This window comes from Phragmites australis, chromosome 2, assembly GCF_958298935.1.
Source record: "Phragmites australis chromosome 2, lpPhrAust1.1, whole genome shotgun sequence".
Taxonomy (NCBI): domain Eukaryota; kingdom Viridiplantae; phylum Streptophyta; class Magnoliopsida; order Poales; family Poaceae; genus Phragmites; species Phragmites australis.
The window spans coordinates 26065116-26136746 of NC_084922.1; the positions used below are offsets into that span (position 1 = coordinate 26065116).

At 43.6% G+C, this 71631-nt stretch overlaps 3 protein-coding genes and 1 pseudogene across 4 annotated transcripts; 1 reads left to right on the plus strand and 3 right to left on the minus strand.

Moving 5' to 3' along the window:
- Window positions 1-2647: 2647 nt before the first annotated feature.
- On the minus strand, window positions 2648-7310 carry LOC133905531 (myosin-17-like). Of its 2 annotated transcripts, XM_062347347.1 has the most exons (19): window positions 6938-7309; window positions 6711-6848; window positions 6365-6606; window positions 6148-6267; window positions 5810-6031; window positions 5568-5707; window positions 5339-5456; window positions 5173-5247; window positions 5033-5089; window positions 4778-4939; window positions 4563-4706; window positions 4276-4479; window positions 4052-4189; window positions 3895-3965; window positions 3718-3817; window positions 3529-3642; window positions 3333-3413; window positions 3149-3243; window positions 2648-3067 (listed from the first exon to the last, which is right to left on the minus strand). In XM_062347347.1, exons 2-19 carry the CDS (start codon window positions 6808-6810, stop codon window positions 2956-2958), a joined length of 2295 nt encoding a protein of 764 aa, XP_062203331.1. In that variant the 5' UTR covers window positions 6811-6848; window positions 6938-7309; the 3' UTR covers window positions 2648-2955. The 2 variants fall into 2 exon arrangements, with proteins under 2 accessions (XP_062203331.1, XP_062203338.1); XM_062347354.1 differs by lacking the exons at window positions 2648-3067; window positions 3149-3243; window positions 3333-3413 and having other exon boundaries at window positions 3528-3652; window positions 6938-7310.
- A 10246-nt stretch (window positions 7311-17556) lies between these two features.
- Window positions 17557-19490, plus strand: LOC133905560 (uncharacterized). The gene is made up of 2 exons (XM_062347385.1): window positions 17557-18426; window positions 18518-19490. Exons 1-2 carry the CDS (start codon window positions 18394-18396, stop codon window positions 19310-19312), a joined length of 828 nt encoding a protein of 275 aa, XP_062203369.1. The 5' UTR covers window positions 17557-18393; the 3' UTR covers window positions 19313-19490.
- A 4129-nt stretch (window positions 19491-23619) lies between these two features.
- On the minus strand, window positions 23620-26954 carry LOC133905544 (nucleolar GTP-binding protein 1-like; annotated as a pseudogene).
- Window positions 26955-27615: 661 nt separating this feature from the next.
- Window positions 27616-50706, minus strand: LOC133905520 (myosin-17-like). The gene is made up of 39 exons (XM_062347336.1): window positions 50316-50706; window positions 45908-46036; window positions 45469-45612; window positions 45245-45390; window positions 44985-45141; window positions 44793-44851; window positions 44514-44673; window positions 44257-44406; window positions 44038-44174; window positions 43788-43934; window positions 43596-43697; window positions 43452-43509; window positions 41447-41548; window positions 41149-41183; window positions 40867-40993; window positions 40608-40778; window positions 34299-34430; window positions 33996-34105; window positions 33822-33882; window positions 33114-33291; window positions 32706-32911; window positions 32464-32583; window positions 32275-32373; window positions 31960-32181; window positions 30969-31108; window positions 30730-30862; window positions 30596-30649; window positions 30417-30497; window positions 30117-30287; window positions 29701-29853; window positions 29398-29604; window positions 29176-29316; window positions 29031-29101; window positions 28850-28949; window positions 28724-28780; window positions 28587-28643; window positions 28420-28500; window positions 28233-28315; window positions 27616-28144 (listed from the first exon to the last, which is right to left on the minus strand). Exons 1-39 carry the CDS (start codon window positions 50316-50318, stop codon window positions 28021-28023), a joined length of 4608 nt encoding a protein of 1535 aa, XP_062203320.1. The 5' UTR covers window positions 50319-50706; the 3' UTR covers window positions 27616-28020.
- Window positions 50707-71631: the final 20925 nt, after the last annotated feature.

The following is a 71631-nucleotide window of genomic DNA, read 5'->3' on the forward strand; positions in this document are numbered from 1 at the left end:
TTACGAAATTTACTTAACCATGTGGTCGATTCCTTGCTAATATCTCAATGCATTCTCCTTAGAGTCACGGCAATTATATGTACCCATTATGGATTAAGTCTTGCGAGTACCTTCGTACTCACACTGCTCTTTCAGGTTCTACCGGCGAGGAGGAGTTCGTGTTTCGCTACTTCACGTCCGCCGATATAGGTGGTGGAAATAAGTAGTGCAAACTACTCGTATGGCATGCTTTTGGATAGAGCCTAAGAGCATATGGTTTTCACCTAGCTTTTGGTGTTGATAGGTGTTACTTTTTCACTGTGCAGTTTCTCTAATCTTTTGTTATAAATTGTGTAAATGGTTGAATGTTTAAGAACTTATAGTATAATTTAATTACTCGCTCTTTCTTAAATTTGTTATGATGCTATAAAGGCATGCATTCCGGTCTTATGCACAAAATACGTGACGGGACTACCGGGATGGTATTCTGATTAATTATCGTGGTCATGATTAAATAAATGATCGTCTTGATGATTAATTAGAATACTATTTGGACGATTCCTCACATTTTTTCAGTTTGTGTTGCTGTAGTTTCAACATAGAGCAGGTTTGGTAGAAGTTCAGTTTGAGTGGTGAAATAGTGTCCGATTAAGCTGAAATTTTGGTAGTTAGTAGGCGACTCGGGGGAACTATAAGCCTTCCAAATTTTGTGTATTGTGGACCTGTTTTTTTTTTTTGTGAACAGGGCTTGAATGTATTATGAATCATAGATTACAACTTTGGTTTTACAACAAGGTCCCTAGAGAAACTCAAACTTACAGAAGGAAACCAAAGTCTCTAGGAGCAACACTGGAGCCGACCGCTGTAAAGCTCGCCGGACCACCGCATCAGCGCGTGGAGGCAGAGACTCCGGAGGAAGGGCAGCAACAGATCCAACAGAGCAAAACGGAGATACATCACACATTGATACGCCAAAAAATAAGCAAACAAACGAGCGTAGTCCTATTGACATACTCCTGTTCACGAAAATGTTGATGAAAGAACATCGGCCGTCGCCTCTATTGCCATGACAAACCAGGACCTGGCATCGTCGAACATGCCGACGACCCATAAGACAAATCCGCTGCCACCGATTAGATTGGCAACCTGAAAATAGGGGAACCCAAACCACGGACTTGTGGTTTGTGAGACATGATCTGATAACCGAAGGGAACATAATCAATCTTCTATGTTTTGCCTGAGTTAATTATCTCTTATTAACTCATGTTAAAGAGTAGTTGTTGTTGTTGATGATGTCAAATTTGTAATTTGATAAAGGTGTTGCTGCTGTTGTAGTCCTCTAGAAGCTCTAGAGAAGACTTCTTATACTTGTTATTGATCATAGTGAAAGGTTGAAGTTGACTGGTTGGTCTCGTGGTTTTTTACTCCTCACATTGAGGAGCCTTTTTCACGTAAATCTTATGTACATGATTGTTATTATACTGTTGCATATATATTGGTTGAAGCTCCCCTCATTGTTCATCGCAAGATGAGAGATTAATTGGTTTATTGCCGCTGCCCTTTATTTGAAAAAAACCGTTTGGTTTATTGCCGCTGCCCTTTATTTGAAAAAAACCGTGCAATCAATCATCACGGCTTGCTCTGACGTAGAAGATCAGCAGATGTACAGAATGGTTCAGTTGGATGGGCAGCTGTTCGCCACACCAACTGCATGCATACATGTATGGATATAAATAGGTATTTAATAAATAGTTCTGAGTCACCATTTAATTTATTTTTTAAAATTAATTAGGTAAAAGTAAATTGTTAATTTATTTTTCAAGTCGATCTAATGACCCAGAAAATGTCCCTACATACATGCGTGGCTTTGGCGCCCCCAACACCAACACGAATGAAAGGGATGGTCATGACTGCCAGATGGGTGTGATGGTCGCGTTACGCACGGCACCGCATTCCCAGCTTCGTGGTGAGGCAACACGCAAGCGACCCTCTCTTGTTCGGGGGGCCTGTTTGCAAGGCTATCTGATCTGTGATGGACTGCAATCTGCAACTTCCCAAGTGTTCGTGCTTTGGGCGGTGCCCGATTGAAAGCAAATAGTGTCTCAGATAGAAAAGAAGAAAGAAATGGCTATTCTGAAGCGTCGATTTTTTTTTTATCCAACGGTGAAGCCTGCATGCACATCAGAGTACATCGTACACTGCGGCAGAATCAATCAGTGCCTCAGTTCTTGGGTGGCCGCTTGAACATGAACAACGTGGCGCGATATTCATTCGTGAGAACACTACTGTGACGGTGGACAAATATTTTTTTTTTGTTCTGTTCTGCCTCGTCTCTTCGACAACAGAGTCTTGACAAAGATATGAGCGACCGAGCCTTGTTCTTACCCTCTGTGCTACTGTTACATCGCTGTCAGCCAGTGACTGTCAGTAACCTTGCCCCAACTCATGAAGGAGCGGTTCAAGCTCCTTGTCATGATCACTTATCCATGCGCATGCGCTGGCCAATTCTGAACCACACTGACAGGACAGCAAGGTACAGACAAGGCAACAAGTCACTAACCTCTGTCACAGATGCGCAGCATTTTTTTTGGGCGAAAGAGATGCTCAACAGTTAGCTGTCACAGCTAGAAAACGAGCAACATGAAGAAGAAAAAAAAATACACTGATTCAACAATTTCAGAGCACGCATGGCAGAATACAGCAGGATTGCTTGACTTGCAAGCATCACCCTTATGGAAGATCAAACTCAGCTCTTTCTTTCTGTTCTTTCGTGGCTTACATGCCAGCTCTGTTCTGTATCATACACACGCAACACAATCAGGCACTCTGGTGAAAGAGAAAGAAGGGCCAGTCAAAGAAAAAACAAATCCAATATGTACTCAAAACTCAAATCTCAAAACTGTGGTATATATCACGCGCTATGTACATCACCAGAACACGAGAAAAAAAAGGTGCGTCGATCAGTTTGCCATTGATTCAGTGTCCCAATTTGGAGCCGTCGTTCTCCTGGATCAGCGGCGGCAGGTCCATGTCTGCTGCGCCGACGTGCACCATCAGCTTGGCGATGTCGTCGACGGAGAACGGTATGCTACGATCAGCAATGCACTCTCGGTAAGGATCAACGGATCATCAGGTAACCGATATGGGGGTCAAGGAAAGAAAATGGAACCTGAAATCATCGTCTAAGAGGAACGAGTTGATGTCATCATGCGCCGATGGACTGCTCGAGCCCTCGATCATCCTGGTTCGCATGCTCGTGACGACCTGCAGGTTACATATCTCAGTCCCCGAAGTGAACAATTGGAAGCCTGAAAGTTCTTGTCAGGAATGCCTTGGGAATTGGGATCACTCACTTCTGATGGAATGCCCAGGGTTCCATACTTGTCGTCGCAATACATCGTGCTGATCCGGTACAGTTGCTGCATGCTCAGCGCCTATCGGTACGACAAAACACATCCAATTTTGTCACTAGCTTGAGAAAGTAGGTATGCTACTTGCTCTTGATGATTACAAGATCAAGTAGTAGTTTATAAGGTTCAGAAAAATTACTGGGCAAAAGTCGTCTGTGATCTCTTTGAGACTCCTGCTGTGCTTCTCTTCAAGTATCAAGAGTGTGACTGCTTGCCTGATATGCTTCAGCTCATCCCAGGCCGAGCCTGCATACTGTTTACAGCTACAGGTGAAGGTTAGCAACTGCCATCTGAAAGGTTTACTGAAACAATGTGAAGAAGTGATCACCTCCTCAGTTAGCCAAAAGCACCAATGCTCTAGTTCATCCAGCCCAGCTTTGACATACTCTCCGTTACTGAATGAACAGCATTCTCGCCGTAGCAAAAGGCTACAAATGAACCAATGTTAGATGAGTTCATGATGCCAGTTTTGAAAATTATGAGCGAGTGGTAAATAGGTGCATACCTGTTAAGCAGTTGCACATTGATAAATGAAAAAACCTGAGTGAACAACTTGCAGATCAGGAATGGAGGCACCTGCAATGCAATAATCAGGCTTCAATGAAGTGTGTTTCAATGACGAACAGTAGCTAGTACTATACTTTTGGGCTTTTGGTACATACATAATTTGATTTCAAAACGTTGAGAGAATTTGTGAGGATTTTAATGATGCTCTGCCAATGTGCCATAGAAGCTTGCTGTGCCAAATCTGTTCCTTGAGAACATGATCCCCTGGGACTGACGACGAATGTTCGTGGTGCCTAGAGAAGAATGTTTTCAGTCTTGACTTGCATTCTTACTAGCGAAGTTGCTTGAGAACTAAAGGTGCAGTCGTGCAGAATACTACCTGAATACACAGGCTGAGAAGTGGGGATAGCTCCTTCTTCAAGTTGTGCTTGATCATTCCATAGACCTTCTCCAACAATGCTGTGAGCTGCTGCTTGAATGCAAGGGCTGGATACTTGGCCTCAACCTGACAAACTTCGGCTAGTCCACCGATCAACCGTCCGTCAGAAACTGGACGGTCAGGATGACTAGGATCTTGGTTTTCCTGAAGTGAGTTCAGACTTCAGAATCTAGTAACAACATCACTTGAGTTGTTGAGCACACAGAGCTGGAATTCCTGAACATTACCTGTGGCACCTTCAAAGGTGATGCTCTTCGCCTCTGACGAGCCAAAGCAGCTACCCCGTTGGTTTTCAGAGTCGTTTGGAGAAGCACCAGCAGTGTGCATGAATTGGACAGCCAATATGCTAATGTGTCGTTGTTATCCCGCGTCTAGTAGTGAAGAATATTAAATTGTGTATACATTTCTTATTAACCAAAAATGCATATCATCTGCCAGATACCTCAAGCGCAGCAGTGATCTTCTGAATAATCCGGTCAAAGACCAGGGTTCTTTCCTCTTCAAATGATCTCCAGTGGACCAGACATCGATAGATGAGGTACGCAGCGATAGGCCTACCGATCGAGAAACCCAGATCTTCAGATATACACTTGATCAGAAGCTCCTGAATGTTTTGAGATATTAAAAAAAAATGCTCAGACTCATCGCATGAACTGCAAAACTACTAGAACTGAAAAGTTCAGAGCCAGCGTCATACTTGCTGTTGCTTCTCAGCTTCATGACCATTTGAGCTAAGTTGTTCAGCACTTTTCTCCTAGATAGAATCCATCATTTCAAGTTAGGCATGCAGCCCACAAAAGTATTTATTGATCAAAATCGTTGTAGGCTCATACATACATGGATATTATCCTCCCTATCCACTATGATGGGCTTCACTACACCATTTGTTGCTTTCTCATTGTCAGGAGTTGCCTGTCAGCATACACATACACAAATATGAATTAGTTTGTACTGGGAATGATAATTCGGTATAGAAAGTTTGGTGAAGGCTGACAGAAGGTACCTGAGTATTAGGCGCTTCACAGTATTCGCTCGATGGCGACTTGATAGCAGGGTTTGACACCACAGCCTGTAGAAGCATTCTGTTTTCCTCATCTAGATTGGATGCCTTCTCCTCCATCCTATGTAACAACCGTGCAAAACGATAGAATTTCCATCATGAACTCACAGGAAGAGTGCATTGCGCAAAAAGAGAAGGCAAGTCCTGTGTGATTGTGAACCCGGGAATTAACCTTTTTAGGGAATCTTGCAGCCGTTTGTTCTTAACCTCCTCAACTCCAAGCAACCTGGCCAGCTTTTCATTCCTCAATTCAGCTACGGCAAGCGCCTTCTTCGCAGCAAAGGTTTCCTTCATTTCTGCTCCCAGTAAATCCTGCATCCACCACGAAGCGACAACCGATTGATCTTGAATGTTCAGAGATCAGATTTCACATAAACAGTTGCACAATCTCTGAATGGTACTGGTGCGAGAGACCTTCATGCGTTCAACTTCGGTGTTCAACGAGTTAACCTTCTCAGTGTCCTCAACCATCACCACGGTCTCCTTGATCACCGGGGGCGCTTCCGCTATCGCCTTCTTCGCCGCCTCCCTCTCGTTAATGGCCCTCGTTTCGGCGTCATTGACAGCCTGCTGGAGCACGTCCACCATCTCACGCAGCGTGCACATCTCATCCAGCCTTTCCCTCTCAAGATTCGCCTGCCATTGTCCATGTAACATGGAGACGAAGCAGTCGCATTACATCACAAGAAGAGAGCACAATGAAATGGGCATTGTTTGAGAACTGAGAGTAGGAGAAAATGAGGGCTGCACACCAGTCTGAGCTTCAGGAGCTGCCTCCTCGCAATGTTTTGCCTCAGAGCACACTGGCAGATCAGGGTGGCTCTCTTCGTCATCAGGTAGCTCCACACTGCTCTGTGAGCACGCCATTGCGCCTTTTTTCCGACACGACGAGAAATTAAAATCCACTGTACGAGAGCTGAAGCCTGCAACCACACGCTGCCATAAAAAGGGTTGATCACTGTGTGCTACCTGGATGCGCGTGGCTGCCCTGGCCTGCCTCCGGAGCGAGAGCTCGCGGCGAGCCGCCATCGCCCTGACGGCCGCCTGCACGGTGACCACGGCGGCCCGCAGCCGCAGCTGCGACGACTCCTTCCATGACAGGTACCGGCGGCGCAGGCTCCTCTGGAGCAAGAACGCCGCGAAGAGGACGAACACGGGGCGCCCCGCCGCGTCCCACCTTGCGAGCTTGCCGTACCTATGAACAAACGCCTCTGCACAGGGAGACGATCGAGAACCGATACATCGGTGGATCACGAGCGAGCTCGTCTGATTCTTCTAGGATGGATTGAACCGGCGCAAGAACGAGTCCACTCACTGAAAAGAAGCTGCAGCCAGGCGATCAGGCGCCGCGCCGGGCTGTTCTGCTCGCGCGCCCGTGTGACCGCGGCGGCTTGCCTCCTCTGATCTCCATCCATAGGCGACCTTGATCTTGACGGGGCTTCAGCTCCGCACACTGCAGCCAAAAATATGCGAGTTCTTGGGATCGGATTAGTGGAGAAACAAGTTCGAATTAGGCAAGTGAAACATGATGAAGCTCATTACCGATCTGCTAGGTGATCTCATGAGCAGAGATCACAGCATCTTGCGGTTGGCATCTCTACTTCCTTCCTAGCTACTTTCCCTTCTCTTGCCCTGCCTTTTCCTTCTCCCTTTTGATTTTCGGTGTAACAATGGCATGTCACCCTCAAAATATTAGAAGTGACAGAGAAAAAAAAATGTGTGGAAAAAAATCTAATAGCCATTTCAATCAACGAAATGTAATTTAATGGTACCGACAGCGAAATCCGCAGGTCAAGAGGCGCGGATTCTGAGTAAGGTTTGGTTTGGTAGCCAATGGTTAGTCGATGATTTTCTGCTGCTTATCAATGGAGCAAATAATAGGAGTACATTTTAAATTGATGCAACTGCAGTGGAAGGAAGGAGAGGGAGGCCTCACATCATATGCAACAGCTGGAAGGCAAAGGACTAAAGCATTTTCTTTCGTTCTAATCTTAACATAATTTATGATTAATTATGAGATTAGGAGGGAGTATGTCCTGCTACTTTCCACTCTGTAAATTGGGGGCCAAATCGCGAGAGGAGCCGGTGGGGTCAGAGCCAGACAGACAGACTGACAGACAGCGGAGGTGCAGTACCTACGGGGGTGAAGGGAAGGAGGAGTCCTCGTAACTTCCAGGCAGTGTACGTCCTAGACTGACTGGGTCGGGCCAAGCCGGTCCGAAAATACACCGTGAGGCCGGAGCCCCCGGGAAGCGGTCCGTCTCCGGAGACGGATGGTTCAGCAGAAGAAAGCTGTTCACCACCGCGCCGATCGCGAGCTCCGTCTTGCCGCCCATGATCACATCCAGCTCGAACGCGCGCCAGCCTCCGGACGTGCGCCGCGGGATCCCTCTGCAACTCCTCGTACCTGAAGAACAGAAGCCCCTCGGGGCGCGCCAGGCACTTAAAAAAATTCGGCCTGTATATCCTATATATCGGATTTATCATATTTACCGATATTTTGTTTAAATTTTATTTTAATTTTATTTAAATTTATTTGAATTTTATCCAATATATCCAACATATCCGATAAATAATATTTATCACTAACCACCAGTAAAATTTATTCACCAGTAAAAAAACTGATGCTAGGTGCGCGCGCCAGCACGTGGTCTCAGTCAGGGAAAAAATTCAATCGGTGTTTTTTCATTCACCGGCAAAATCACCCAAATCCATGAAATTCGGGCAAAATTTCAAAAATTCGGACAAGGTGATCCAAACAAAATCCAAATCTTTTGTCTAAAATTTGACCGAAATCACTATAATTTTGAACGAAATTCCAGCTAAAATTTCATCAAGCTAGAATGTTGAGGCCCAGTTTAATAGCATATTTTGACGAAAAGGTAATAATGTGATATAAATCACAATCAATCAAATTAAACTTGCAAATAAAGAATATCCAGAGTAACATTATCTATACTCATTCATATCTCCATAGTGGGAATATCAAAGTCAATACAAACATCACAGGACCATAACAAAGATCAAAGGTCCATAAGTTCACATTACAACCCATAGTTCATACAGTCCATAATTCATAACAAAGGTCATATCACAATCCAATCTCCAATAAAGTTGATAAAAGTCCACACAAATCCCGTTGAACCTCTCATGGGCCCTTGCTATCTTCTTCAAAACACCTACATATTGGAATTTGGATACAACTACATATTGGTGATAGCTAGTAGAGAAATCCTTTCTCCCTCTTCTTCTTCCTAACACGTTTATCCTTTACGTGACATCCTCAGTTGATTGCTTTTCTTCAATTACTTTTCTATGGCCAAAATATTACATGTAGTATTACCTATGGAAATAAAGGCACGCACAAGTAATTACCATCACATGCCTTTGCTTCGTCAAAGTTATCTTCGTGGTCATCATTGTCGGTGTCTCCTACTGAGCTACAATCACCAGACTCGGCATAAGCGGGACTACCAGGTGAGTGCCCTCATCCGTGTCATTTTCAGTCTCTATGAAGTCATCTTCTTCATCCGCCACAACCACTTTGCCTTTCTTCCTATTAATCCTTCGCAAGTTAGCAAGTTTCCTCTTCCTTGATCGACTAAGGATTTCGTCAAGAGACAAATCATCTTCTTCAATTCTCGGCTTGTTCAACCATTCCATGATTGGGTTTGATTGATAAAAAAATGTGGCATCCATCAACATAGCCCATGGATCAATCTCCTTCTCTTTGGCGTGATTTTTCCCTAGCACACCTTGTTTGAGGCGTTGCTTCAAATTGTGGCATACATACACAAGCTTCAGTATCTTTTCATAACCAAGCCGACTCCTCACCTTTGTATGAACCAGTGCAAAAGTGATCCAATTCCGCTTACACCTAATGGACGAAACACACTGTGACACGATGTGAATGACATACTTCTGCAGCTCATTTGTCTCACCCCCAAACAATAACCACCAATTAGCTACAAAATGAAAAAGACATAATTTATTTATGCAAAGGCTCATACCAAAAAAAAAAAGAGAAATTCATGATTTGTTTATGCAAAGGGACATACCTGCTGGCATTGTGCCTACTGCACCCTTATGTATTTTTCCATCAAACTTTCCCTCATAGGATGTAAAGGCACATATTTGTCTTGTTGCCTTGACCCCACTCTTGATCAAGTCTGCTAGCCTTTCAATTGCCTCTTTGAGTGCTCTCACATAGTCATTATCCTCATGAACGGGGAGCCGATTGTGCCCTACTAAATCAAGGATAGTAACTACAAGAAAATGGAATATAACATTAATTATGTTGCACAGGAATGATGAAAAACTAGAAATGAAGATACTTTTTCCTTACCGGCAACAATGAATGTAGCTACATAAAGATATTGAACCATCTCCTTAATCATTCTCATGTACTTATTTCATCTTTATGTCCCCTCACCCAAATAGCTTTCTATCTCCTTAATGGCACTTAACATCTTTGTCATTAGACCAACAATTGTTCCCTCATCTCCATCCATATAGCGTAGTACTGAATAGAGTGGGCCAACTTTGTTTAGGTCACCTTTGAATTCATCCCACCATCGAGTACTTATCATGTAGATTTCAACATACTTGAAACCTTACCTATTATTCCAGTCATTATTCCTCCACTCATCGGATACCATCCATTGTCGGAATTTATCTTTCCTATCCCACAAACTCTAGAGGAACATGAAGACAGATCCAAATCGGGTGGCATTCCATCGAACTATCTCTTCTCCAATCCATCTTTTCATCTCATTATGTAGCCTATTGTGGCTATGTAGGAAATTGATACATTTTTTAGCACTTGAAACAATATCATCAATCTTGGAGAATTTACGTATGTCCTTCAACATGAGGTTGATGGTATGGGCGGCACATGGCTGCCAAACAATATAGGGGTACTAAAAACAATCTTGTCACATACTTTCTTGTAGTTTGCTCCATTGTTTGTGACAATATGCACAACATGCTTATGGAAGAATATGTGCCCATGGCAATACACCATGAAGTTGATAATGCTCATGCTCGTGGGTCCTGTCCATGAGTCACATGTGACTATGACACCTTATTTCTTCCGATCTTTTTTAAAGTCCTCAAGAGCCTCCTCAATGTCCTTACAGTTAGCATCCAAATATGGCACGTCGATGTCACTCATAGTAAACAATCAATATGTCATGCCTAACTCTTGAGTCAATCTCATTGCTGCTTGAAAATAAGGATAATTGGCCTTTACCCCCAGAATATCATTTGCATGAAACCATTTGGCCCAAGCTTGTGGAAGTTTTTCTATCATGACTTGCTTCAAGGTGGTGTCAATCCTGTTGAGAAATATATGGATTTTAATATTTCTTGGGCCTTTTTGTTGGTTGGACTGGAGGTCCATTTGCTTTTGGCATGGCCCAGGCCCATGCGGTGGTTTTTATGTGTCTTCAATTTCGCTAGGGTTGTGCATGAGAAAGTGAGAGCGCAGGGGAGAGAGGCGACAACCATTTGACAGCGGCGGCGTAACCGCACCTCTGACTCCTTTGGGAGGTCGTGGGGTAATAGAGGGCGTCGTTGTGTATATATGTAGGCTGGCTCCTTCTTCCCTGTGGGCCGATTTGGAAAATCCCTCCATTTTCTTGGTTTCTCACTAATCTCTCTTTTGGTTTTGGGAATCACCTTCTGAGTTGGACCCGAGTGGAGCTCAGGCTTTGGTTTGGTGATTCAGAGCTGGAAGGGATTGGGTGGAGGAGTCTTGGGTTGGTGCTTATTGGAGTTGTGAACGCTGAGGCTTGCCTGCACGTGCCAACGTGGTGCGGTGAGGCTCTGTATCTCCGTCTTTCTCGCTGGTGGCAATGGCGGTGAATAGGATTTTTGGAACAACAGCTGAAGAGCCATGCCTAGCCTCTGTTATCATTGCATTTCAGAAAAATATCTGTGAGTTTCGCCTCCTCCCTTGTTCTGAACAGTATGGTTGATTATGCTTTACTACTCGATGATGATAAAATGCACTGAAACTGGATTAGATATTTGAGTACAATAGATAGAACCAATGTAGTTCTCTGATAACCTTGCTAATCTATGCAATGTCTGAGTCTTATGGTTTACGATTCTCTGGTCTAACCCTGTATACCGAGTTGGGGACTTTGTTGTTTCTCTGTGCACCGTCTACTAGCCTGAATTCCTGGATTAGGTGCTACTGTAATTGTTAGAGCTATAGAATTAGATGGTTTATTCTATACTTGATCTGTTGGTCTGCAGCTCGGTTAATTTCAGTTTTGCAGATTTTGTTTCCTTCTGTAATTCTGAATTTGTACTGTTAGTCCGATCCAAGAAGGCTTGTTAAGTTTCAGATAATGATAGTCAGGTTCTATTCCTAGGTGTAATCTTAGTTTCATACCCAATTTTTTATGTTCCATTGATAAGTTAGGGACTAGAACTTTGTTGTTTTGGGTTGTTTTGGGGCCAACTATAGTGAAAAATCTAAGAGCAATCCTTTTTACATCTTCCTGTTGTTCAGTACTTTATTCTTACATGATAAATAGGGCTCTTTCTTATGAACTACTGGTAAGATCATGTTTAATCAATATGTGTTGATCTGCTTTGTACTTTTATTTTTGGAATATTGGTATCCATGCTCTTATTATGCATTTTACACAACAAATCCTAGGCTAGATAGAACTAGAAATTCCATCAAATGAGTCGATCCTAGGTTGTACACTTGGATGTCCCTTATGTGTTATAGTATTGGCAGTAGTAAAAGAACTACCAGATCCATGCTCAAATGTGAAACCTCTCATCTCCGCTTCTTGTTGAAAATCATAATCTCTCAATGATAATGACTTTGTCATCTGAACCTGCTCCTCCTCATCGCTTAGCACATAGATATGTTAATTTCCACCCATCTCCCCCACAAGTTTATCTTCCAGCCTCCTTTTGCTCTTCTTTATTTGTTTCCTCGTATAATTTCCCTCTTTATGCCTTTTCCATATAGCATGCTTCACCTCACTTGTCACATGATGGCAACTAACAATATCACCCGGTATCCCAGCTAGATGCTCACCTTAAGATTTCTTGTACAAGCCATAAAACCCACATCTAAATCCTTGTCCAATACTGAAACCATGATTCCACACATTGAATTAGCATCGGCTCCGATAAAAATTATGCATCCAGCGATCCAAATTGTAATGTACCTCTCTCACCGGCAACAATAGGTGTGGATTATGCTTCTACATCAGTAAGCACAATTGGAGAACCAGCTCCGGCTCTGCTAGAACTGCTTGCACCAGCTCCGCTAAAAATTCACAAAGGCATAATTTTATATGAATACAACTTATATGAAGTATATGACAACAAACAGGTAGTTTCCAAGTAAAAATATTCATACGTGTTGCTGTAAAATAATTCATGTAAAGTATATGACAACTCGGTGCATCCAGTGCATGATCAATGAGCCAGTGACAGTGTTCTTTCAACCTTTCCTTCGGGATATGAAATGCCCTATACAACTAGTTGAGATGCACCAGAAATGGAATACATGACATGAATTAGGCATAAGTAGCACATTGCTAAGAGAAAGCCGTTCATACAGCACAAGTGGAACTTAGTACACAAGAGATTAAGCCTATTTTCTCTAATTCTCTTTCACCTAAAAAGGATAACTATTCATTCATATGTCTTTCACAAGGCAACTCTACTCCAGTACAAGCACAAAATGCACTACTACTAACAATCTAATTGTTTTCGACAACCAATCCAAGTATGGCATCCTGCTTGGAAGCGATGACATCAGGGCTCCGCTGTCCTTGCCGCGTATCAGCCTGCCGTCGGCCATCTACCCTACCGTATGTGTTGTGCCCACATCACTGTCGCGTCTCGCCTTACTCTGCATGCCCGCCTACGCTGCCGTGCCCCGCGCCTGCGTGCCTCGTGTCTCAAGCCCCTCGCCGTCGTGTGGTCTAGCTGCTGCCGCCCTGCGTGGTCCAGACGCCGCCACTGCTCAGGTGGGAATGGACGAGGGAGGCTCGGCCGTTCGAGTGGGAAGAGAGGCAGGAGGATAAGGTGAAGAAAAAAAATAAAATTTGTGAAAGCCGGTTGCACATTTGGGGAGTTAAGGTTAGATTTGGAATGAGTTTGGACCGCTTTATCGATTGAGATCGGATCCATTTAAATTGGGTTGAGAATATTTGACTGAGGTGGGCCAATTTCATTTTGGGCCGAAATTAGCAAATTTCGCTGAATTTTTTTTCCGGTCCCAGTACGGCCCCAAGCGCAGAACAGCTCGGCGGCGGCCTCCACGGAGAGGGGCTCCATCCCGTCCCTGGCCCTGAGCCTGTTGATGAAGTACCACAGCGAGATCAGGACGTCCTTGGGGTCGCGGCACACGTACACGACCTTGCAGCCCGACGCCACGACGGACCTCGGCGGCGCCGGGAACGGGACGTGCGTGGCAAAGAGCCTCGGGTCCGGGAGTGCGCCGAGGTCCGGTACCCTGCCGCTCGTCTAGAGCCCGTACTCGAAGAACGGAACGCACTCGTGGGGACCGAAAGAGTTGAAAGGGTGGTCGGCGGCATCCACGGGCACTACCGGAGACGGCTTCTTTGCCGAGTGTCCCAGACTTTGCCGTGTGCTTTTTATCGGGCACTCGGCAAAGAGGCCATTTGCCGAGTGCCAGAGAGAAAGAACTCGGCAAACATCTGGCACTCGGCAAAGAGGCTCTTTGCCGAGTGCCACAAATAAAGAACTCGGCAAAGAGGAAATTTGCCGAGTGTCATTTTTTGACACTCGGCAAACCCTATTTTTTCACTTTTGAGCAAGTTCGTGGAGGCTATTTGCCGAGTGCCAGAGAAAAAGAACTCGGCAAAGAGGCTCCTTTGCCGAGTGTCATTTTTTGACACTCGGCAAACCCTAATTGTTTTTTCACTTTTGACCTCCAAACTTTTTCTGCAGTCCTCATACAATACCTGGTACTCCATGTTCCAATGTGGCATATTTCTCGGACTTTTTCTATATTTCTTTAATTTATTTCAATTAATTGAATTTTCTTGGATAATTCAAATTATAACTGCTAGTCATTCGAATAATGAAAAAAAATGAATGGAAAAATGATATTCATGTTATTTAGTATAATGTGAGGCCGTATCCAGGAACAGACCACAAATTGCGAACATCTTGTTCACGAAACATGACCACGAACTTGCGGGCGAGTTGTTTTTAAATTGTATAAAAAGCAAACGAAGTCCGAAAATCATGAAACTTGTCAAGATGTAATGATATCATATGTGGAGGCTGTGATAAAAATTTGAGAAGGTTTTGCACAAGTTGTCACGTACGATGCTTGTAACCGTTGCAAACCGAAGAAGTTTATCCAGGTTTCTTCGGAGATTCTTCGATTTGCAAGCATCGTACGTGACAACTTGCGCAAAACCTTCTCAAATTTTTATCACAGCCTCCACATATGATATCATTACATCTTGACAAGTTTCATGATTTTCGGACTTCGTTTGCTTTTTATACAATTTAAAAACAACTCGCCCGCAAGTTCGTGGTCATGTTTCGTGAACAAGATGTTCACAATTTGTGGTCTGTTCCTGGATACTGCCTCACATTATACTAAATAACATGAATATCATTTTTCCATTCATTTTTTTTCATTATTCGAATGACTAGCAGTTATAATTTGAATTATCCAAGAAAATTCAATTAATTGAAATAAATTAAAGAAATATAGAAAAAATCCGAGAAATGTGCCACATTGGAACATGGAGTACCAGGTATTGTATGAGGACTGCAGAAAAAGTTTGGAGGTCAAAAGTGAAAAAACAATTAAGGTTTGCCGAGTGTCAAAAAATGACACTCGGCAAAGGAGCCTCTTTGCCGAGTGCTAGGACGTCTGGCACTCGGCAAAGAATTTCAAATTTTTTTTAAAAACCCCCTCTTTGCCGAGGGCCAGATCGGGGGCACTCGGCAAAGATTTTTAAATTTTTTTAAAGAAAACCCCTCTTTGCCGAGTGCCAGATCGGGGGCACTCGGCAAAGGGGGGATTTAACCCCCGGCCGGCCCACGCACCGCACACACGCAAAACCTCCCCGCCGCCGCCCGCGCCCGCGCCAGCCGGCCCGGCCCCCGCGCCCGCGCCGCCCCCGCGCCCGCGCCCGCGCCGGCCGCGCCCGCCCGCGCCCGCGCCCGCGCCCGCCCCAGCCGCCCCCGGGCCAGCGCCGCCCGCGCCAGCGCCGCCGGAGCAGGAGGAGAAAGAGAGGAGGAGGAGGAGAGGAGGAAGAAGGAGGAAGAGAAGGAGGAGGAGGAAGAAGGAGAAAGGAGGAAGAAGAAGGAGGAGGAGGAGGAGGAGGAGAAAGAGAGGAGGAGGAGGAGAGGAGGAAGAAGGAGGAAGAGGAGGAAGAAGGAGGAAGAAGGAAGAAGGAGGAAGAAGAAGGAGGAGGAGGAGGAGGCGCCCCGGCCGCCGTTGCCACGTCCCCGACGCCTTGTCCACCGGCGCCCTGACCCCTTCACCACCGCTGCCCTACGACGCCCACTAGGTATGCCATTCGTCGTCGTCGTCGTAGTATTACTAGTAGTTGCGGTATTTGTAGTGATGGTATTACTTGTGCATGTCGGCCATCGTGCCGTTGGTTTTCTTGCAGGTTTTGGAAACCTCACCGTGCAGGGGAGGTGCTGCCGAAATTTTGTATTGACAGTTTTATGTTTCTTTTTTTGCAGAGAAGAGCCAGTCGGAGCGGCGCCGGAGTACCTCGGCGACCCCGATCGCCTTCCTTGCCGCTGCGGGTCTGCCTGCACCGCGTCACCTCGCCACTGCACCGACCCGCCACGGCCCCGCTAGCCTGACTCCACCGCCACCCTAGGTATAACCCCTCTTTCCGTATCATGGTCGTAGATCACGTAACCCAATTAGGCGTCTCCCGTTCGAAAGAGATACGGTTGGAAATATGCAGATATTTCCATATCTAAAACCGTATCTGTTTCGAATTGTCCACGTTTTTTGGACAGCCCGCGGATGCGTAGGTGGGGTTAGTTTCCATGGTCTGCTCCGATCCGAGACAGAGTTTCGGCATCATCTCCCTGTTGTTCTCCGAATACGCACTCTCCCTAGCAGGACGTGTATTTGGAGAACAGCGGGGAGGTGCTGCCGAAATTCTGTCTCGAATAGGAGTAGAGCATGGAAACTAACCTCATCTACGGATCCTCGCGTGGGATTAGGACCTATCCTCACCTATTAGATAGTAGGAACGTCGTGTAGATGCAATTGATGTTTATATTACTCGCCGCTATATATGTTAGAGGATGGAGGACCGTGAGTGGATGTACACGGGCCGCGCAAGTCAGGGTCAGGTCACCAATGAATGGATTGACAAGACCGATGCTTTCTTGGAACGGGCATTTGGCGTGGCTGCTAAAGGGAATAATATGGGTGTGTTCATGGAGCCAGTGATTGATGAATTGGTCCGTGCTTGGGAGGAAGGGGTATGGACATACGACCGAGCTACAAAGAAAAACTTCAAAATGCATGTTTGGTACCACTACTCCCTGCATGACTTCCTGGCGTATGGGATATTCTGCGCCTGGTGTGTTCACGGGAAGTTCCCATGCCCAGTATGCAAGGAAGGTCTGAGGTTCATTTGGTTGCAGAAGGGTGGCAAGTATTCATCGTTCGACAAACATCGGCAATTCCTCCCTCTTGACCATGCATTCAGACGAGACATCAAGAACTTTACGAAAGGTGTCGTAGTGACAGACCCTGCACCACCGATAATGACTGGTGCCACGGTTCGTGAACAGATAGATGGTCTCGAGGTCAATCCAGAAGGTGGTTTTGTGGGATATGGTGAGCAACATATGTGGACTCATAAGTCGGGCTTGACTCGGCTCCCCTATTTTGATGACCTTCTCCTTCCACACAACATTGATGTAATGCACACTGAAAAGAATGTTGCCGAGGCACTTTGGGCAACAATCATGGACATTCCTGACAAGTCAAAGGACAACGTTAAGGCTAGAGTGGATCTGGCAACGATATGCGATAGACCAAACCAACATATGAAGCCTCCTAGTCGCGGCAAGACATGGAGAAGGCCTAAGGCCGATTTTGTCTTGAGCAAGCCCCAAAGGAGGGAAGTACTAGAATGGATCCAGACTTTAATGTTCCCTGATGGGTATGCAGCTAATCTGAGGAGGGGAGTGAACTTATCTACTATGCGAGTCTTAGGGATGAAGAGTCATGACTACCACATATGGATTGAGCGGCTTCTTCCGGCGATGGTTCGAGGCTATGTCCCTGAGCATGTCTGGCTAGTGCTGGCAGAGTTGAGCTATTTCTTTCGCCAGCTTTGTGCCAAGGAGTTATCTCGGACCGTGATTGCTGACTTGGAAAGAATGGCACCTGTGTTGCTCTGTAAGTTGGAGAAGATCTTTCCACCCGGCTTCTTCAATCCGATGCAGCATTTGATTTTGCACCTCCCGTACGAGGCACGAATGGGGGGGCCCGTGCAGGGCCGTTGGTGCTATCCAATCGAGAGATGTCTAAAGGTTCTTCGAAAGAAATGTAGAAATAAATGCAAAATCGAGGCTTCCATTGCAGAGGCATACATTCTGGAGGAGGTGGCGAACTTCACAACAACATACTATGGTGACAACCTCCCTAGCGTGCATAATCCACCCCCTCGTTACAATGCTGGCGAAAATGAATCGAACCTCAGCCTTTTCCGAGGCCAACTCGGAAGCGCAAGTGCATCGACCCCCAAGACCTTGAATCATGAAGAGTGGCGCCATATCATGCTATACGTGTTGACCAACCTTGACGAAGTGGCACCGTACATGCAGTAAGTTCTCAACGAACTTGTTAAATACGCCGTCACTATTCTGCATCCAACCCCCTTGTTTCTCGTTGGTACAGGGAATTTCTTCATGAATTCTGGCGTCAATCAAGGGATCCTACCCCGCAGCAGGTAGATACCCTTCTTAGACAGGGTGCGGGAAATGGAATGCCCGATTTCATTTCTTGGTTCAAACGGAAGGTACCGTCCAATTTAGCTCGTACGTAGTTTGACATTCCAAGTTACTCGTACGTGCGAATAATATAACGATGTATCCTGCTTGAGCTTGCAGGGCCAGAGGGATGCGTCTATGTGTGCCGAGTTGAGACAGGTTGCCGATGGCTTTGCCTATAGGGTCAGGTCATTTTCTGGTTATGACGTGAATGGATATCGCTTTCGCACAACAAGCTACGAGCAGAGTCGGCCCAATCGAAGAACCACAAGTTCCGGAGTTTTTACGCCCGGCGTTGATGAGGTCGAGTATTATGGAAGAATTGAAGAAATATACGAACTCAAGTTTCATGGTTCCAAACCTTTTAATCCCGTCATATTTAAATGCCATTGGTTTGATCCTGAAGTAACGAGACGGACATATTGTAATCTTGGGCTAGTCGAAATTCGACAGGATTCCGTCTTACCAGGAGACGATGTCTATATTGTGGCCCAACAGGCCACGCAAGTTTATTATCTCCCATATGCGTGTCAAACCATAAGGCATCTTAAGGGTTGGGATATTGTGCACAGGGTATCGCCACACGGTAAAGTGCCTGTCCCAAACGATGAAGATTACAACTTAGACCCAAACACATATGACGGAGAGTTCTTTCAAGAAGAGGGACTAGAAGGGAGGTTTGAGATAGACTTAACCGAAGCGATCGGAATGGAAGTAGACAATGAAACGGTTATTGAAGAGGACGTTGGAGATGAGGTGCAAAATGTGAAGGACTTACAAATGCTTGAGCGATTACATTTAGACAATGACAATGGCAACATTGCTCATTCGGATAGTGTTGATTATTTCGACATGATTGATAGTGATGATGAGACTTATGATCCAGCTAATCCCGATCATGAAGATTATTTCTAATACATGTAATACTATGTTATTTTGTAATTACGTTTTGTTTATTTTGCATCTCTTTCTAAGTACTTCTTGTTTATCTGTGCTTATTGGTTTACTCTTTTTAATTGCAGGTGATTGAACAAAGATGGTGGGCGGTGGGATGAGGAAGCTAACGTCCTTGTACCGAAGGACAAGGAGGAGCAGCTGCAGGAGGGAGTCGTCGCCTGCCGCCCAGTCGCGTGAGGAGGAGGAGGAGGAGCAGGTGCCCCAGGAGGACGCCGAGGCGCAGGAGGACGCGCAGGAGGAGGCGCAGGAGGACGCGCAGGAGGAGGCGCAGGAGGACGCGCTGGAGGAGGCGACAGCAGGGGGTTCCGCTTCCTCTAGTTCGTCGAGCGTCTACTTGCGAGGTCCCGCGAGCCTCCCTCAGCGACCGATACCTCGTGAGAGACGCCCGCTGATTCGACCCGAGGGGGAAAAGTAAGTAACTTTAGATGTTATCACTACTTTATATGATATGTTGAATATCAAAATAGAAATTGGACGATTGTTAATCACTTGGGCAGGAACTGGACGATTGTGGCGAGTGGAGGTGCTCACACACGCCAAGTCAATGGCATCCTCGGTCTTCTGTGCAAGGAGCACTTCCCTGGCCTGGTTGAGTACGCCGGAGTGACGGGGCCGGCCTACTCGTTTGACCACTACGCCGCCGCCCCCGATGCTGCAGATCGGGCCCGCAGGGTATTCAACAACAAGGCGGAGCGGGTGAAGCAAGAGCTGTGGGTAAGTCTTCCTCGCACTACATTGCTCAATACATCGTATTTATTGGACATTCTTGAAATAATAAATGGATACCTCGTGTTTGTATGCAGGATTTCTTTAGATGCCAGGACGGACATGAGGCCAGGGCGGATGCGGTGGCTACCAAATGCTGCAAAAAACTCGTCGTGGACATGCATTACGAGGCGCGCATCCAGGCTGTCGTAACTTACCACGGGACCGTCGTTGGAACGAAGGTCACCAAAAGGGACGCAAGAACCATGACGCTGACCCGGGACCAGTACCTGCAGGTAAATACAGAACATTAATACTGATTCCTTTTGAGATTAAGTAGGCTTAATTTCATCTTCTGATATGTCATGTACTTGATGGCCTGTAGATGATTCCTTATTGGTGCGCCGCGCATCCCCAGTGCTGGGAACAGATGGTGGACAAGTGGTGCTCACGCGAGTGGGAGGAGACGCACAACTTGTGCCGGGAGCGGCGTTTGATGATGCCAGGTGTAGCACACCATCAAGGCAGCCGCAACCTCAGCGGATACGCACAAACATGGGTACGCGAATTCATTTATTTATTCTAACGCTCAATTCTGCATGATTTTTAATCATCTTGCTGTTTTTCTCGCAGTCGGCGTCACATGGTGGCCAGCCTTGCTCCATCTTCAAGGCATTTGCTATGGCCCACAAGGGCAAGGCGACGTCCGACGTCGACTACAACCCGGAGGACGGGCCCGAGGCGTACAGCAATGCGACCGTCCACAACCGCCTTAGTGAGTACACATCGATGGCAAGGGAGGTCCATGGGCCAGAGTACGATCCGAGCACCGAGGACCTTGATGGAGAAGTCGTCATGAGGGTGGGAGGAGGCAAGAAGCATGGGCGATACTGGATTGGCGACGGCGCAATCGACTCGGCCGCTACTCCCAGTCTCTCCCAGATTCGAGCAAGCAGCACGAGCACGAGCCCGGCCATACGACCTCGGAAGGACACTTCACACCACCGGGTGGAGGCACTCGAGGTTATTCCTGGTTTATTCGTCGTTCATTGGTTTTTTCATACCTTTCCTTTGCATTATTGTAACATTAGGGTGAATATATTGTAGGCCCAGCTGGAACAAGAGAGGAGGATACGGGAGCAAATGCAGGCGACGATGGAGAGGGTGGAGGCCGAGCGGGAGGCCGAGCAGCGGAGGATGGTGGAGATTCTTCAGTACATGCAAAGTATTGGCGCCGCTACGGGTGTAGCTCCGCCACCTTCGCTATTCGCTCCACCTCCACCTCCTCACTATTCTACTCCTGTGAGTATAAATGTTTTAGTTTGTATGTTCATGCTTACGGTCAAACCTAGTGGAGTATGAAAGTTTTATTCATGTATGGTATATATTTATCTTGTCTCACACATGCAATCTCTTCTCCTTTGTGCAGAATCAATCGGCGGCATCGAACGATCCTCATGCTTCAGCGAATCCTTCACCAAATCAGTTTCATTGACCATCTTGGTGATGATACTTGTGGTTGTTAATGGTACTTCTATTTGCAATTATGGTTGTAGATGATGGAGCACTTGGATTACTTGTGAACTTATTTGTGATATATTGTGAGACATGTGATGTTTGTGATATATATGTGGTGTTGCTGATATATATGTGCTGTTGATGATATATATGTGATGTTGGTGATGTTTGTTATATATATATATATATATATATCTGTTTGTTTGGATGGGATGTCAAAAACAAATAAAAAAGCTGTTTTCAGCCACTTTGCCGAGTGCAATGGCCATGACACTCGGCAAAGTGACAACATGCTTTGCCGAGAGCCACGGTCCAGGCACTCGGCAAAGATGGCCTGTTTGCCGAGTGTCCTCCAGGTGGCACTCGGCACAGACGCCACCTTTGCCGAGTGTTTGATTCACTGGCGCTCGGCAAAGAGGAAGACTTTGCCGAGTGTCAGATTAGCACTCGGCAAAGCCTTTGCCGAGTGCCCGATAAAGTGCACTCGGCAAAGAGATCTTTGCCGACAAATTTTTTACCGAGCGCCCTTTGCCGAGTGTAGCACTCGACAAAGCCTTTGCCGAGTGTATATCGTCCTTTGCCGAGTGCCTGAGGCACTCGGCAAAGAAGCTGTCTCCGGTAGTGGGGCTACGGGGTGGTCACCCCGGTGCACGGTGGCGTAGAGGACTAGAGGAGCGTCTTGATCCACGTGGCGCCGGACTTGGGCAAGGTGGCGACGACGACGTCCGAGGGGCGCGCCGCGAAGCACGTTTCGGCGACCATGGCGCCGACCATGACCACCTTGCTGGCGTGCCAGCTCTGGTCGTGGAGCTGTACGTGGGCCAGGCCGTCCGAGCTCGGCAAGGAGGAGACCAGGTCGGCGAAATGCCGATACAGCTCGTGGTTGGTCTGCTCGGCTTGCGAGGGAACGGTTTGCATGGAGGAGGAAGACATGGCTTTGCGGATGGCGAGGTTGGACGTGGGAACTCATGGCGTAATAGCATCTTTTGTAGCTGCCACATATGGAATAAAGTGCACCAAACAAAAAAGGGAAAAACAATGATGCAACTTGAGTGCTTGGGTGAACTGTTGTCTCGGGAATACGAAATTTTAGTTCCGATGACACTGTCGTATCGTATGTCTGACTTAGCCTAATACTCCATCTGTAAACAGTGTGTATATTTCTTTTTGTAAAGTCAAACTTTATATATTTTGATTAATATTTAATCAAATTATAAAAATATCTTTTGTATAAATAATATATTTTGTAAGTAAAATGATGGTCAAAGTTTGAAGACCAAGCCACAATGAAATACGAAGCCACAATAAAATACACCTTGTATTTTTTAATAGAGTAAGTACTAGTAATATAGTCGTATTTGGTATATGATCCGTTCCTTATGGTTGAAAATTTGTCTGGACGCTTTATTCAATCTGTCAAGAGTCGGCCAGTTGTAGCTGTGCTGATCCTGTTTTTTTTTTTCCAGATAAACTTGAGGCTAGCACGGGGCAAATTTGGAAGTACCCGAAACAAATCCTGAGCGCAATGACAGCGAATATGCATGTAATTTGTTATGAACCATATGATAAAGAAACCGCTCATGGCGGTTGCTCCCGTCCGTTGAGAAGGAATGTCTCCTAATGGACGGGATCCCATTCAACTTGTATATATGCACATCAAGACAATGAATGAAACAACCAATTGACTCTCAATTCGCAATTGTCTAATGTCTCTTTTCGTTTACACTACAACATAATTGAAGTACACAGTGACCAAAGTGTAAAACAGTTCATTATTTAGTGAGTCACAGAAGCGAGGTAGCACAGCTCACTGACAGGTAACAAGTCAAAACACATCTGCTAAATCCTGTTATGTTTGACGATGCTACCAGCCATGAAGGAGATCACAGCCGGCAACAGTGGCTTCGCATGGCAGAGCCAAATCAGAAAAATGCGCTTATTGTAGCACCAATACTGGACTTGATACTATTTCAAACAGGATGATCTAGTGCGACATGAAAAGTTCAGTTCACCATAACATTTCACAAAATACCACTGAAGTAGCCTTAGCAACATTGAACAGAGTCAACACGATTCAGACTAACAAACTGTAAGCAGAATAATTATAAGCTAGGAAAAACTATGCCTCAGAGGAGGACTAGATAGGAGAGACAGCAAGCCAGAGTCCACATATCGGAAGTGTCGGCGTAGAATAAGTCGTGTTGATTGCAAACAGAAGCCATCCTTTCCACAACTCCCAACACCAAATTGCAGCAATCCTGAATTTCCTGCAAAAAGCGGCAGGGAGAGATTCAATATCATCTTACAGAAATAGCATAGAAAACAGATGTGACACACAGGAGTACAGGATGAATTATCTGAACATGGATAATATGGTCACAAAATGACCCACCAGATCCGTATAGCAGCTGTGCTGATTCACTTATCACCTGCTTGTCTTCCCAACAGAGCGTTTCCCAGAGAATAGATGCTTTGGTTTCAATGTGGAAATAACACGGTCGGCCTCTCCATGGTGAGCATCCTTGTTCCTCTTCTTGTAGAGTCCTTTGCTTTCTTGATTGCCTTCTTCTTCTGCTCAGAGTCCCTGAATCCTTCTCCTGGTGTGACCTCCTCAGGTGCTTGTGATTTCGACCCAGATCTTGACCTTGTCCACAGTTTCTTGTTGGATTGCTGGCCATCTATCTCCATGTCATCACCATCACCAGCAGCTCTGCTCAGTGACCTTTCACGATTGCGACCACTTGATCGGCCACGAGCTCGGTCCAAGGCTGCACTAGGATCCAAGCCCATAGTGGAAAGCTGCCGCCCCATTCTATCAGTTGTAAACTTCCTATCTTTGTCAAACTTCCTTGGAACAATAGGGCGGCTTTCTGCAGTTCTCTTCTTCATTCTATGTTCTTGGATGTTTAATGCCTTCTTTTTCCTAATCTGAGCCAAAATTTCACGCTGCATTTCAGTTAATTCATGGCCATCAATCTGGAAAGCATCTTGTGTAGCTTGCTCTTCAAGACGAAGCCCCTCCTCTCTTTCCAACTCTTCACACCTTTCCAGGATATCAGGATCCAGAAAATCAGCAACATTATGCCCATCCAATATCTCAGGCAGAATATATTCCTTCCATTCATCATTGGCCAACATATAATGCTTCTTAAGACTTGCAGAATAGACCCCAGCACCTCCATTCTCATTCTCAAGGTCCTTCTCGAGTTTCTTCTTTTCCTTCGCAGCAGCATTCGCCCGAGCTTCGAGAACAGCTGCAGGGATGCAAACAGGCCTCTCCTTGTTGTCACGAGGCTTTGGCATAGCAACATGAAACCTATTCAAGCAGGCGGCCATCTTCTTTGATTTCATTTTTATATCCACCCTCTGTTCAAGAAGCCTCTCACATGCAGCAATTTTAACAGCCATTACACCATCATCTGTTAAAGTGCTCAGAAAGACCTTCATTAGCACTCCAGCTTGAGCAATAGTCTTCATTGCCTCCGCCTTCATCTCCATTACAAGCTTCATGTCCTCCTCAGAACGACCTTCTAGAGGCTGCAAGTCAGTCTTGTTGCACACAATGACAAGAGGCTTATTCATGAATAAGGACTTGATACTGTGGAATAGTGCAGCCTGCTGAGCAATACTGTACCCACAAGATCCAGAAATGTCCAAAAAGAACAGCACAGCAGCTCTCAAGTGTGCAAGAGCAGTTATGCTGCACATTTCTATGATGTTCCTATCCTCAAAAGGCCGATCAAGGATCCCTGGAGTGTCAATCACTTGGTAGCGCAGGTACTTGTAATCTGTGTGACCAACAAACAGGGATTTTGTTGTAAAAGCATAAGGCTGAACATCCACATCTGCCCTTGTAACCTTGTTCATAAAAGAGCTCTTCCCCACATTCGGATAGCCACAAATCAATATAGTACGGGTGTTTGGGTCTATGGATGGAAGCCTGGCCATGTGCTGCCTGATCTGCTCCAAGTATGCCAAACTAGGACTGATTCTCCTTATAACAGTACACATGCGTCCTAATGCAGCTACCTTCAGACACTTGCAACGGTATAAAGAGTCTCCATACTTGAGCAGCCTCAAATAGTCCTTGGAGATCTTTGCAATAATGTTCCTGGCAGTGTTAATCTGGCCCAAGGCAAGTTTGTAGTGATCCTTGTTATAGAGCACAGGAGCAGATCACCGTAGAAAGGGTGGATGTCATCTAGTAGAGGGAACTCGTCGATGATGGTGGATAGTTTTTCATAGAAATTCTGCTGGGAATACCTAACCTTGCGCATGTAAAACTGGCGTGAGATAGCATAACCCTTGTGGACAACAGTTGGTGTCTGCCTCTGAGTGCGGGACAAGATTATGTCAATGAAGTCCTTCCCAGGAGGGACAACAGTGATTTTCTTGAAATTATACTGCACCATCTTGCCGATACGAAGCTCGGCTACCTATTCCTGTAATACAAAATGCATGTGAAACCTGTACAGCATATCAACAAGGTGACAACAAAAATCCTAAATAAAAATAAAAGAGAACCCAGATTCCCTTTGAATTAATAACCAATTATACAAAACCTGAACTTGCACTTCCATAAGACAGTATCGATAAACTTGATCATATGCAATCAGACCAGCGGAAAAAAAACAGTTTTTTTAATATTGAAACTTGAGCAAGCTTTTAGTGCAAATAGTGATGCAGCCATATGAAGCACATCAGCGCCCTCTTGTTTTAAGCAACACGTATAGAAAGCAAAGGCAAATGAAACTAGGCATCAGCAGCAGGAACCTCTCAGGGGGCTGCATGATAGCTATTGTAAGCATTATAGAAAACACTGGAGTAGGCAGCCACCGCATTTGGCCATACAGTCATAAGCTTGGGTTTTCTAAAGTAGCATAAGAAACGCAATACGGCAGTAACAGATTACATTCGTTACAGTACGCAGCCTATGCATAGTTAATTGCAGAAAATCATGTTCGACTGTATAAAATTCACACGCCAACGTCAACACAACAGCAATAGAAGCACATTGCATTGGTTACGGGAAAATTCGCGCATTACACGTCTTAGCAGCAGCTAATTGGTCGCCGCAAAATATCCATTGATCGAATAACTCGCGCCAATAACCAAGAAACCTTGCCTACCCGCGCCGCTCGCAATAGATCACAGGCAACAGGAGAGAAACATCACGTATATAGCAGAAAAGTAGTTGCTTTTCCCGACCAGATTTTGGAGCCAGCTTCGATCAAGAACAGTAGAACACCATGGACAAGCACTAGCGCAGACATAAAGCAATCAAAGGAGATGGCAGTTTACTCACGAACCGAGTCGGCCGGAGGAAGATCCGACGAGGCAGCGGCGGGGAGGGTGCGTGCGTCCTCGCCGGAGCCCGTGGTTGTTCCCCTCTGGCGGCGTAACTTCTCACGTGTGGAATCAATTTAAGTATATAACGGTCTAAATGTATTTTTAAATATATAGATAAAAAAATAAATATATTTTTAGAATATATAGATAGTAAATATTAGACATATAAGTATAAAAAACAAATATGAGAGATTAAATATATTTTTAAACAAGAAACATATCTAATTTTGCATGATGACCATTTAATCAACTAGAGTGGACGCTCGGGTGGACAGTAAAGATCACTCGGATGAACTACAACTGATAAATTATATAGAAGTATAGATAACTTTACACAAATTAATTTGTGTAACCAACCAATTAAAACCCGTATCATGAGTTATAAATTTTTTTAACAAAAATATGATAGTGTACAAAATACTATCATCTATCTAACACTGGTACACCATCACCCTCCTATCGGAGAACGGAGGTTCCTTCTTCCACAGCGAAATGTAAGTCACCATTTCCTTACGAGACAATGATTTATCTACGCCTCATCATATGAGTATTGCTTGTATCTTTCTATGTCAGTCTTTACATGAGGCTAGATGAAACAGCAATATATGTTTATGCGTCAGATCGATCCTTGATAAGCGATCCAAATTCCAGAACAGGGTACATTTCGAAGCAAAGGTCACACCAGAAACTTTGCTGCCACTGTAATCTTTTTCAACTATAATCTTCTTTGGAATTTACAATACGGTAAAGATCCATATGAACGACTCGTAGCAGTGGAAAACCTTTCCAGACGCTGAAGGACCACGAGCTTTTCCAATAACAGCTCGAGGTCCTGACCAGGGAGGGAGGGGCATCCGACCCCTCCAATGAATATAAACCTACCCCCAAAAAAGGGGGAGAAAATTGAAGAAAGAACCAATCAATCAAACCGAAGACCTAACAATAAATGACAGATAGACCTACGATTACCCTGACAGACTAGATGCTTTGATTCGGTCGAAAACAAAAGGCATGAGTATGTACATGAGTTATGCACAAGTTGAGAGGAGTAAAAGAATGTGGCAGAGACTTTGCATATTGGAAGGACCACCCGGTTAGTCCTTTCTTTGGTGTAGGAAGGTAAACCCAGAGTTCTCCCGGATCAAAGGTGGCATATCAACATCTGTCACCTCGATTTCTGTCATCGACTTCGAGATGTCGTCCACAGAGAAAGGAATGCTGTAATTTGAAGTGCCAATGACAATTTTAGAGAACAGACTTTTTAAGTGTTGTCAACTAGATACTGAAGTTGGAATAAGGAAATAACCTTGAATCATCATCCAACAAGAAAGAACTGCTCACTGCATTATTAGAGTCTTCTGTCATCAATACTCTCATACTTGCAATGACCTACAATCATTTTGTTTCATCATCAGAAACCAAGATAGCTCTTGAAACAGTGACCAAAGAAACATAAACAAAGTGACCATTAAAATTAAGTAGAACAAGCTTACATCTGATGAAACAGTGTGGGTGCCATATTTATCATCCCAGTACATTGTGCTGATCCGATACAGCTGTTGTATGCTAAGTACCTGAAGTTTACAAAAAATGTGATAAAGTCATAACCAATAGATGTCAATGATTGGTTAAACTTAATCGAGTTTAAATTATCACTTACAGGACACAAATCATTGGTGATTTCTTTCAATGTTTTCTTTGGCTTTTGATGAATTATCTGATAATACAAGATGTTAGATTATCCAATTTGTACTCACAAAGTAGCAAATAAAACACCCAATTGGTACAGATACTTACAAGGAACCCAACAGCCTGCCTAATATGCTTCAATTCTTCCCAGGAAGAACCAGCATACTGTGTATACCGAATAACATTAGCACACGACTTAAAACTGTCCAAAAGAAAAATAAAGTTCATGCATACCTCTTCAGTTGCATAAATGCACCATTGCTCTAACTCTGCCAATCCAGCTTTCACATATTCACCGTTGCTAAATGAACAGCACTCACGACGAAGAAGCAGACTACAAGACAAGGTTTTTCTTTAGATCCTAATTTAAAGATAGTATAATGAAGCACAGGTAGTGCAAAGAGAGGAATCGTACCTATTAAACAACTGAACATTGATAAATGAAAAGATTTGAGTGAACACCTTGCTGATTAAGAATGAAGGGACCTATCAATATAAGTCATGTCAATGCATATTCTTACTTAAAAATAATATGTGAGATTCACTTTTAGGTAACATACATAATTGGCTTTCAAAACATTCAAGTAGTTTGTTAATATTTTCACAATGCTCTGCCAATGGGCGATCAGAGTTTGTTGGGCCAAGGCATTTGCTTGAGAACGTGATCCTTTAATCAGACTTGCACGAGATGTTCTTGGCGCCTGCAAAATTAAGTATCCGTGAAAATAAACCCTGAAGTTTACTCCTAAAATAACAGGTGTTCTAGTGCCAATGATTCATACCTGAATGCAAAGACCAAGCAATGGAGATATCTCCTTCTTCAAGTTGTCTCTAATCATACCATAGATCTTCTCAAGGAAAGCTGTAAGCTGCTGCTTGAAAAGCAGGGCCGGATACTTGGCTTCTACTTGACGAAGATCACCAAGCCCTCCAATCAAGCGACTACCCAGAAAAGGACGCCCAGCACTTTGTGGTGAAGCTCGAATTCCCTTTGTATTTTAAGAAGCAGTAAAATAAGCAAATTTCAAACTACAAACTAGAATGCTAAGAGTAAAAAACAGGGGAGAAGAAAAAATGTTTTTTACCGAAAACACTCTCCCAAATGATGCAGCAGATGACCTGCGCCTTTGAGGAGTGAGCCCAGCAGCTCCAGTTGTTTTCAGTGTTCGTTGTAGTAGCAGAAGTAGTGTGGATGAATTGGAGAGCCAATATGCTAACTTGTCATTATTGTCCTGGGCCTTTAGAAAGGAAGAATTTGAATTTAATTACAGCAACACCACGAAACATAAATGAACCAAGAAGGAACTTTTAGTGTATATATGTCCTTGCAGCATTCAAAATTTTAATGTCTGCTATAGCTACTTTTACACTGTTTCTATTTTTCCAGTTCTATCACGAAAGCCTAAGATACAAGTTCATAAGCAAATTATACTAGGCAAAAAAAATTATAGTTCTCCACAAGAAGGGAGTAGACTGAAACAAACAAAGCACAATTTATTACCTCTATAGCAGTGCCAATTGTTTGAATAATGCGATCGAAAACACCAGTTCTTTCAACTTCAAATGATCTCCAATGTAGAAGACACCTGTATATAAGACAAGCTGCAATAGGCCTACTACTGGAGAATCCCAGATCTTGTGATACACACTTGATCAGCAGGTCTTGGTTTTCCTGGATCACAAAATTTATATATGATGAAAAAGAAATCACAATTGATATAATTTCAGGGTCAAACCAAAGCAAGCGCATAATGATAGGAGGTAAAAGTGGAACAAAAAGAGTATTGGGCAAATAGCACACCTGTTGCTTCTCGTTAAGTGATTTTTGGGGCTTCTCCTCAGCTTCAAGTTCTTTGGGATTGAGTGAGATAGGGGTGACATCCTACGCAGAGATTTCAAGGTAGAAGAAGATACTTATCACCTAATATCAGTTAGTTCAAAATTGCAACTCAGATGTTTGCCATGGTTCTTTTCACTTACTGGTGTTGATTTCACCTCCCCATTCAGAGCATTCCCATTCTCCGGAGTTTTCAGCTGACAAAGTAGTTTCAATTTGATGTATTAGGTCACTATGATGAACATGAGTACATATGTACAGAGTGTAAGTGGCATACCAGGAAAGGAGACTTAGGATATGCAGCCAATGATTTCGCAGTAGCCAATGATTTCGCAGTAGGAGAAATTGCAACCGCCTGTTGACGGAGCACTTTGTTTTCAGACTCCATGTTGGTTGCTTTCTCTTCCAGCCTGTGGACATTTTCACAGCAATACTATTCATATTTAGTCAAATAAATGTAATATTAGAAACAGGGAGATGAATTAACATTAATTTGAAATGTTATTTCGATTATACCTATGGACAGTGTCCTGAAGTTGCTCGATCTTTTTCTCTGCACATTCAAATTTCTTAGTTAGTTCTTCATTTCTCCGTTCAGCTTCTGCGTGTTCTCTCTTTGCAGCTTCTGTTGCTTGCCTTTCAGTTTCCAGCAAAGTCTGCCATAATCAAAATCGGTGATAAGTTGAACTGGATCATAAAACAACATATGTACACAAATTCCAAGCCCATATGCTTTAGTTCAATCATTATCCTTTCGTGAATATTGTACACCCTTAAGACGGAGCACTTATCCTTTCGTGTTCTCTCTAGGTGCTGGCACTCCCTTAATATACACTGGAATTCTCAACTTCAGTTTTTTCCCATGATGCAAAAAGCTAAAGAGGATTTCAAAGCACATTTCTTCATGGAAGTTTTCTCCATTGCAGCCTCGAATATATGGAAACAAAGAAATGGTTTGATTTTCCAGCAGATAAGACCTGCTTTCCATAATTGGAAGTCAGGTTTCAAAAATGAAACTTTGCTTCAAATGTACAGGATGAAAGAGCCTCTTCTTTCTTCTGTCTCTGGTTGGCTAAATTCTATTGTATAGTTCCCGCTCTTATCTCTTGGCCACCTCGGCCTTGTACAGTCTGTTGGAACCTTTTCCCCTTTTGTAGCTTTTATATATATCCTAATATATTTACCACAGTACGGGTTTCCCCTACTGTTTCCTCTAAAAAATATATATATTGTACACCCACTTTTTTCCAAACTAAAAAGAGACGCTCAACAACATTTTATTCATATGGTAAGCGGAAGATGGGATAATCTTTCCGGCAGTTCAAAACAAAGGAGTGTGTTATGTCCAAATGAATGTGTTCATTATGTTGCGTTTGGGCATTTTCCATTGACTACATATGAGGCAAGCATAGGAAGTATATTACAAGTTTCTTGTAGACAATAACCAGGCACAATAAAAATAAAGTAACCACATGAAACACACAGAAATGATTCAGCCACCACATACCTTCAGTTGTTCAACTTCGGCTGTCAGTGAGTTAATCTTTTCTGTATCTTCAACCAATATAGGAGTCTCTTTGATTAAAGGAGGTGCTTCTTCAATTGCCTTTCTAGCTGCTTCTCTTTCCTTAATAACCATGGACTTTGCTTCTTCAACTTGCAGCTGCATATCATGCAATGTCTCCTGCAGCTTAGCGATTTCCTGGGCTTTGGATTCCTCAAGGTCAGTCTGCAAATTGAGAACATTAGACATAAGCCCCAGGTGACCAAAATTCGAATAGTCTCGCTAGCATTAGGAGCCAAATGAACAAAGGACAGGTACCCTTAATCGCTTCTCCAGCCCTAAGCGCCAGGTTAGCTCTTCAACACGCTTCTCAAGTTTATCCTTGGCCTCTTTTAGGGCCCCTGTTTCCCTTGCAGCCTGCAGATGGATCGAGAATAGAAAGGATTGATATTTGTGCCATGGTAAAGAACATTGGAAGATTGCAAAGGTAAAAGGATATGAACGTACCATTTTCAGATTTCTGAGCTCTCTTCTTGCAAGCCTTTGTCTCCAGGCACACTGGTAAGTAAGAGCTGCAACCTGCAGATTCTTGTAATGCGAATAGTCTCTGTGGCATCGCCATCGAGCCTGTGTTCAAAATATTAACTCACAATGTAAAAATGACAAAAGGAAAAATGCAAAAAAAAAACAAACAAAGAGGACAGTATATTTTCAAAAACAGTGAACTACTTAATTGAGACACTACGTACTTGGATATGGGCAGCTGCTTTAGTTTCCCTTCTGAATCTAAATTCTTTGCGAGCAGACATTGCCCTTAAGCCTGTCTGCAGTGTGATTGCAGCTGCTTGCAGCTGTAAATAAGATTCACATGATTTGTGGCGACGCACATTCTTCTGTATTTTCACTGCTGCTGCTTCCCGCCTCATGCACTCATACAACTTACGAGCCAAGGTTCCTGGATTACAACAGGGAAAAAGAAATGCAGATTAAACCTACAGAATGCTACAGAAGCTGATATGATTCACCATTGCAATTTAGATGATGAAAGAAAAAATGCCATTGGCATTCTTGCTTATGCCTACTTGATCCATTGGCTAGCGGATCCACACACGCTAACAAGAGAGAGAGAGAGAGAGAGAGAGAGAGAGAGAGGATACCTCGAACAAAAGATTGCAGCTGTGTTGCTGATCTTCTAAGCTCGGCAAACTGTTTCCGTGCAATATATGTACATATTTGTCTCTGTATAATTCTTGCTGCTCTTCCTAATACTTCGGCTCTTCGTGCATCCAAATCAGCCATCTGTCCAGCTCTCAGAAACACTTTTGTTTTTCCTATCTGGCAATCAATCAAGAGACAAGGTAAGAACTAAAGAACCAAGGACTTGAATGAAGAAAAAAACAAATCTAATCCATCTTTTATGTGCTAAATTCATTCATTGTGCACAAGATTAATGCAATCACAAATCTACAGCATGGAATTTTGCTGAAAGAAAAAGAAGCTAGTAAAAATGGAGAAGGATGGTCCATCCAAAACCCATGCGCTGCAATCTGTGTCTGAAAGACCGGATCAACTCTCAAGTCTCAGGGCCTTTTTTTCATTGGTAACAAAGGAACAAAAAAGAGGTTGGCACAGATAAAAAAGCAAATAAAGATCATACAAGCTTATCAGATCTTTGTTTGAGTTCACTTTAGTATGACATTGTAAAATGGTAAGGACTGGTTCAGCTCACAGAAAACCCTAAGTTTGTTTTACTAGGATGTCCCTCTTAGGTTCCTAGTGCCAACCAAAAATTGTATTAAATTAAATAACATCACAAAGTCAGCAAACATGAGTGACGGGATCACAGAAATGGTTCCATGTCTTACCTGGTAATTCTCTAGTCCCATTTTTTCCAGGATCTTTTGGCACGCAATCTTATCATCATTGCTAGGCAGATCAATAGAAAGCACAAATGAAAAGCAAATGAATAGGTCAAAACATTGAAATAAACACCAAACAAATTAGCAGAAAACTTTTTTATTGCTATGCAGATTTATTACCTCCGTTCTAGAACTTCAGGAGCAAGAACCCCAAAGCGATTAACAAATTCATAAAATGTTTTTCTTGTGGGATATCCAGCACAGCTGATCCTGATAGCTTCAAGAACACCCTGCAGCGCATCAGCGTTAGTTTTCAACATATTTTATCAGTAGCAATAACAATAGAGTTCTAACAACACAGCATTTTGTTCCAAGTTGGGGCAGGCTAGAAATGAAACCCAACAAGAGCCACAAAAGAGAGGACACGATATATATAAAAAGGTAAAATAGAGTAACAATAACAAAAGAGTTCAAAAATCTTACTCCACATCGTAGTTGTTGTATAACATTTGTGTTCTCAAAAATGGCTGGCTTGAGGAGGTTATTTGGCTTCACACATCTAATATAGTGAGGTTCAGTGGAGCTCAAAGTCTCCATGAGAGATTGAAGTTGCAGCTGAAAATAAAGCAACGTCGATTTACATTGTTAAAATTGTCAATAGCACTTCAAGGAGAATCAAGAAAGTTACATTATCATTTAAAATACCAGAACATGAGAAACCATAATTACTTATATGCGACACATCTTACTGGAGATAATAAAAACAAATAGAAAAGAACAAAGCAATAATCAGTCATAAGACACTCTACAATTCTGCATCCACGTCACTATGTGTCACTAACTAGGGCAGAGAGGAACTATGTAAAGATGTTGCCATACACTGTCATAGAAGAAGTAAAATCCTGGCACAGACGTACAAACGCATGCATCAACTTCTAATGTGGTGCATCAGTATGATATATGCTTTATCAATTTATAGTCTTTAGACTCACATATAGATGCAATGGTCACAGATGACACATCAAATTGTCTCTGTAATATAATGCTGTGTGGTGCGCTAGGAACTCCCTTTGCTTGTGAAAGCTGCCTCAATTGCGTATGTATTAGGGAGGTGATGGGTAGGGATACACAAGTTTCAAGGTGACAACACCATATGGATAGCATCTTTTAGTAGTGACAAAGTAACAATGGCACCAAATGTTCTTCTAAGGCTAAAAGGATGCAGGGGGAAATATTCAGTGCAAACCACTCACTCAGTGGAATTGTGAAAAAACCCCTAAAAAATATTTAGAAGTTTTCAAAAAATTCTCCAAAAAAAAATCACACAAGTAGAGAATGTAGTGATATACAAGCATATAAAATTTCAAAGCCAAACTCTACTTCATTTGTGAGATATGAAATTGACATGGCGCGAGGAAAAGGACAAAAGCACAGCACAAACACTGTTTTGCCTTTTTCTTCGCTCTTTCTTTGCTCATTGTCAATTTCATATCTCACAAACGAAGTTGAGTTTGCCTTTGAAAATTTATATGCTTGTATATCACCACCGCTTCTACATGTGTGATTTTTTTAGAATTTAAACTTTCAAACATGTTTTTTTTGTGTGTGTGGGTGGGGGGGGGGGGGGGGGTCACGATTCCACCGAATGGGGTGGTTTTCACTGAATATCTTCCCAAAGAATGCAGGAGAGAGTATATGACTACATTCTATTCATGATTGGTCTGGTGCTTCCAAAATACAATTAGGTGGAAAATAGCTTCTAAAGAAAGGAATGATTCATTTTTAAGCTACAAAATAAGGTTGGGTGTGTAAATAAGTATAGTGTATTCTACTATGATTTCTCCAAGTACAAGGAGACCAACTATTAGGCAGGTCTATGTGTGATTAGCTATAATTAGCTCTTACTATGTATACTTGATTGTATTCCTTGTATCCCCAGCCATATTGGCTATATATATGAAGGTCACCCCCCATATTGGGTGTGAGGTGTGTCTCTACATGGTATCAGACGATTAGATCCTATTCTCCCGGTCTTTCCCTCCCTCCACCTCGCGACTCCGTGATCGCGCGACTTCCCCCCCACGCGCGAGACTTCCTCTCGCCCGTCCTCCCTCTCTCCTCTCCCATGGACACCTCGGCCCCCTCCTCCTCGGCCACCAGTGCCGGCACCCTGCCCGCGACAGGCACTCCCCCCATGCCTGCCATGAGCGCCGGCGCTGCTGCCCCGATCGTGGCTCACAACTACGCCACAGTCAACGTCAAGTTCCACATCCCTTTTACGCTGGGCCTTCAATCCAACTACTCCAAGTGGGCGTTCTTCTTCAAGTCGCTGTGCGGCAAGTTCGGCCTTCGCTCGCACATCGACGGCTCTGCTCCCCCTCGACCTGATGATCCTCAGTGGGATGCCGCGGAGTGCTACGTCCGAGGCTGGATCTCCGGCTCCGTCGACGACTCCGTCCTCGACCTCGCCATGGACAGTGCCGATCCAACCGCTCGTGATCTGTGGGTGGCCATTGAAGGGATCTTCCGCGCCAACCGGGAGCCGCGCGCCATCTTCCTCCTCAACGAGTTTCACTCCATGGTGCAAGGTGACAGCACCATATCGGTGTACTGCCAGCGGCTGAAGATCAAGGCCGCCGCTCTTCGCGACGTCGGCCATCCTGTCCAGGACTCGCAACTCGTCCTCGCCCTTCTGCGTGGCCTCAATCCTCGCTTCTCCAACACCGCCGACGACATCGCCAACTCCGCTGTACTTCCCACATTCGCCAGAGCCCATGACATGCTGGCACTAAAGGAGCTTCGTCTCGCCAACGACGAAAAGACGGTCGCCAGCACCGCCCTCCTCGCCACCGCCGGCTCTGGCTGCACCAGCCCGGGCGGGTGCCGTGCTCTCGCTGCCACAGCCAACTCTGGAGGTCCACACAACCCACACGTGACCGGCTACGGCAGCAACAAGGGCGGCGGCGGTGGCAACAGCAGCGGCAGCAAGGGCAAGGGCAAGGGCCGGCGTGGCTGGAACAGCGGCTCTGCGCAGCAGCGCGGCGGCGCTGGCCAGACTAATCAATACCGACCCATGGGCCCCTGGATTTGCTACAATCCATGGGCGCCACAGGGCCCTCCTTCGGCTCAGCAGGGCGGCTGGCGCCCAGGCGTGCTTGACGCCCCTCCTCCTCAGGCTCACACGGCCTTCGCGCCTACGCAGCCCCCGACGACATTTGCGCCGCTCCACGTCTCCCAACAAGCTCCCATGTGGAACCAGGATGGTCTTGTCGCTGCACTTAATCAGATGCATCTCCAGGGCCAGCATCCCTGGGTCCTGGATTCCGGCGCCTCCTCCCACATGAGCTCCTCGGATGGTATACTCCTCTCTCGCCATCCTCCTCCTCACTCTTCCATTACAGTTGGCAATGGTGCAAATCTTCCTATTTCATGTCGTGGCGAGTCTGTTCTTCATACACCAGAGTCCAATTTTCATCTAAATAATGTCTTAGTTGTCCCATCTCTAGTCTGCAATCTGCTATCTGTCCGTCAATTTACTAGGGACAACAACTGCTCTATAGAATTTGACGCTCTTGGTTTTTCTGTCAAGGATATCCCGACCCAACGCGTGATGCTTCGCTGCAATAGTGCTGGTGATCTTTACACCTTCCCTGCTGCGTCTTCCGCTCCACACGCCAGCATTGCCATCTCCACCGACCTCTGGCATCACCGTCTTGGTCATCCCAGCTCCGCCACCATTGACATTCTTCGTCGTAATACGTCCATCAGCTACAATAAAATAGAGCAATTGCTATGTCATTCTTGTCAGCTTGGCAAACATGTGCGCCTTCCTTTTTCAGATTCCAGTTCATATACTTCCATGCCTTTTGAACTTGTTCACTGTGATGTATGGACATCCCCGGTTACCAGTGTATCCGGGTATCAATACTATCTCGTTTTACTTGATGATTTTACTCATTTCTGTTGGACCCTTCCCCTCACTCGCAAATCTGAAGTCTCCACACATATTGCAAATTTTTGCAATTATGTCCACACTCAATTCAGCCTTGCCATCAAAGCTGTCCAAGCCGACAACGGCACTGAGTTCGTAAACAATACCCTCCATACTCTCTTTGCTTCCCGTGGTATTCATTTACGCCTCTCGTGTCCATATACCTCCCCACAAAATGGCAAGGCTGAACGCCTTCTTCGCACATTGAACAACATCAGCCGCACGATGCTCCTACATGCACACATGCCTGCTCAGTACTGGGCTGAGGCGCTCGCCACAGCCACATACCTTCTGAACAGGCGTCCATGCTCTGCTGTTCGCCACAGCATTCCATACACTCTCCTCCACAACAAATCTCCCGAGTACTCCCACTTACGTGTCTTTGGGTGTCTCTGTTATCCGAACTTGACCGCCACGGCTCGCCACAAACTCTCCCCTCGCTCCACAGCTTGTGTTTTTCTCGGCTATCCCTCTTCCCACAAGGGGTACTGCTGCCTCGACATGGCCACTAAGCGCGTCATCATCTCTCGCCATGTGGTCTTCGATGAGACTTGTTTTCCCTTCGGGCTTTACCCCTCCAGGTCCTCGCCAAGCGACCTGGATTTTTTGCTTGCAGGAACTACAGTGCCGGTGCGTCCTGCATCTCTGCCCTCTGCTGCTGGGCAGTCACACCAAGGTTTCATTGAGGAGCTGACCGACGACCCCGCGATCTTGTTTCATGGCCCCGTACTACCTGCTGCTCCTCCAGCGGCTGCCCCGGCTCCAGCTACTGTTCACGCCGCTCCACCAGCTCGGGACATCCGGCTTGTCTACAGCCGGCGTCCCCGGGCGCATGACGGGTCCTCTACAGCACCAGGACCGGCTCCTGCACCTGTTCAGCAGCCTCCTGCCCCTGCACAGCAGGCTACTGCTCCTGTACAACAGGCTACTGCTCCTGTACAGCAGCCGCAGGTGCCCACAGCTCCATCAGCACCTCCCGTACTGCAGGAACGACGCATCACGCGGACCCAGTCCGGGGCCATACCGGTTATGCGGTATGTGGGGCTCTCTGCGACAACCACTCCGTCTCCACTTCCCGCCAACTACCGTAGCGGCTTGGCTGATCCAAACTGGCGTGCGGCCATGGCTGAGGAGTACAAGGCGCTCATCGACAACGGGACATGGCGCCTCGTGCCCCGGCCACCCGGCGCCAACGTGGTCACCGGCAAGTGGATATTCAAGCACAAGTACCACTCCGACGGTACCCTCGCCCGCCACAAGGCTCGCTGGGTGGTTCGTGGCTTCTCCCAGCGCCACGGGATCGACTACGACGAGACATTCAGCCCGGTGGTCAAACCAGCAACCATCCGGGCTGTCCTCAGCATGGCTGCCTCACACGCCTGGCCTATTCATCAGCTAGACGTCAAGAACGCCTTTCTCCATGGACATCTGGAGGAGACCGTCTACTGCCAGCAGCCCCCAGGCTTCGTCGACCCTGTTTTTCCTGATCATGTGTGTCTGTTGCAGCGCTCCCTCTACGGCCTGAAGCAGGCTCCCCGAGCCTGGTACCAGCGTTTTGCGACATACATTCGCCAGCTCGGCTTCGTCACCTCGACTTCCGACACCTCCCTCTTTGTCTACAAAGACGGGACCAGTATCGCCTACCTGCTTCTGTACGTCGACGACATCGTCCTTACTGCGTCCTCGACGGCATTTCTACAGCAGATCATTGGGCGCCTCCACTCTGAGTTTGCCATGACTGACCTGGGCGCACTCCATCACTTCCTCGGCATCTCCGTCACTCGCTCCGCCGACGGCTTGTTCTTATCACAGCGACAGTACGCCGTTGAGCTCCTTCAACGCGCCGGCATGGCTGAGTGTCACTCTACGACGACACCTGTTGACACTCATGCCAAGCTATCCGCCACCGCCAGTGCCCCTGTTGCTGATCCGTCCGCGTACCGGAGCCTTGCTGGCGCGCTCCAGTACCTCACGCTGACTCGTCCTGACTTGGCATACGCCGTCCAACAGGTGCCTCTTCATGCATGATCCCCGCGAGCCGCACCTCTCGATGATCAAGCGGATTCTACGCTACCTGAAGGGCACTCTCTCCTCCGGCCTCCACATTGGTGTCGGCCCTGTTCAGTCACTGGTCGCCTACTCCGATGCCGACTGGGCTGGCTGCCCAGATTCTCGGCGCTCCACCTCCGGCTATTGTGTCTACCTCGGCGACAATCTGATTTCTTGGTCCTCCAAGCGTCAGACCACGGTCTCCCGCTCCAGTGCAGAAGCAGAGTACCGTGCTGTTGCTCATGTGGTGGCCGAGTGCTGCTGGCTGCGCCAGCTCCTGCAGGAGCTCCACGTCTCCATTGCTTCGGCGACGGTTGTCTACTGCGACAATGTCAGCGCTGTCTACATGACAACCAACCCCGTTCATCATCGTCGCACGAAGCACATTGAGATTGATATTCACTTCGTCCGTGAGAAGGTCGCCTTGGGACAAGTTCGGGTTCTTCATGTGCCGGCCTCCCACCAGTTCGCAGACATCATGACCAAGGGCCTTCCTGTACAGCTATTTACTGAATTCAGGTCCAGTCTATGCGTCCGGGATCCTCCCGCTTAGACTGCGGGCGGGTATTAGGCAGGTCTATGTGTGATTAGCTATAATTAGCTCTTACTATGTATACTTGATTGTATTCCTTGTATCCCCAGCCATATTGGCTATATATATGAAGGTCACCCCCCCATATTGGGTGTGAGGTGTGTCTCTACACCAACCTTGTCATAGAAGAAATGAAATAAATTCAAGAATAATTTCACACCTTAAAACGTGACCCAATTGAGGAAAATTTCGAAGATTTTGCTGTCTCATCAGGGTGTGAAGGGAATAAACCAGCTACGAAGGGACATGATGAAGCATTCAACAAGTCCTGGTGTTCAGCCACTACATAATCTTTGTTCTTATCCAAGAACTGATCAGCCTTGTATGTCACCTGCAGATGGTACAAGAAAATGTCTTATTAGTATGGTAGTCACATATTTCTATACGAAAATACTTTTATTTGTATGAAGAAGACTTACATCACCAGCATAATGGACAACTGTAAAATCTGTGCGTGAAAGCTTCGGTTTAACAAACCGCTTGTTATTCTTAAATGTTGTGTACAGCTTCTGTGCAAATGTCTCGTGTGTTGATCTAGGAAACATACTGTGCACAGAATTTTGGGTAAAAAATGTTAATTTAGTAGAAGTCAGATAACACAGAATTGATATAATCTACAACAACCAAATCTTATAGTAATTGAAGAAATCTATGTTGCTAGCAAGTAGGCTGGAATGGTAACTGGAAGTTCCAAAACATACCATGCTTCATCCAGAAGTGCAATTAATCCACCTTTCTGAAAACAGGGGAACATATGTTACTGCCATTGTATTGCAACTGCCAATATGTTATTTCCATTTTCCACTATCAAATACCAAAACTTGTTTTGGCAAAGCCTTAGCTCATTCTAAAACTAAAAGCATCGCAAGTTTTTTGCTCCGTAAATCCCATGATTGCTTTGTAGTCTCTATAACCTTTCAAAAGTTATGTTATGCCAATCTTGTATTTTCTGTGACAAGTCATAGTATGTAAGATAAGATAGATAAAATGAGTGTGTACCTTCTCGATCAAGTCTAGCACATCTTGATTATCAACAAACTCTATGTAACTCCAGTTAATCTCTTCTCTGGTGTACTCTTCTTGTTCCATTTTGAACACATGCTGCACAATAAATACCACATGTTATATACAAAGGTCAGCAACCTCTAGAATAAGGCCTCGTTTGGCACAGCTCCAGATCCAAGATTTCTTGGAGCTAGGTTTGACCAACTCCAAGAAATCTTGGATCTGAAATTGTGGGTGGATTGAGGGTATTTAGTTGAGCCATCTGGTTTTTATTTTAGACTAAGAATAAAAGTTTAAACCACTTTATTTATCATATAAACTCTAGATTCAGCATGGGTCTCGGAACTGATGCTGTGCCAAACATGCTCTAAAGTGCTAGGAATAGCAACTTGTATTCAATGGTAGCCCCAATGGGGAAATATATAGAGTACATGAGAGCAGGGAAAGGGCTCTAGTAACCTCTACGTAAAGGATAAGAACTCTATATTCGTAACACCCCCCCCCCCCGTCCTCAAAATGCAAGGTATATGCAATAGCGTTGCATTTGAAAGAGTAGACACTAAGTACTAAACTTAGGCAAAATAAAACTAATACATCCAAAATATGTCTCTTCAAAGCCGTTGTAGAATGGAGCCTTAGTAATCCTATTGGAACAAGCCGAAGAAGTGTGAAACGAAGCACAGAAGTAGAGTCATGTTGATGGCAACAAAAAAAATACCCTTGATTAAGAATCGCAACAAAGCGATGACGAGTAGCAAGATGACAAACGAAATTGTCACTAAAGCTGCGGAAAGACCAAGATGACAAAATTATGCCCTAGATCAAGAATTGCAAACAAAGCAATAACGAGTAGTAAGACAACAAATGAAGTTGTCATTAAAGCTACAGAAAGACCTTGTTCGCATTGTTGCATCAATAATGATGGGAAAATATTAACTAAACAAAGACAAAATTTAGCTAACCACAAAAGAAATCAACTAATTGATGAAGGAATATGTGGACTCGCATGACATAGACGAACTCAAAGAGAAACTGAGACTTGAACGTGGACGCAGCGAAAAACAAAGACTAAAGCTAGACACAAGAGCAGCTGAAGATAACACTCAAACAAAAGGACTTGTAGCACCAAAACACAACCTAGCACAGCAACAGCACCACACAACGACTAGCACAGCAGCAGTAGAGTCAGCAAAGTAAAAGCTAGCAGTATGCAATAGGTGATTGACAGCCCAAATAACACCACTAGGCCTAGAAGAAGCTCATCAAACATCTGGATCGGACCATGTGTGACACAAAAGGAGCAACCCACGGTAGCACTAGTAAGCAGCCCACCAAAGCATCTTCTAGCTCCTACTGTCGCAGTCCTCACTTCGTTCAGCCGCACCTACCCGCGGATTACGCATCTCACCATCCCATGGCCGATCTCCACCTGCCGGAGTCAGGCACCAACGGAGCGGGTGCGGGCGCCACCACGTTGCGGACCAGGGAAGCTGTTGTCGCTGAGGCTGCAGCCACTGGAGGAGCGCAGGCACTGGCCCCGCCCTACTCCGAGCGGCAGCATCATCCTAGCATCCGCCTCAGGGAAATCGACGCCCCGCCTCCTCAACACGAGGCGGAGGGCGACAGATTATGGGGGCTCACGACGACGCGCGACGGATCCTGGCAGCACACAACATGCTTCGACAGAGAGGAATCTAGGCAGCGCGTGATGTGCTTGACGAAGAGGATGCCACGTGCTTCGATGTTGAAGAATAGGCGAGGAGAGAACTGATGGGAAAAAAATTAGGGTTTAGGGCGAGTTGCTACGCCCTGGAGGAGAAAAACCTAGCTCTAATACCATGTTAGGAATAGCAACGTGTAAATGGTAACCCTAATGGGGGCAATATATAGAGTACATGAGAGAGTACAGGGAAAGAACTCTAGTATCCTATACGTAAAGGATAAGGACTGTATATTCGTAACATAAGGCTCTATCATAGAGATGAAATTCAAGATGTACCTGGTTAAAATGTTGCTGCAGCTTTTCATTTGTATAATTGATGCATAACTGTTCAAAACTGTTCAGAGCAATTCAACAGCTCGGTTTAGCACATTCGATTAAGTGAATTTTCCCTCTAGTTCAGAAAAGTTACAAAACACTAACCTGTTAACTTTGAAACTCTCAAAACCATAGATATCGAGAACACCAATCAATTGTTTTGAGTTTGGGTCCTGTCCAATGGAGACATTAATTTTTTCTACAATCCTGCCCAAAAGATCACAGATTCATATTAACGATAGAGAATGTCAAGATTTGAACATTGAAGTCTTTGGACAGAGGAGAAAGGATCATTACCAATCAAACAATCTGGAGTATATTGTTTTAGCTAATGCATCTCTGCTACTAAGTGCGGAAGCAGGATCAAGAGTTCTAGTGATAATTTCTTCAGGCGTGACTATTACTCGTGTTATCAGAGCCTTCTCCAAATTATTGCAATCACACCTGCAACAAACTTTTGTAGTTAGCATTTTAATTTGTGGTCACACCGAATGCATACAATTTTTTTTAAAAAAAACATTCTACAAAAGGAGAAAAATGTACTCACTTCAACAGTTCTGCAGCAGTGTTAAGATGGAACCTTGACTTATCATCCTTGATTACAGATGAATCTATTTCTGTTCCCTTGGCAAAATCTATATTTCCAAGATGAAGTATAGCTGCTACAACCCTGAATATAGCTTCCTGCAAAACAGATGAGTAATGACAGATGTCATTAGTCCTGAAACTAATTTTTTTAATAGCTTCAGAATAACACGATACCGACCTGTTCTTCTTCATTGATTCCAACCACGTCCATGGCCCTTCTTGTCGCTAGATACTCTTCGGCATCATTAATTCCTTCCACCTCAATACAGCTTGACTGGTTAAGGTAATGAAAAGACTTAGGATCAGCCAGCTTATATGTCTGAGTATCCTGCAGGTTACAAAGATCCATAGTAAGGCATATACCCAACCTAGCTGAGCTCCACACCCACGAGATCAAGAACCAGAAGGTAACAATAAGTCAATTTGAAAATGTACCTCTGGTGGTGCCGCACAAAGGAAATAAAAGCAATGATAATTTCTTTCTGGAGTATTTATTTGACACACACGTGATCTTTCCAGCAAGTAAGTTCTGATAGCAGCTCCTGATATCCGTCCAGTCTTGTCAAATTGGATCTCAACAAACTTACCGAAGCGACTTTGCCATAAATTGGAAACAAATGAGAGTGTTAAACAACCAAGTGATGATGTCCAAATATAGTTAAAAAGAATGTTTTCTTAACAGGAAAAGAAAACAAAAACTAAGCAAAGACTTACCTCGAGTTATTGTTCCGCACAGTTTTAGCATTGCCAAAAGCTTCAAGAACTGGGTTCGACTGAAATCACATTGGTATGACCGTATAAGGCAACTAAGCAACGCATATGTTTTCATTTAAAAGACGCAGGTAGCAAAGATAATAAACAAGGTTCCCCTCAAAAAAGATAATAAACAAGGTCAAATGGCCTTGCCTCTAGAACTTGTTGTTCTACAGTTCTTCCTTCTACTCCAGATCGCCCACCTAAGTGTGCTAAATATCTCATAAGCATCTTTGTTGTTTCAGTCTTTCCAGCACCACTTTCACCACTGACCAATATAGAGTTGCTTTTCCCTTCATTTATCATTGCCCTGGTTTCTCACATTAAAAGGATGCATCAGGGTAATGTAGGCATGTAAATTAGTCCATGAACACCATATACATATATATCAATACCATACAACTAGAATTCACCTGTAAGCAACATCTGCAATAGCGAAGACGTGGGGACTCAACTCCCCAAAATCTGCACCCTTGTACTGTTGCATCATGTGGGTATCATAAAGATGTGGCAATCTTTGAAATGGGTTTATCGCGATCAAAATACTGCCTGTGTAAGTCTGATAGTGCAACAGAATTGTTATCGTTTGCAACTTATGCAATCTATTCACTAATTAAAACAGAAATGATCAGCTCACATATATTTCATTCAGTTCATAACGGGTAGCAAGATTCTGTAGGACACCAGGTTCATGTAAGTATGATAATCTTGTCATATCATCGACTCCTCCGGGTGGGGCTTCCATATCCTTGGGGAACACTTTTGATTTGTCTGTAGTAACCTGTACAAAAGCTTTACTTGTGAATTTCAAAATTATCTTCTGTGAGGAAGTTACAGCCTAAAGCCCAAACCCTGCACGTGCAAAATACTGGAACAGCACTGTAATGTTCTTTTTTAGATAAATACTAATCAAGGAGATTCGTAAGGAAATACTAAGCAAAAAATATCACATATAATCTTTTTGACTGAAATATCCCACATAATTTGATTTCACATTCATAACAAGATGGAAACCTTGCCCTGAAAAAGGATGGAAATCTTATGCAGAAAGCATGAGAAGAAAGAGAAAACAATACCTTTTTCCCATTTGATGTCTGCACGTGAACTTCATTGTTTTTTATGCTAACAACCTCACCATCTATCCAAGCTAGAGTTGGGTCCTCCACCCAAGCATGAGAACCGACGATGATGTTAACTGGAGTTCCCTGCGAGAGAAATGGTGTAGTAATCAAAGAGATGTCACAAGAAAAAATAGAGTTAAGAGTAGCATCATGTTTAATCACTGTTTTGAATGGTGCATGCCTAGCCCACCTAGGCACTAGCCTCCACCCTGACACCCTGCACTACAGTTGTTTTCTAGGACAGGGTTTATTATGTGATTAACTCTCTCTCTCTCTCTCTCTCTCTCTCTCTCTCCCTCTCTCTCTCTCTCTCTCTCTCTCGTGAATTTTGATACATCTTGTTGATGTTGTACCAGAGTGGGTGTGTGATGGCCAGTTAATACGTTCGCCAGGCTTCTGACTTCCTGAGGTTAGTGTTAAGGGTATAATAGTCAAGGGTATTATGGTAATCTCCTAGTTCTAGGGTTTCCCTCATATACTCTATATATTGCCCCTATAGAGCTACCATTGAATAGAAGTTGCTATTCCTAACATGGTATTAGAGCTAGATTTTTTTTTGGACGCCGCAACTCATCTGATCTTAGCCCACCCACTCGTCAGCTTCCTCTCTCCGTCGGCTTTCCTCTCCCCGTTGGATGCTCTCCCCTACCTCCATTCTCTCGTACTCGGCCCACCTCTCCCCCGGCCGGATCAACCTCTGCCACCACCAGTTCTGGACTGCTCCGATCCGTCACGCTGGGACCTGCAGCCGCTCTCATGTGGCCGATCCACCGCAGTCTCATCCCCGTTCGGCTGAATCCATCTCAACCCTGGTTGATCCGCCACCATTGCGCCTTGTCGAATCATGGGCATCCCTGTCATCCAATCCTGATTCGTCGAAGCACCCTGAAGGTCCCTGTCGTCCTTGCCCGACGAGGGCTCCTTGAATTTGGAGCCGTCGTCGTCTGCCTCTGCTCTAGCAAACCGCAAGCCTCGAAGGAAGCCGCCGCCGACCCCAACCTCGGCGGATCCCAAACGGATCTTCGGATCTGCCGGATCCGCCACCGCCACGACTTGTCGGCGCCGCATCGGCCTCCAGCGACCTACTCTGAGGATCAAAGTTGTCGCCAGATCTTTGTCGGCGGCGACTCCTCTCCACCCCTCCCCCTGGGGCGGCAATGGCAAGCATAGAGTGCAACGTCTAGGGGGGCAGAGGAGATATGGTGGTGATGGCCCAAGACCAAGATTGTCTGCACCCTCGGCCCGGCCTCGCGGTCTATGGAGATGTGTGTGCGGCTACTGCGCGCCGACATGGCTCTCCCTCGCTCTCCTCCGTTTCGACATCCATGTTCATCGTGGAGGTGTTTCGCGTCTTCTGCAAGAGCATGTCTCCTTGTGCTGCTTTGGAGGTGTTGTGGTTCCCTCCTCTGCACACTATATCATGCTTGGTGCAGTGCTGGTTGTGATTCGCGCTTCTAGGCCTAGTGGTGATATTTGGTTGATTCTAATGCTACTGCTAGTATCGTTGTTGCTACTTGTGCCTGCCTTGTATTAGAGTCATTCTCTTATCGCATCTAGCTTTAGTCTTTGTTTTCCGCTGCGTCCACATCCAAGTCTATTTTCTCTTTGTGTTTGTCTATATGCCGTGCGAGTCCACATATTCCTTCGTCAATTAGTCGATTTCTTATGTGGTTAGCTAAATATTCGTCTTTGTTTAGCTAATCTTTTTCTGTCGTTATTGATGCAACAATGCCATCTAGATCTTGTTGTATTTGCAAATCTTGATCTAGGGCAGTCTTTTTTGTCATTTTGGTCTTTCAGTAGCTTTAGTAGCAATTTCGTTTGTCGTCTTACTACTCATTGTCGTTTTGTTGCGATCTTGACCAAGGGTATTCTTTTGTTATCATCATCACGACTCTACTCAAGTGCTTCGTTTTGCACTTCTTCGGCTTGATTCGATAGGATTATCTAGGCTCCACTCTAGGACGGCTTCGAAGAGACAGTTTTTGGATGTATTAGTTTTATTTTGTCTAAGTTTAGTACTTAGTGTCACCTCTTTCAAATGCAACGCTATTGCATACGTCTTGCATTTGAGGTGGGTGTTAAGAGTAATAATCAAGGGTATTATGGTAATCTCCTAGTTCTAGGATCTTCCTCATGTACTCTATATATTGCTCCTATGGGGCTACCATTGAATACAAGTTGATATTCCTAACAGTTAGGATTTTAAGCAAAAAGTGAGCCCAGCTTTATTTGAAAGCAACATTCAGAGATGATAGAGAGGAATGAAAAGGCTATAGAATCGGGTTTATAGGGGATTGGAACTACAAGGCAAGCAAAGAAATACCACACTACAAACCTGCCATGTCTTGAAGCAACCAGAACAGACTGGCTCCCAACAAAAACCTGCACTAGGCCTAACCTTACCCAAATAAACTATAAACCCCTGGAATTTTTACGAAACCCCCTCTTTTTACTTTTCTTTATTTCCCAACAGATTGAGGAGGCTGGATGTTTTCCTTTGTTGCGATAGCAAAGAAAAATCTCAGTTCTTTTGTGATGGTTGATTCAATATTGAGAATGTGTACACCATGCTAATTGATATACAATTGATGCAAACGTGCAGTTTGTGGTTAAAAGTATACTTCAACGAACTTAATAGTTTCATCCTCTGAAACACCGTTACTTCCGAATGCCCACGTATCCGTATTGGATACCGTATCCGATACGGATACAAACTGGATACTCGGCGGATACCATATTCGCCAAGTATTCGAATAAAAATAAATATTGAAAATTTGAATACTCCTTGAATACTTGTGGGGTACATTTAGGATACGGCCTAGCCCAATCCGACCTAGTCGCATCTCCCAACCGCATAACCTAATGACGTTGCATCTCCCACTCCCAGTCGCATCTCCCACGCCTCCCTCTCGCCTGTCACCACCACGCCCGCAGTGCCGACAGCAGTGCCCTCCACCATCTGTCGGCCGTGAGTTCCTCTACTCCCTGGCTCCCACTTTTCCTCCTTTTTCCCTTCCCCGTTCTTTTGATTTTTGACTGTCAGTGACCGAGTGATCATGTGCGGTGGATGCGAGACGTTTTTTGGGGTTACGGTTGTGGTTAAAGCAGCCTCGCCGGCTTGCCCAACCACAACGGCATGAGGACGATGGTGAAGCACATGCCACTACCGCGCACCGATCTATTAAGTATTAGATAGTGGCCATGCCTAGCCAGATACAAGTTGGAAACTTGGAGTAGAACATGGGAGTAACTTATTTATTTTTAAAAAAAATAGTAAAACATATATGCGTATTGAGTTTCCTAGAAAAATGACATATCCCCGCATCTGTATCGGTGCTGCCTAGGTTTCATCAGATTCAAAACACTAAGGGATATAGGACAAATCCATTTTACTATCAAGTAGATTAAACAGATTTTGAGAAGTGCAACTTGTTAAGTCATAAGATTATTAGTATTTAGATTTTGAAATATCATGGTACATAAAGTTAGCGATGTGTATGGATTCAGTACATATTACTATACATTAAAATGAATAGTAATTTTTAATTGAAACCTTATTGGTTGGCTAATCAAAACATCAAGGTTTCCTGAACAACTTTAGCCAGATACTTATTAACACATAGGAGTTCAAACTCCCGGCCACCCATTTGATATAAAAAAAAATGCTTCATACAGAATCAGAGAAATGCAATCAATAACCAACGCAAAAGTTTAGTTCCATTTCCAGCTCAAACATCTTTAGTAGTAAACTTTACGAAAATATGTCGAAACTAATATCAAAAATTCGTTTCACAGGAAGCTATCAAACAGAGAGGGGTCTGTATCCAATCTTCCTAGTATATCCTATTCTGCGTTTATGCCATTACTCCTGAATAAACTTTGCTGCAAATAAGAGCTAGGCTAGCAGTCATCTGTGTAACTCTCAGGAAATGAACTTTCCGCCTACTGAATGAACTAAGAATAGCAATACAGTAAGTGGATACGGCACAAGCAATTCACTAACCAGCCACACTAACTATACAAAATCTGCATGGGAAGAAAAGCTCCTGCTAAATCGGGACACTCGGCAAGTTTGCAAAATCCAAAAATAGCTGTGAAGCAGCTCAAAAGTTGTAACTAATCTACTGTGAGCAACAGCCGTGTAAGAAATCATAGAAGGCTTGCAAATTTGTCGACTAAGGATTCCAGATGCTCCAGACGCCTCGCATGTCAACTAAGCCATCTGAACCAATCCAAAGCCACGAATCCTGGCAAAATATGATTTGATCCGCAGCCACCCGAACGAAGCGCGCAGCACACAAGCTAGTAGCAGTCATTAGGAAACCAAAGGGCTAAACAAGCATAGGATCCGGAACAGTACCATGGGCGGATCAGGCTCGGATCGTAGGGGACCACGGATCCGTCGGCTCCAGCGGAGGGACCCCGCCGCCGGCGAGGTCAGCAGCCGTCGGGGCGGCAAATTGTATTATCTCTGCTCCGTTTCCCCACCCACCCCTACGCTGCTGCTTGCTGTCGCCTGTCGCCTTCCTACAGCCCTTTTTCCCCTTCTCTTCCGCGCGATTCGCGCGGCTCGGCTGCTTCTAACGCTTTGTGGTCTCGCCGCCGGCGATGACGGCGCGGCGGTTTCGTGCACGGCGACGCCGGCGAGTTGAGGAGGGGGAGGGGGAGGGGAAGGGGTGGAGGGCAGAAATGGTAATCACGTGCTTCTTCGTTTTCTTGCGGTTTGAAAAAATCGAGGAATCTCTGGTCCTGAAATGCGCTGTTTCCGGACGGCTGAAGGCGATTAAACAGCTGCACTTTTTGCTTCAAGGCCCTATAGTTGTACAGATTTCCTTCAAGGACCTTGTAATATTTGCGTACCAATCCTTCTGAGTTAAAAACTAATAACAAAAGTCTACCGAATCACCTCAATTTATTTGTACAAATGTGAATTACAGGCGTCCTGCGGAATATCTACCGAACCAATAAGCTTAGAGTTGAAACAGTTTTGAAGTCGGTGTCAAGTACAGTTATTTGTACAAATGATGCTGACAAGAGCTCGAACAAATTCATCAAGCAAACCTTGCATATGAGGAGGGGGAATGGAAGTAAAAATATACTAGTACTAGTCTGTAGAGCCATAAGAGAAATGATTTGGTATTTACTTTCGTATGACTGGCCCATTTTTTTAATATCAGCACACATAACCTATTCGTAATATATACAAGGTCAACACATATACGTGTACACCTTAAGCACACGCTACTTATTGATTCTCACTAAACTCTCGCACATGTCTATATATCCTTAACTTTTAAAGAAAACCCTGATGAGACATAGCATCGAGCTCAGCGCTTAAACTTGCATGGGCATCGACGAGCCACCCGCTCTTACCATCGCGCTGCACCCGCGTCCTCCATGACTGCCCGGCTTAGAGAGCTCGAGTTGCAACTTGTGATAAGCCACCAGAAAGCAGCGCAATATTTTTCTCCCCCTTGCCCGTGAGGCGGCCCTTTCGGCGTTGGTTCTTCGCGGTGATGACGAAACTGCCCCTCCGGTGTATTGTATGGCACAGGATACGTTGTCGGCCGGAGTCGCACCGGCACCGCCCGCCCTTGGAGCTGCTTTTGAGGCACAACAGGATGACGAGGACTTCGCCTCGCTCGCGGCGACTGCTTCTAGCTGGCTGTGGGGCCACGCCACCTCGGGGCCACCAGCGCCATCCTCTGTGCGCGGAGCTCATGTGATCTTATCTGTGCAAAACGGAAAAAAAAAAAAAGGTTAAATGATGCTAAATCTTGGCATAGTCACAATTCCAGTCGAGAACAAAATTTGCATCAAGAGCGTAGTCAAGCTAACTTTGACTGAGCCCGGAATTTAGTGAGCATTTTTCTACCATCTCAAATTGCGATGTTAGATTTCAACGCTATCATTGTTATTTTTAGTGTCATCAAATGCTAGTTGCAAACTAAAACAACAACTGATTCTGTTAGCATTTCTGGAATTTGATTCTGTTCACGGTGGTAGCTAAGTAAATAGGCCATAGCTATTTACGAAATAGCATCGAAAAAATTTTAGCATACAAGATTTTCAATATGCCATGCGAGTGTAATTAATTAAGACGTAAATTATGGCTACTAACAAAAACACTCTACATGTTACGAGTCATAAAATAATAATAGAAAGAAAAAATGACAAAAAAACCCAAATACAGTTTAAATTTTACAGACATGGGTTCAATTGGATGAATAAAACTTTAAGCATCTTCAATCCGTTACAGTAAGATTGCCCCATTAAATATACAACTTGAACATTGTCTATACACCTCAAAGACATAATTTTGTAGACTTGTTAAGCACCAATAACATATGATAAATCCCACCCCTCGCATGATCTGTCACTTATTTCTCTCTTACCGCGCATTATATCTCCACTACTTTCTTTCTTACGTATGGTTAGTATGGTTGCAATGTCCTCGCTCACCACCCCATGCCTCCCGAAGCATGTTTCCTTCTTTGTACTAATCGATGGGTTAAAACCTTCAATCTCAAGATGCGATAGATTTAAGTTAAATCTGGATAGCTCCATGATCTGATTTGATGCTGTCAAATTAAACTATGGGCTTCACTGTCGTTGATTGTTGCTAATACTAATTTGTGTGTGTCGTCACAATCACAGTTGATCCTGCATATAGTAGTGCGCTTGATTGACTGCAACCTAGGAGATGGCCCTAGTCTAGGGTGAGCTACAACAAGACCAGATGATGACCATAACTTGTTACTTAGATACTGTAGGCTTTAAGGATATCTGACAAGTTTCATGCTATGTGACAAAAAATATGAAGAAAGTTGATATTACATGATGACATAATGTGTGGAAAAGGAAGACATTGTATATGATCCTTGTGTAGCCACTCCACTTTCTTTTTTTCCTTTCTTGTGTAGCCATCCACCTTTTTTTTCCTTTTTTTTTTTAGGTACGTAGCCACTCCACCTTGTGTTCACGGGTTGCACCAAAACTATTGAATCAGCGGTGGCCCATTTCTTCGTGTTATCCATCTCTTCGTATCTTCCTATATCCAATGCGTCTCAAGAGAGGCGAGCAGTTTCATGTAGTTAGAAGTACTCTGGTAGAATGTTTGGGTAAACATAATCAAAATACAAATTCTTAGAATTCAGATCAAACAGAAATTCTATTTTTTTTAAACAAGATGTAGCAAAAATAGTCATATTAGACTGTGATTATAATTTTGATAATTAATGATAATATAATCATTGAGACTAACATATTTGTTAAGAATATATATTATGTTAGTAGGTCTTATAAATACAATATAGAGAGAGGAAAGGCTAAGGACCTTATCGGATAGTCCGGTGCTCTGCACTGAGTAACACCAGAGCATTTCTTGCAGAGAAGAATATAAGTATAGAAGACTAAAGATCAACCCACCGGAAGGTCCGGTGCTTGGTTTGTGTACACCGGAGTATAGCACCAGAGCATTTCTTGCAAAGGCGACTGCAAGTACTGAAGAATGAAGATCAACTCACCAGATAGTCCGGTAATCACAGAGATAGTTACACCGGAGCATTTTTAGGGAAAAGAAGAGAATGTTTAACACATTGAATGGTATGGTGTGAATGTAATGAACAACGGATAAATGTATCAGAGTATTTTACATAGAAAGGTTGCAAATGCTTGGATGGCTCAATTATAACTCACTAAAAGGTCCGGTGATAGATTTGAAGGAACATCGGAGTATCCGGTATTCCCAGATGCAGTGAGTGGAGTTTCAACGGCTAGTTTCTGATGTTGTACTCACCGGATGATCCGATGTTAATACTATTGTTCTCACCAGATCATCCGGTGTTAGTAGTTTTTCTAAGTCATTGGGAAAACGGCTATTTAGCAGATTTGAGGCTATAAATACTCATTCACTCAGTCATTTGAAGGTGGGGCATGCTGCTGGAGTCTAGAAAAAGCTCATATACACTTGAGAAGACATTCAAGCCACCAAAATACTTAAAGTAATCATCCAAGATAATTAAGCATAAGATTAGAGAGTGTTTAGTGCTTATAGACCTAGATTTAGTTGTAGCTTGAAGAAGGGATCAAGAAGTAATCCTGACTTGTACCGAGTGATACGTCGGTGTCTTGGAATCTTGGTGACTCGCCGGCATCTTAGGCCTTGGTGGCTCAAGCTTGTTGACCCTCTAACTTGGTGTAAAGCAGCGGCAAGACACGTGTATGGGAACACGAAGGCCCTTGCCTTGGTGGCTCAAGCTCCGAAGTGATCACAGCTGCAAGTAATCGGAAGAGAGGTAAGTGGTGAGACCTTGCCTTGGTGGCTTGGTGACTCATCGTGCTTAAGAACTTGTCTTGTTGACTTGGTAGCTCAAGAGTCATGATCGGAAGAGACTTAGCGACCGAGAGCATATCCTTTGTGGAGCTCCAACGTGGATTAGGGGTGGCATTCTTGCCATCGATATCACGGGATCAAAATCTATTGTGCCGAGTTTGTCTCTATACCTTTTTTACATTTTCATATTTACATACTTATAATTTACCTTGCTAGAGTATGTTGTAGTCCTCTTAAGCGGTAGAGTACACACACTAGATAAATCTAGAGTATATTTAGATAGAAATTGAAATAGGTTTATCTTGTGAAGTTTTTGGAGCCAATTTTGTTTATGTTTCTTAGTGTCCTAATTCACCATCTCCTCCTCTTAGGACGTCACCATTTCTCACAATTAGTATTAGACCCTCGTGCTCTTGATATGCTTAACATCCTAGAGTTGTGATATTCAGGGTTACGATGGATACCCATAGTGCTCCACTTTTCGATGATACAAATTTTCCTTGTTAAAAAAATCTAATATTTTGTTATTTGCAAGCCAAAGGTTTGGATTTTTAGAGAGTCATCGAGAAATGAATAAAATCTCGCGTCACCAACAAGGAGAGGCAATTAGATGCATTAGTAAAAAGTATACTTTTATCATCTTTTAAATGTTGATGCATTTAATCATATTTATTCTCTCACCAATGCACATGATATTTGTAATAGTCTTATTGAAATACATGAAGGCACAAAGGATATGTACAATGTGAAATATCATATGCTTGTTACTAAGCTCAATAGTATCAAACAAATTTGCCAATGAAAGCGCTAATAACATAACTCATGTTTGAATATTTTTGTCAATGAGATCAATGGGCTAGGTTTGACGTCAATTGATGATGATCAAGTGGTGAGAAGAATACTTCAAGCTCTTCTTCCGAAGTACAAGTTGATAATCTACATCATCTACGATAACAACGATATTAAGAAGATGACTCTCGGTCAAGTGCTCGGCAAGATTATCATCCATGAGATGACTATGAACATAGGGTGGAAGTCTGTTCCTCATCTGACACCAAAAACCTTACTCTCACAAGCAAGCAAGCATCATACTCACACATAAAGGCAAAGATAAGGATCAAGAGTAAGAGTCAAGCTTAAGCAAAAATGATGAAAATGAATATGAAGATGAAGAGAGCAATGAAAATAATGAGCAAAACACATCAAGTGATGAAGAAATGGATCCCGAAATCGCCAAGCTCATTTCTCAAGTGGAGAAGAACATCAAGAAGATAAATGGCAGGATTGATCACCGAATCTCTATAAAAAAACTTAGTCAAAATAATTAATCACATCAAAAAGGAGAAGAAGACCAAGAGCAAAAGGGAGATAAGGAGAAGAGATAAAGCATTTGTAAGCATCGAAAGATGGGTGAGTGAAGATGAAGATTTAAGCTCAAGTGATAAGAGCTTCACCACCCACTCCTCCAAGAGAAGCTCTTCCTTGAGGTCGTCATCACGCAAGCCATCATCACACAAGTGTCTTATGACCAAAGGTATGGAAAGTGATGTAAATGAGAATAATCCGATGAGAATTCTCTCTCCTATGATAAACTCCTTTATTTGATCAATGAGCAACAAATGACCTTAAGAAATAATCAAAAGAGCTTAAAAAATCCAATGTCCTTAATAACATTCATGCTACATTGTTTCTAATTATGAACAATTATTGAGCAAATTTAATTTGCTAAACAATGAGTATGAAGAGCTTAAGGTAAAATTTGTGTGCATTGAATATCAAACTAAGGTCTCTTTGGAGCAATCTATCTCTTTATTTAATTTCAATTATAAAATAGATGCTTGCACTTCTTGTGATGATTTAATTAGTTTATCTAGTTCACCCCTTTGGAATAAAATATGTGTTGAGAATGTTCTTGTAGAACCATATAATGAACTCATTACACAAGAAAATAATGAGCTTAAGCAAGAAGTCAAAAATCTCAAGAAGGACTTAGCAAGGTTAAAGGGCAAGGGGCATGCCCAACCTCCTCAAGATAACCGTGCTTTTATGGTGAAGAAGCTTGCAAAAGGGTCCACCGTGACATGCTTGAAATATCATCAAAAAGGTCATAAGTCCTTCCAATGCAAGCAAGTTAAGAAGGAGACTAAGGAGAAGAAAAAAGTAATGAACCTCTACCACAATACCTCCAACTTTTACACCAAACTCAACTACAAGAATAAGATGAAGAACAACCACTATAAGCTTAAGAAGAAGAACAATGATAAGGTGGTTGTATATATAGTTGGAAGAAAGAATCGGGGGTAGAACCAACCCATTTAGGTGCCAAGAAAGTCATGACCAATATGAAGGAGCCCCAATCGGTTTGGGTCCAAAGAAGACTTGAAACCCAAGATGACTATAAGGATTTGGAGACATGGCTCATAAAATGAAGTGAAGGTTCAAGCGAAGAAGCCAAATACACAAGATTGAGCGTATTGATAAAACTCATGATCATCATATACCTAAATCCCCATCCAAATGTAAATAAGGCAAAGGTAATGGAACTAGCTGCAAAATCTTTCAATTGTTGTAACTCATTTGCCTTGTCTAGAATTGCATGCTCTCAATTCAGTTTATTTCAATGTCTAATGTAGATTTTCATTTAGTAGGTTGCTTGTATTTCTCTCTTTCTTATGAGTAACCTACATAGTTTATTAGTTGTAATTTTTTTTCATGGTATTAGTTTCATAATTGATAGCTTTTATGTGCCATAAACCAATATATAGGGTATCATTCCCATTATTATTAATAACAAGTGCATATGTCTCGTAAGTTTTCAAAACTTGTATGCATATATTTAAGGAGAGTATATTTTATGGGTTATGATTTTGAGATTAACATATATTACTAGATATATCCTTTGTAGTCTCATGGAGAAATCGACATGTCCCTATAGGTATGCAATGCTTAAATGTTTTAGTTGGTATCATTGTCAATTCATTTCTACATTTAAGCAACCTCAATGCATGATATGACTTAAACTTCATACCTCTACTTTATTGTCTAGATGTGCATATATTACTACATTCCTAGAAGTGATATTCACAAGTGAGTCTCATTATATATATACACATATAAAGGGGAGTTTAGATTATATCATGTGAGTTTCATGAATTATAATAATTGTTTGTCTCTTTCAATTGATATCAATGTCTCGTATCCTTTCAACTAGTGTATCTTTTCAATTGGTATCATTTTATATGGATCATGATTTATGGAGCTCTCTCCTATTGGCTATAATGCTTTTCCTCGAGTTTAATATATTTTTGTAGCCCTTTTGGAGATTGTTGATAAAAGAGGAGAAATTTGATGACCAAAGCAAGATACAAGATATCTAGAAATAACGAAGTTGACAATGGAGGAGAAGAAGAATATACAATAAGCAATATGAGGCACCTAAGTTGCTAAAGGGGGAGAAGCTTTTGCGTGGGTCAATCAAGGGAGATAGTGACAATGAAGAAAGAGGGAGCCACAATAAAGGGGGACTAAATGGTAAAAATATGCATCTAAGCAATTGGTAAGGTTTTGTGCTCTTTACAATTGGTATCATTTATTATTTACCACTTGCTTTGGTTGTGTTATCATCAATCACCAAAAAGAGGGAGATTGTAGTGAAAATAACTCTATTAGGTCATGAACATAATCATTGGGACTAACAACTTTATCAAGAATATATGTTAATAGGTCTCATAGATACAATAAATCAAGAAGCCACCGTAGCCGGGACAAAGTTTGATTGAATTGAAAAAGTTCTCAGAAGATTTGACCTCACCGGATGGTCCGATATTTAGGGGTTGAACTCACCAAAGCATTGTATTCAGAGGCAAAGTGCAGGCTGATGACTTCATTGAAATGTCCGGTGCTTTATGTGTTGAATTCACTGGAGTATTTCTGATAAATGGGGAGAAGGTTGAGGTCTCACTGGATAGTTCGGTGATCTGCACTGGGTAACATCAGAACATTTCTTATAGAGAAGAATGCAAGTATAGAAGACTGAAGATCAACTCACTGGAAGGTCTGGTGCTTGGTTTGTACACACCAAAGTATAGCACCAGAGCATTTCTTGCAGAGGTGACTGCAAGTGCTGTAGAATGAAGATCAACTCGCCGGATAGTCCGGTGATCACAGAGATAGTTGCATCAGAGAACTTTTAGGGAAAAGAAGAGAAGATTTAACTCATCGGATGATCCGATGTGAATGGAATGAACACCAGATGAATCCACCAGAACATTTTACATAGAGAGGTTGCAAAGGCTCAGATGACTCAAGATAACTCACCGAAAGATCCGGTGATGGATTTGAAGGCACACCGGAGTGTCCGGTGTTCACAGAGGCAATGAGTGGAGTTCCAACGTCCACCAGAGCATTTTACACAGAGAGGTTGTAAAGGCTCGGATGACTCAAGATAACTTATCGAAAGGTCCGGTGATGGATTTGAAATACACACTGGAGTGTCCGGTGTTCACAGAGGCAGTGAGTGGAGTTCCAACGGCTAGTTTCTGAGTTTATACTCATCAGATGATCCAGTGTTAGTACTACTATTCTCACCAGATCATCCGGTGTTTACAACTTTTCTAAGCCATTGGAAAAAATAGCTATGTCGAGGGTTAATCCCTGATAGTGATTCCAGGGTATGTTGAACAGTGGGTGCGTGAACGGTGTTTTGGGAACACAGGGGGTTGATGAGCTAGAGTTCGGTGAAGCACATGATGAATTGTGTGTGTCACGAACTTTGAGACGTGAGGAGTTATACAGATTCGGACCTCCTGAAGGATAATAACCCTACGTCATGTGTGTTGTATTTATGGAGAGTCTAAGTGGGTTACAGAAGGTGTTCTAGCTAGTTGCTAGGCTCTTTTTCTGCCTCTACAAATGGGGTCCTCGTCCCTTTATATAGGAGGGAGGAGGAGGACTTACATGTGAGGGGTTCAAATAGAGGACTCATGCTCATCCTAATATCTAATCTAAGCCATCATTACAGAGGACAAAGCGTGCCCACTTGCCCTAAGGGTTTGATACATCCCCTCGTCGTGCGCCGTAGATCCTTGGCTGTCACGCCATCACATCCGGATGCTCTACCAGCCGCTTGTATGTGGAGATATCAACTTGCCTGACCGGCTTGTTGACACAATACCATCTGTTGTGCGACGCCATGATGGTCTGTTGACACCGTCTCATCCGTCGTGCGACACCGTGCTGGTCTGCACTGCCCCACCCTGTAGCATTTAATGCCACTGGATGGGACACTACCCTTCTGCACCATCCATGACTTTGTTCGTAGGGGAAGACGCCTGGGGAAGGAAAAACACTTGAGGAGATATCAATAAATATGATTGGACAACTTGTGTCAGGTCCGACCTTGCGACTAGTGGGGCTGGTCGCAACTTCAGGCGAGGTCCCAATGAGGCTAGTCTCGTAAGCCTTGTACTAGTCGTGGGACTTCCTACCCTGATCGTGCGACCGACTAGTTTTTAGGAAATATGCATCCCTGGTTCTTATATTCCTTGAGGGGATCCTTTTGCCAGGGTACCCCTATACTTCATACACCGACAGGCTAGTTGGAGGGTTTGAGACTTTAAATACGCCTCCACTTAGTTATTTGAAGGTGTGGTATGCTACTATAGTCTAGAGGAAGCTTATATACATTTAAGAAGACATCCAAGCCACTAAAGTGCTTAAAGTGGCCATTCAAGATAATTAAGCACAAGATTAGAGATTGTTTAGTGCTTATAGGCTTAGAGTGAGTTGTAGCTAGGTATTGCAGCTTGAAGAAGGGATTAAGGAGTGATCCTAGCTTGTGTTGAGTGATACGTCGGTGCTTTGAAGTCTTGGTGACTCGCCGGTATCTTGGGCCTTGGTGGCTTAAACTTGTTGACCCTCCGACTTGGTGTGGGGCGACGAAAAGACACGTATACGGGGACACAGAGACCTAGCCTTGTGGCTCAAGCTCCGAAGTGATCACGATGGCAAGTGACCAAAAGAGAGGCTAGTTGTCGGAGGATTAACTCCAGTCGCAGGGATCCCAAGAGACCCCTTTTTAGAGATTCGGCCGGGGGGATGATCCTGAATATGTTCGTCGGAGAAATAAATGGGAATGAATGCAACGGCCGGTGGTGGGGGTGTTACCTAGTGCAAGAAGAAGTAAATGCACCAGAATTTAGACAGGTTCGGGCCGCACGGGTGCGTAATACCCTACTCCTGTATGGATACTATAACTGTCCTGAGGATGTCCCTCAAGGATGTTGCTGGTTACAAGAATCTTGATCTATCTAAGAGCCTTGGGCTCCTTGTTCTTCAGCCCGTCTCGTGCTACTCACTTCTCAGCCGTGTTTCTATTGCGCTGTGTTCTTGTCTATTCGTTGCCTCTCAGCCGTCGTCTTCAGCTATATCTTTTTTGGGGATGCATACAGCTTCACCTCCTCTTTCCTTTTGTGCCGCCGGCTGCTTTAAGTATCCGCCGGCCGCAACGTGTCCCGAACGGGAGGGGGGCACAAGTTCCGAGACACCATAAATGGAAAGGGCGTCATCATTTCCTCTGGGCGCAGTGACCGGGGGTGGAAAATACGTCGCACGCCCGGTCATCCGTCACAATAAATGCCCTGGCAACGGGCGCCGTGGAGAGGGCCCACCGGGCAGCCGCAGAGCAGCCCGGCATGCCCGCCCTGTCTTGTTCCCCTGCCACGGCAGCGCGGCCGACGGAACGCCTTGGTCCTTACGACGTTATCCTGAGACAGGCCGGATGGCACGGGACGGGACCCGTGCAATTAATAACCCCACGCCTCTCTGCCAAAACGTGGCAGGAACTGACGCTGAGCGCGGCGGGAGCAGTTGGAGGTGACAGGCCACGCACGCTCATTAAATGCGGCCTCGGACCTTTGACTGGTTGACACCTCATCGGTGGGCCCCTCGGGGGCCTTTCTGGGTCGTTGGGGTACCGAGTGCTCGGGGGTACTGTTCGCCTCCCCGAGCACTCTCTCCCGAGAACGCCCTTTCTTGTCCTCGGGGGACCGAGTGCTCGGGGGTACTGTTCACCTCTCCGAGCACTCTCTCCCGAGCACTCTTGTACGGATCCTCGGGGAACCGAGTGCTCGGGGGCTGCCGCACGCAGCCCCGAGCACTCTCTCCCGGAACTTAGCTCTCCTGGTCGTCGGGGGACTAGGGTGCTCGAGGGTGATCGTACACCTCCCCGAGCACTTTCTTCCCGGCACTTGGACTCCGTGGATCATCGGGGAACTGGGGTACTCGGGGGTCACCGACTGTGGCCCCGAGCGTCTTCTCCCGGGACTTGATCTTTTCTCATCTTGCAGGAGAGACCCCACGGGATGGCGCCATGTGGCGGATGGCTGGCCCGGCCTCGGGATTCGGGGACCCCCGGTTCCTGATACACCGACACTAGTGATGAGATCTTACCTTGGTGACTTGATGGCTCATCATACTTGAGATCTTGTCTTGGTGACTTGATAGCTCAAGAGCTATGACCGGAAGAGACTTGGCGACCTGGAGCATATCCTTTGTGTAGCTCTAACGTGGATTAGAGGTGACATTCATACCATCGATACCAAATCCCTTATGCTAAGTTTGTCTCTCTACCTTATTTATATTTTTACATTTACATACTTTCAAATTTCCTTGCTAGAGTAGGTTGCAATCCTCTTAAACGGTAGAGTAGATATATTAGATAAATCTAGAACACATTTAAGTTAAAATTGAGATAGGTTTATCTTTTAAAGTTTTTAAAACTAATTTAATTTAGTTTTCTAAGTGTCATAATTTATCTATTCTTAGGAGATCACCGTTTCTCACATAAGAGATCTAAATAAACACTAGGTCGGCGCATGCGAATGAATTAAAATGAAAAATCAATCCTTTCATTGCCTCCTCATCCTTCTAGTTCAATCAGGAAACATAATAAAATGGAAAAGTCGGTTTGGTTGGTCAGCACGTGCTATTTGACAATTAGCTTCTTCGTTAGACTCATGCATGGGGTATTAAGTGGAGAAGCTGATAACTAGATCTTCTATGCTTCAAGTTTGTGTACAAACATATACAAGGAAAATCCAAATCGGAACTCGATGAGCAAACAGACTTTAATTTACTGTTCCTGGTTCTTTTTTATCTTGGGTATTTTTATAGTAAAAATACTTGTAACCTATTGTTTGGTTGTATTTTGAGACATATCAAAGTAGGAGACGAATCCTCTGACTTCATTGACCTGAAGTCAAAGGGAATAGTAAACTGTGGCCAGTGAAATGCGGTTGGTCACGGTAGGAAATGTACTGTTCATAGCGTGTTTGCATTGTAGCTTTGTACTGTAGTATCATAACAGCAAACTTGCATGTCGAATCCGCCCTGCTAGAACACATCAATAGCACCGCTAACTGCCATAGCAATATTATATTACAAATATTATATTTTGGTCAATTTATTTTTATGTCATGCTAGGGAGTGATCGCTACGTGGTTACAGACATTTCTGTACACAAAATGAGCTTGGACAGTTAACTGGTCGTTTGCCCGTTCGGAAATAATTAGTAGTGAAAAGTTACCATTGATGATTCATAAATTAAATAGATAGATCTAATTATGAGCCGTTGAGAATTGACAGTGATATTGAACAGGGAGATCTAATCGTGAGCCGTTGAGAACCGACAGTGATAGCTGATATCACTATTGGTTCATATACTCACCGACAAAGCAATAATTGAACGAATATAAACCGACAGTTCTAATTATTATCTCCGTCGGTTCGTATTCTAAACCATTATGATAATGCTTCTATAAATCATGAGCGTCTCCCTCAGTCTGCTTCTCATCTCACTTCAGCCGCCTCTACCCCTCGGACCCGTCTTCCACATCCTCCGAGCCCGTCGCTGTCTCCCGAGCTCGAGCCACCTCACGGCCACCCTCGTTCCCCGATCCCATCCTCGATCTCGCCATCTACCGAGCTTGTCACCGACCCTGCTGTCTACCGAGCTCGTCGCCGATCTCGCCGTCTCCCGAGCCTGTAACCCCATTGTCACGTCCTAATTTCTTAATCACGTCTTTAAGTATAATTATGCATCATAAGCATCATATTAATTGTTAAGCATTTTGGATTTGCTTGTTATTTCAGATGGTGGTTTGATGTTTGCTTTGCATTTTGAGAATAACCGACGTTAGAGTTTTCCCTTAGTTTAAGTCTCATCTAGGCTTTTGGGTGAATCCAATTTAAATTGGGTTCATCTCGTTTTGATATCAAAGCACAAAAATTTCTATTTTTTGAGTTCTAGAACACCTTTAGAGTTAATATAAAAGAGAGGAAGAAAACGGGAGAGAAGAAATAGTTTAGCAGTAGTTTTTAGCTTGTCCCTCTTACAAGTGGGCCCCACCTTGAGCTGGCCCACACTTCCTCCCTCTCTCTCAGCTGCAGCTACAGCCCCACCCCCTCCTTTCTCCCTCACGCCTCCTCACTCTCTCTTGCTCTCTCCAATAGCTAAGAGCAAAAAGAACACATCAGGAGCTCCCTTTCCCTCTCTCAAACCCTCTCATTCTCTACCTAAAATCCCACTCAAGAACAAGGAATCGAAGTATACATGTTATACCACTGCATTCTCTCCTCTTTAGCTTCCCATCCATCTAATTATTGCTCATATGTATGAAGGTTTGGAGGTTTTTAAATTCAAATTCGTCACCTCTCTTTTCTCTAAAATTTCAGCACCCGAGTCATCCTCTCCGCCGAGCTTTTCCTTCGATTTTTCCTTCACCAAAGGTCACAAACTTGAGCAAGGGACTTTGGGTTAGTACCATAGGGTGTACTTGATAGCATTGCACATTTTAGCTCAGTTTTGGTTGGATTTGTGAGCTGCAACTCGAGATTTAGCAAAGCGACGCGCATTCTTGAGGCTATGGAGCTAATGGAGATGTTTGAATGAGTATAGATAGTGATTCATGTTTGTGGAGTGGATAAAATTGGTCTAGAACCCTTGGTTTAGTAAATATGTATGTTTAAGTGGTTAGGAGTTCAACATGCAAGTTGAATCGGTCGAAAAAACGTCGCAAAACTTGTATTCTGCAGGAAACCGAAGGTTCCGGGTGATCTTAGACAAAAAACTGAGAAACCCCAATTGGAGGATCACCCGGAGGGTCCGGAATCCGAAGGTTCCGAGTTCAACCCGGAACATCCGGATTCTATTGATTATTAGGTTTTTTCTTTTTATGCTAATACTTTGTATATTTTATAGTTAATTATACAAACTCCAAAAATCATGAGACCAGTTGCGTTAGCTTTGGATTAGTATGAACTACATATTAAAATTGTTAGAACTCAATAAATACTTTCTAATATTTAATATTATTTAAATACATTTCATTTTAATTGAATGATACTTAATTAATGCCATGTCCTAAAATTATGGAATCACTTGGATAATTCATATTATGATTAGTGCTATAGGAAAAATATACTTTGGTATGAAATGATTTTTAAATTGTTGAAACTCATTTAGTCTTGATAGCTAGCTTAATTAAGATTTTTTTTTACATACATTAAATAAATCATTTTTACCATGATCTTATGTATTTAAATTCGAGTGTTTCTTGCTGCATTATGTTCATTACCCAGTACTACATCTCCATTAAAATTTTGCGGCATTTTCATTGTAGCTCTTTCATGCTCATCATTGCATATGATCTTCGTTAGTGAACGAAGGGCCGAAGGGTGACGCGGGCGTGATCGAGGGCGATTCGAAAGTTGTTTCCCTTTCTTGTGAAGCTAATCAAAAGGCAAGCACTTAAGCTTTTTCATCCCATTACTTTGGATCATATATTGTGTTAATTAATAAGTTATGCTTTTTGTATGTTTGGTTATTAATGAGTCTTATGTCGGGTTTTGGGTTAGTTCCGATTTGTTGCATTACCCTCCCTTGATATTGTCTATCACTTGATCCTTTGTAACCTGGGTTATTCATATCACATAATGGTCTAACTTAAAAAGAATGTATTATGCTTAGCATGGCTTAGGTCCTTGGTAGAAGTCGAGCGGTGGGCCAAGATTCGGGCGGGCAATATGGATGGCTCGAGAAGAGAGTCTCAAATGCTATAGACCCGCTGAATCGATTAAGCACTGTCTATTGTTGTAATTGGCTTTAGCACTATCTGTACATACAACGTATCCGTATATGGGATGGATGAGCCGCATACCTTATGTACCTGTGATTTTTTGGCGTACGGATGTTGTCAGTATAATAGGCTTGGAAGAGGTATCTAGTTTGCTCTAGGAGTAGTTCTAGATGACACTCGCATGGCGAAACACATGTTCAAACGGTTAGGATTTATTTGGGAAAGGTTGACATAAGTACCCCTTGTGTGGACCTATGTGGTCACGCAAGCCGTATGGTCCTCAAGTTGTGTGGGTAATGGAGTAACTCCTACAGGGTGTAAGACAATTCGAATTGATGCGCTCTCGGTTATGAGTATGCTTCTGTCCATTTGCGTCAATCGTAGAGTTCCGGTTGCGATTGTGATGGTATGTTGAAAAATGCATGGTGATGTTGTTGAAGTTTTGATACGGTTCAAGTTATATTTATGGTATGGTAGTGATCTCAGCATAGAAGATTGTTTGTGGTTAGGTGTAGATGCTTAAACTTGAGTCGAAATTGCTCTTTGATATGAAATTCACTTAACCTTATGGTTGAGTCCTTGCTAATTATCTAAATTGCATTCTCCTTAGAGTCGGGCTATTTATAAGTACCCATTATAGATTAAGTCTTGCGAGTATCTTTGTACTCACGTTCTTCGTTTGCTTTCAGGTGAGGAAGATTTAGTTTTTAACTACTTTATGCTCGTCAGTGTTGGCGATGGGTAGGAATAGTGCCATTTTACTCAAGTGTTGTTATTTTGCGGTAGCACCTTAGGACAATAGCGTTACCTATCTTTTGTCATTATGTAACTCTTTTCGCTACGTAGCTACTCTAACAATGTTCGGTTTATGCTTTTGTTTTAAGGTTAATCTACTTAAAGATTTATAATTTAATTTAATTACTCGCTCTTTATTATGTCTTATGATGATGTGCTTATTGTAAAGGCATGTGTTCCGATCTTGGGTACAAAACACATGTCGGGACTAGCGAGGTGATATTCTGATAAAACGTGTAGTCATGATTACACAAATGATCGACTTAATGATTAACTAGAATATTATCTGGACGGTTCCTCACACCCATCTCCTGAGCCCATCTCTCTGTCTCCGTCTCCCCAACTATACGAGTCGCAAGTCGAGTGTTTAAGATTGTAGTAATAGAAAGATCTAAATAAGTGGCAGAAAACACATTTCTTTTAAGATGATTGTGTTTTTACCATTCATTTAAATGTACTATTGTCACTCAGATAACACAAGATGTAATACATATGACGCAAGACGGCTGTACCAAGAACTCTTCGACGTATGATGCAATACTACAAGCCTAGATCCCAAACCAAAGAGCTCCTATTACAACAACTCTACAATATTCGTTCATGTTTATTATTATGGTTTCAACAAGATTGTAGTTTCAAATTAGATCAAGCTTGAACACGCGGATCAGTGTGCCAGGAGCTCTGTCCAGTTTTGCATCGTAGAGCACATTGATCCTAATACTGATTGAGATTATGCTGTGAATGTAGATTTAGAGATAAAATATTCTATTACGAACATTTTGGTCCGGGGCATCTATTCAAGTTTGAGATCAAACTTGAGACAATTTCCCATACTGAAGAGTTCACGGTACAGTGTTTTTACACATGTGGATGGATTATCACTGCCGGTTCAGGGCTAGAACCAATAATTATAGTTGTATTATCACTATCGATTCTCGACTTAAAACATCAGTGATACTTATTATCACTGTCGATTCATAAACCGATAGTTATAATCCATAAGTATCACTGCCGATAATTCACTATCGGTAACCGATATTGATGCCAATTTTAAATCAACAGTGATAGCTTGTTCTATAGTAATAGTTATACCCACACATTTATTAATAATACTAGTAAATATATAATTGGAGCATTTCGTCAACTTATTGTCTTCGTTTTATGGGTCTAAGCTAAATACTTGCAATTATTCTATGTCAACCACACTACTTACCGTGCGATGTATGTTTTTAAGTATCGGAGTCGATGGTGATTAGCATACAAATGAGTTATATTGCTGTTTTTATTAGGCGAAGTGGCACCCTGGTAAAAAAAGTGAAACTAATGACGAAGAAATTGTTAGTAATTACTTCCTCCAATTATAAATACATATCATTTTAAAAAAGACACAATCTCTAATGCATAACCTTGATCACTATTTTCTATTAGAATATATTTATAAAATATATTAAATATATGATATTATGAAAAAAAATTCAAGATAAACTTACGCATATGATTTTAATGTTTTCAAGCTAAATATTTTGAAATATATTGTTTATTAAAATTTTAAAAGTTTGATTGAATCTTTTCCAAAACAATATGTATTTATGACTAAGGGAGTACCAGAAGAAGGCATGACGTCAAATCAACCAGAGTTATTTGATGCAATTATATGACTGACTTGATTGACTTTGTACACTAAGATAAGTACCATAGGAAAGAAAATAACTTATGTCTTATATTTAGTATAGACAATGGTGCTTGTTTTACCCACTGGAAAACCAATTCTCCATTTCTTTTAGAAGAGCCGATTCGACTAAGGCCTGTTACCTGCCCATGGGCCAGCCCAAGTCATCTTATCCTCTCGTGTCTCTGTAGGGCTTGCCCAAGGCCTGCAAAAACAGACTTTTTTATTTTTATATTAAATATTTAAATAAATAGACTCATGATGCAAAAATTTGCAGAAATAAGCGTCTACTATTTTTGATCTGCGGATTTTGGATCTCGCTTTTCGGTAATTTTTTTATACTTATGTTTTTATTAGTAATTAAAGGGTTTAGCGGCACAACAGTAGTTATATTATATACAATCTAGGGTTTAGAAATATAGGATATGCTGTATTTTGTAGTATATTGTAAAGATTAATTACGATATGGTAGGATAGCCTTCAGGTGCATAGTAGTATTTAGAGTATGTTAGTTTTGAATATCCAGATTTTACAGAATAATAATGTAAGTAATAATTATAGCTAATTAGAAACTTTATTAAATAGACGGATGATTAATTACTTTAATTTGGTTAGTTTGTTAGGGACGATATTAAATAAACCTATTGTTATGTGATCATCGGTGTCGGTAATTTTGTTAGAGTTTCGATAATCAGAAATATAGTTTTTCGGTATTAACATTGGACATATTTTTGGATGTTTCCAGAGATATCAGATAAATTATATTTTCAGATATATTATGGAGAATATCAAATTAGTTATGGTTCTACCGGTGTAGATCTCTCTGGATTTCAGTATATCATTAAGGGACTTAGTAGAGCCAATGAGAGGACTATAGTGAGCATGTGCAAGTGGCTGATGCGCTATTTTTAATTGGATCCCTAGTAACATGAGCTTAAGCTGAAAGCTGTGCGAAGCTGTGCTAATCAGGGGTACTTTGAGGAGCTCGTCCCGATTAATACGACTTCTACTTAGAGGCAGTATGTAGATATATCATATGAACGTGATCTCCCTCTTGTGCTGCTAGCTGAGGCATACCAGAAGTATCCAACAGAGATAAATTCTACGAAAGCAGTAGTAGGAACAAATCAGGCAGTGGTGGATGAAGCAGACCCGACAAATGTCTGGGACGAGCAAGATATTAGGGGTGTGCGTAAGATGCAACCGAGGGGTGTAGTAGATGAGGGGAAGCACATCTCTAGCATAATTGAAGAGATGGAGATGGAGGATCAAGAGCTGGAGGAAGCCATTGCCGATGAGGATTCATCTGACGAGGAGGGAAATGCTCCTGTTCCTGCAGAGTGGAGGAATCAGGAATTTTCGAAGCTAGTGGTCAGTAAGGTTCATCAGACACCGTGGGAATATCATGAGAATGAGGTGTCCTAGGGTGCTATGTACCCTAGTAAGGATGATGTTATTGATGCAGTTAAATTTTGGTTGCTGTCTCTTTGGAGGTAGTTCAAGGTTGTAAAGTCGTGTAAAAGGGAGTATGACGTCAAGTATTTGGTGCCTGATTGTCCTTGGCGGGTGCACGCATTCAAGCGGAAGTGGGTTGACTACTGGGAGTGCTCAATAGTCAGGGAGCATAATTGTCACATTGAGAAAATAAAGTTCTTCCAACGGAACCTGTCATCTGCTTTTGTTGCCAATGTTATGTACGGGGAGATTGTGGACAACCTGAAGTATGAGCCACGATCAATAGTCCGTGCTACTGAGAAAAAGGTTTCAGTACATAATAAACTACGCCAAGGCATGAGCCACAGATGAGGTTTGGGACATACGAAGATTCATATGACAATCTACCGTATCAATTAGTCACATATGTGCAAGAAACCCTGGAAGTTACTACGACATCAAGCATTACCCCTCAACTGATGTGAAGTATAGCGAGAAGCGAGTATTGCAGTGTGCTTTCTTTGTATTTGCTGCAACCATCAAAGCATTTAGGCATTGTCGATCCATCATTTGCTTGGATGGGACGTTCCTCACTGCGAAGTATAAATGATAGATATTGTCTGCAACTGGGGTAGGCGGGAACAACCAAGTCCTGCCACTAGGGTTTGCCTTCGTGGAGAATGAGAACGGGGACAGCTGGTATTGGTTCCTTGAGCGGGTGAAGTATGCTATTGTTCTAGACCGGACTGATGTTTGTTTGATTCATGATAAACACGCAGGGCTATTGCAGGCTTTGCTGGATATGCAATATGACAGTGTTCGATGGTGTGTTACAGCAAAGTGGCCCGATTTGAAGAACATGTGGTGCATGAGGCATATGGGTGCAAACTTTTACAGATAATTCAAAAACAAGGACTTGATGAATCTTTTCAAGAAATTGTGCAGCCAAAACCAGCAGAGAAAGTTCAATGCCCTATGGGCAAGACTAGACGAACTAACTGTGAAATAGACAGCTGAGCTAGAAGTCACAGGAGATGAACCAATTGCTCTTGGATGACTTCCAACAGATACTCCCCAGATAGTAGGAGGTCAGGGTTAGTTGTTAGGAACTTTTCATAGTGGATACAAAATGAGCCAAGAGAGAAATAGGCTTTGATGTACGACATTAGAGGGGCAAGGTATGGGATAATGACAACTAATCTTGTTGAGATCTATAATTGGGTCATGTGGGGTATGTGGTCCCTCCCATTTATTGGAATTGTAGAAGGTATTATGCATGGGATTTACAGATATTTTATTGATCGCTACGCAGCTGCTTCGAAGGCAATGGAAGATAACCGTATGCTGTATGGATTGATGCTATGTGAGTACCTGGAGAAGGTCACAAAAAAAGGCACATATGCAACACGTCAATCAGGAAGGAACTGCGGAGCACATGTTTAGTGTCTTGTGCCGTGATAAGGGTTGTAGGGGTGGCAGACGTGAGCGCCATATGCAAGAGTGCGTGCTTAGGATTGGAACATGCATCTGTACGTGTCAGAAGCCACAATTGCTACACAGGCTATGTACACACGTCATAGCTGCGTGGGGAGCACAATATGCTACCCAAGCAATATGTTTCTAAGTACTATATGAAGGATTAGATACTGAACATATGTAACCATGAGCTGTATGGCTACGGTATTGACTAGGAAGAACTTCATCAGGGTACGTCTAATGTCCTTCTCATGCAGCTAGCAGAAATAAAACAGCCTTACGGGCTGCTGCCTGGTAAGTGTCACTGTACTCGGCCCCGATGGTGGCGACACTCCAAGGCTGCCAGTCCGTGTACTCAAGTGTCTCGAAGATGTTAACATGGACTTCACATCGATGGGTGCCATTCTCCTGATACTCCTATCCATGATACTCCAGGCGCTGAGTGTACCCAAACCTCATCAAGGTCTCCCAAAGGATGAGGGGAAAGCCCTGCACATCCAAGTAGTAAGTGGTGGTCTATCCATCTTCATCCATCTGCCAAAATTTAGAAAAGAGAGGTGAGTTAGAGTTGAGATAAAAAAACTATTTTGTAAAACATAATAGCAAGGTGAGTAGGCAATGAAGATGATAAGGAATTTTACAAAATAGTTTGTATTAAAACTATCATTTTCTTACTCAACCAATCATCTGTCGGACCCCACCTTTGGGTCACCTTATGCAATATATACCAGTCACTAGATCAGTAACTGGTACGCACATATTTCCAATAGAAGTAGACATCACATGCATACATCAATTAAAATACAATATTAGAGTACAACACATAGTTCAT

Excerpts from the sequence above, each read along its gene's own strand:
- LOC133905531 (XM_062347347.1), bottom strand. The coding sequence starts at position 6,810 with ATGGATGGAGATCAGAGGAGGCAAGCCGCCGCGGTCACACGGGCGCGC. Across the intron at positions 6,607-6,710 it reads CTGGCTGCAGCTTCTTTTCA|AGGCGTTTGTTCATAGGTAC; the intron begins GTGAGTGGACTC and ends CTCCCTGTGCAG. Across the intron at positions 6,032-6,147 it reads AGCTCCTGAAGCTCAGACTG|GCGAATCTTGAGAGGGAAAG; the intron begins GTGTGCAGCCCT and ends GGACAATGGCAG.
- LOC133905520 (XM_062347336.1), bottom strand. Across the intron at positions 30,863-30,968 it reads CTTCAGGACACTGTCCATAG|GCTGGAAGAGAAAGCAACCA; the intron begins GTATAATCGAAA and ends AAATGTCCACAG. Across the intron at positions 28,781-28,849 it reads GCATTTATGCAACTGAAGAG|TATGCTGGTTCTTCCTGGGA; the intron begins GTATGCATGAAC and ends CGGTATACACAG.
- LOC133905560 (XM_062347385.1), top strand. The coding sequence starts at position 18,394 with ATGCCCGATTTCATTTCTTGGTTCAAACGGAAG. Across the intron at positions 18,427-18,517 it reads TTTCTTGGTTCAAACGGAAG|GGCCAGAGGGATGCGTCTAT; the intron begins GTACCGTCCAAT and ends TTGAGCTTGCAG.